Source organism: Quercus robur, chromosome 10 (assembly GCF_932294415.1).
Source record: "Quercus robur chromosome 10, dhQueRobu3.1, whole genome shotgun sequence".
Lineage (NCBI taxonomy): Eukaryota > Viridiplantae > Streptophyta > Magnoliopsida > Fagales > Fagaceae > Quercus > Quercus robur.
In genome coordinates, this window is record NC_065543.1 from 52236142 (window position 1) to 52308230 (window position 72089).

The following is a 72089-nucleotide window of genomic DNA, read 5'->3' on the forward strand; positions in this document are numbered from 1 at the left end:
ATTAGTAATGAGACACGCATCATGAAATAAGAGGATTAGTAATGCTATCTTAATTGATAAATTTGGTGCATATTAAAGAAGCAGAAAAGTAATGAAAAATTTCTTCAATTTTGTAATATCTAACTCATAACATGTGCGATCTTCCAAATGAGACATCATTTATTAGTAATGAGAGATGCATCATGAAATTAATTTTTTATGGTGATGACATCATGATATCATTACTGAATAGTGAACTTCGAATTGTTTAAATTCAAGAATTATTTTATTTTTTAAATGTTTTTTTAAGTATTTTATTATTTTTGTTCATTTATTTATTTTTTCTATGAAAAAAATAGGCATCAACCCAACCCGCTTACAACCCATTAAGGATAACCTGTTTTGACCTGAATCTAATTAACCTGACTCATTTGCCTTCACTATAATTTATTAGGGTGGACAATAAGGGGATTTTTTTTTTTTTTTTTTTTTTGAGAATTAGGGGATTTTATTTAATGAAAGAGTACTATTGTTTTTGGACCAACAAATGAGAATAAGCTAGGGGGCCGAAATAATCTCTTTCTAAACCTTGGGCCACAGAGAGTGGAAGACTAAAGATGGGTACCGATCCAGTCAAATTAAAAAACAGACCAATGGGTCACAAGATGGGCAGGAACATCAAATTCTTTAATAAAAGGAAAAAGAGAAGTTATCAAAAGTATCAAAAGAGTTTAAGGTGAGTTCAATATTAGCAATTTAAGCTTTATGGTATGTTAAGATTTGGTAATTCTTGAATAAGTTTGAAATTTTTTTTTTTTTTCTTCAAATCTTTATACGCAAAAATGAGAATTACAATTAAAATTTTTTTACCTATTCATTTATATTCATACAAATGTTTAGTTATTAAGTTACATGTAAATCACTACGCACACTTAGCATAATAATCACTCTACAAGTACAAAGTTCCTGTGGGGTGGAGGGACAAAGGCCAAGACTCATGTTTTATATGTAATTTATCACATATTATGTAATAAATCACATATGTGATTTTTTCCCTTAAAATAATCATATATGTGATTTGTTTTTAACTAAAGGAATAATATAAAAGCAGTAGGTTTAGTCACATATGTGATTTATTTTTAACTAAAGGAATAAAAAAAATAAAAATAAAAAAAAGAAGCAAGTTTATCCATATTATTATCATGCTAACAAATTTAAATAAACATTTCTTTTATATATATACTAGTTTCATCACACGCGCGTGAGGTTTCTTTTTTTTTTTTTTTTTTTGGTTTAGAGTCATAATTTTCCATGTATAACCAAATTTTCTATAATCCCTTTCATATAGTTCACACATCATACAATGTCATAGAGTTACCAATTCACAATATATGTAGTTGATAAAGTACGATACATAATATAATTCAAATGCAAACGTAGTAGATAAATTTTGTTTATAGGCTTACCAAATTTGAGAAAAACTTTTGACCATTGAGAAGAATTCAGTATATTAAATAGAGAGTGCAAAACAAGATAGTGTCAATTAGAAATAGAATGAAAGAATAAAGAAGAAACTGAAGAAATATTGTGAGTTTTCAGTTAGAGGGATTTAATGTTATTAGAATTTTTCCTTGAGCATTCCACTATGTTGAGAGAGGGAAGAGATCGAGGAACAAATGAAGTAGGAAGTTTTTTTAGGAAGTTGCAATTGGTTTCTCCGTGGGTTATTTATTTTTATTTTTTGAAGTGATGCAGGTAGTTTTCTTTTTATAGAATGTGAGATAGTTGTTATTTTTGATAGGAGCATGGGGTCTTTTTTTATAGGACATGGGGTAGGTTTTTTTTTTTTTGATTGATAGGAGTGTGGGGTATTTTTTTTTTTTTTTTTTTTATGGAACATGGGGTAGCTTTTTTTTTAGGAATTTGGGGTAGTTATCTAGTGGGGAGCTTTTACTCTGTAAGTTTTTTATTTTTAATTTTGAGTTTGGTTTACCTTCAGTACTTTTTTAATTTGACATATTATTTTGTTTTAAATATAAAATGGCAAGTGGTAGTGGGTTTTAATCTCCATATTTTATTTAGTTATTGGATGATGTGACAATCTCTTATTAAAACAAAATGAGACTCCTTTTAAAAAAATACTGAAGGTAAATCAAACCCTTTAATTTTGTCTATTTACAGTTTTAATCTCATTTCTTATGTTTTAGGAATAATGATAAATTAATTAAATTAAGGATTTTTTGGAAGTCAAAAATGTAATACCTAACTTTCCAAATCCTCTTAATATATAGAGATATACCCACATCACTAGTAAAAAGAGAAAGCTTTTTTTAATTATTTAAATATTAAATAAAATTTCAGATGAAAAGTATAGGATACATTCAACAAAAGTATCAATGATGTTTTAGCAAAAATGCTTTCATCCTATGATCACATTTAATAGGCATATTAGGTCGTTAGTTACCAAAAAAACAATATGAAATTGAAATCATTAGCTAATTTGAAATAAAATATGCTGATCATACCACTCCAAGCTTGTCCTTAATGTGTTTGATACAATCCATAGGGAATATCATGTTTGATACCATGATTGGCTGATATTCGACTCCTTCAGCCCCAGACCTTATCGGTGTTCGATCATCTACGACCAATGTACTCTTTAACATGCTCCAACCAAAATCAGATACAGAGTTAAAGATGAAGGAACAAAGTTGAGACACTCTTCCACAAACACTTTTTCTGCCACTTTCTGGCGCTGAGCTTTGGTGTGACGGAAATGTTAGGGGAAGAGAAGGATTATCAGCCCTTTGAAGACAAGAAAGAAGTGCACCCATGAGAGAGTAGCCATCACCAAGCGCATGATGAAGCTTGAATATGATAGTACCAGCTGCATTGCTTGTTGGATATTTAACCATGTGAATTTCCCATAGTGGTTTGTTTTGTGGAAAATGCTCCATTGCAATGTTTGATATATAATCTTCAAGATATTCATCATATGATGGGGGTAACAAGCCAGTAGGGAAAATAGGAAAATTAACGTGCTCTTCAAGCTTCACCTCAACCCTTTTCCATTGTTTCTCACCTTTTCTATCCTTAACCTGTTGCAAATTCTCACTACTTAGTGCCAGTTTTAAAGGGATTAATGTAAGAACCTTAAAAAGCAGCATCTGAATACCCATTTAACCTTCCATGCATTTACGTTTGTGTATTTCATAAAAGAGGAAAAAGAAGACAGAATCATATTATTTTGCAAGAAAAACAATATTGAGAAAAGTAGATAACATCACCATGATGGAGGAGAAGCGTGTATTGATGGGCAGGAACACATCATTGAGCAATGATATGGTACGCGCTTCGTTGATTTCAATTGGTACCTCGCTTTGCATGACACCAATAATAGATACTGACAGAACAGAGCTGTTAAAGTATTGTGCATTAGGACTCGCAGGCTCTAATCCTTCCTTTAGCTCCATTTTAAATTGACAACAGTTTAGTCGCAGATTTGTGGCGTTAAAAGATTAGCTAGAATGTTATATTTATATTAGAAATTTAGAGCACTGACGATAAGTTCCTACAGAAAATAATTTGAAAAAGTGTTTGGCTAAATTACAATTTAATCCTTATATTTTAGTAGTGATTTGAAACTAGGAAAATTCTTATTTTACATTGTGTAAACTTATACGGTAGATCTACCACTTTTTCTACACTACTCACAATTTGCCACATGAACATCTATTATTAATAAAAGTTGTGATTTTTTATGTGGTCCTAAATTTTTTAAGAAATATAACCAAGAACAAAAGGAATTTATATTGAAGTTACATCCAACCACCGGATAGGGTTATTGGTGATAATATTATTGAGGTGGGTCTCCCCTTCCTATTATTAGACCCTCCTCCCTCCTTGTTGCTAAAAGAAGCTGACAGATAGAAATTGTTATTTGACGGACCACATCATTAATGTTCAGCGGTGCTCCATTCCAATAATGTTATGCCATGTGCCAGAATTAATTTACTAAGCATTTTAGTCATCTAAGAAAAAGAATAATGCTGGTGCCACATAAAGTAGCACAACTTGCCCACATGGACCTACAATCACCACTCTATTACTCACAACTCGTCACGTGGGGAGAGTTGTGGCACAAGTTGTGCCACTTTATGTCTCTAAGAAAAATAGAAACAAGTACTTGCTCACAGTTCGCCTACAGCAAACCATTGCAGTTCTGAATTCTGATTGAAAAAACATTGTCTTCACCCGCGATATTCCTTAATCGTTTTTTGATCAAGGCCTCCTGTTAGCAGTAGCAGAGTCATCAAGATTGAACAGCCCTGATTAATTTTTTCAGTAGGAATATCGCAGTCATCCAAGAGGGAAAAGTAGCACACGACAATGCTCAAAAGATTCACGAGAGAAAGCACTAGATCCAATTCAGATTTCTCAGGCTTCAATGGACATCACCGGTGATGGAGTTATTGTGAACCTTTTTTTTTTCCTCAAATGACTAGGATGCTTTGTCAATTACTTTTGGCACATGGCAGAATATTAGTCGGAATGGAAGACCTATGGATATTGATGACGTGGTCCTTCAAGAGGATTGAATAACACCAAAATTTCAGCTTTTTATTTTTACTTTTGCTGAATACACCGAAATTTCAGTTTGGACAATAATAATGAAGATAAATGAGAAAAGTGATAAGAGTTGTAATTAGGGGCTGAGTGGTGAGTGGGAGTGTTACCTGTCAACATTAGTTAGTGGCAGTTAGTTAGTTGTTGTGTTGATGTCATTAGCTGTTGTGCTGATGTCATGGTAGTTAGTTAGCTTAGCTGGTAGTTAGTTAGTTGTTATATGGAGTCAAGAATCTAATTAAGAGGGTGGAATTGTGACAGTATAAAGGGGGTAAGAAGGGTGTACTCAGTTTTTGGATGCATAACAAAGAATTACATTCTCATTCCTATCTTCTCTCTAATCCTCATCTCTAACTCTCATCTATCTCTCTAATGTTTTACCTCTCCTCTAATTTACTCAATTCAATCTATTTCTTCAAGAGTTACTAAAATCTTAACAAAAAGAGAGAAATAGCTTTACAATTATAGAGGTGGTCTTATATAATGATTTAAGGAAAAGTGCTAATCAAATTAATTTGTGTTTATAATCCAAAAGAACTAGTTAAATTGCAATTAGGGTTCCTTGTAATCATTTATAAATCCAAGATCCACCTAATAAATATTACCTATATAGAACTCAGAATATACCCACAACAAACTCAAATAATCCAATCCTTACAATTTAAGATATCACATCTTAAATGTCTTTATTTTTTGCCAAGATTACTATAACTCAACTAGAGCTTCTTAGTATTTTGCATGAAGATGTAAATGGTTCAAATCTTTCCACCCTAACTATCAAATTAAAAAAACAGTCTTTGTTTTTATATAAAAAATAAATTTTATTTATTTGAGAATTATTTAAAAACAAAACTAAGTACATTTCTGTAAAGACCCGACTTGAATTCCTAGCTCAGTACGTGGATGGGCTTAGGCCCAAGGAACCCAAAACAATGAATTTGTAGAGGAATGGGTTGGAAAACTGGGCTATAGTTGATCAAACAACAATATAGATAGGCTTGATGACAAAAAGATATAAATGGACTATTATGAAATGAAGAAAGAATGTCCTCAGCGAGATCCGAGGACAATAATTCCAATATAATGTTCTTAGATAGAGTTACAAATTTGATTGTGGATTGCTACAGTATTTCTTCTCCTAATTTCCGATCACTCTCTTCGTTCTTTCTCCTCTTCTTTTATACTCCCTTCTCCTTTCACCTCCACCGTCCACCTGTATGCTAAATGGTTAGGGCTAATACTTGTCCCATCAGTCCTTCTCATGAGTATTCAAGTAGTAGCTGTAAGGCTGAAATACACTGTTCAGGTATCACTTCTACATTAATGCGGCCAGGGGATTAGCTGCAGTGCATTTAATGTGGAAGCAACAGCTTTCTCCCCAGATATTTTGTGGCTCATCCTTATCTCATATCTCTGCAGTGTTTGTCCACCCCAAATGAATTTCAAGGATTGCCATATTTGCTGTCAATCCATTTTCCAGGACCTTGGCCAAGTTCGGCCGAGGAAGTTTGAATTGGCACACTTTCCGGAGTCTTTTGGACAAAACCCCACCTTTTATTCATCAATGCAATCTCTTCTGTCGAAGACATCTCATCCTTGGGCGAATCTTTGTTCTCGGCTTGGGCCACATGCCCAACATATGAATAAATAATGCACTTCTGGACCTAAGGACCCTACAATATCAAAGCTACAATACAATGTCTAACTATTTTAGGAAAATAAATAGTTTGTTTGTTTTTTTAAGAAAATTATTTTCCTTTGTTATTCACTTTTCTTTTCCTTTCTTCACATATTTTCTCTCTTTACAACCTTTCTTTTTTTCTCTTTTTCTTCGATATCATTACATATTAGTGGTAATTTTATCCAGCAATGTGTGCTTGGACATGACTTAAAGCATAGTTATGCCTAAGAAAAATAAATTTTTTTTTTTTTTACATAAGCATATAAGATAAAATATTATTCATAAAAAATGTTGAAAAAAAAAAAACTTTGTTCCCAAACATACATAATAGTTTGTTGGTTTCAAATTAGATCCAATATTTTTTTAAATTTATTTAATTTAAATGTTGGATTATTTTATTTTTTGGGTTTGAAATCAAGATTTGATTTTTTTGGTTCAACTGAATGGTTCAAATTGATACTATGGGAGGACTTTCGTCTCGGCCCCCAATCAGGTATTGTCTTCTTTGGAAATGGCGTTGAGCCTTAGTCCTCAAGGATTTGTTCAATCTCACATCAGGGAGAGACGCCTCCCACTCATGCCTTATAAGCCTTTGGCCTAAGGATGAGTGTACCACTGGGAGGACTTTCGTCTCAGTCCCCAATCAGGTATTATCCACTTTGGAAATGATGTTGAGCCTTAGTCCTCAAAGATTTGTTCAATCCCACATCGGGGAGAGATGCCTCCCACTTATGCCTTATAAGCCTTTGGCCTAAGGATGAGTGTACCACTACTACACATACGAAGTAGTGGTACACTCACCTTTTCAAAACACAAATACTTTTTTTTTAAACCACACTTTTGCAAATACCTAACCCAAACGAACACATAATCAAGAACTTCTAGAAAATTTTACAATGCAATCACTAAACCATATATCATTATTATTCATAATTTTAAACAATAAATATAATTCAATCACAAAAGTGACAAAAATAATTTCAAGAAAGGAAATATGTCTTACGAATTAAGATTGTAAGAAATATTGCAAAAATAATTTACTTTTATGATTCTGTAAACATGAACAACAAACCGAACAAAACTGTAATGTATTATGCAAAAAGAATAAAGATTAATTAAATATACTCATAGATTTCTTCTCAAAAAGCTAAATATACTCATAGACCGGATGAATACATACTGATAAATGCAAATTTAATTAAGGCTAATGTTTAACATTATCTCCTTAAGACAAATTTTGTCTCTCACACTATTTTTTCACTGGTGCTTTGTGTTTTTCGAGCATTATTCTTGCAAAATACAATGCAAGGGATTCAATTTCATATTGGAGGTTGTTTCAATGTGGTCAAGGGAATGAAATATTTTAGTATTGGTTGATACCGGTTTACCGTTTTGAGACTCATATGTATAGAGACTCACATATATATACTCACATGTTGGTCTATATGTTTGTGTTTATTTATTTATATTTGTATGTATTTATTTATTTTCATGTTTATAAACATATAATTTAAAATCAACATATTTTATGAGTCCAAATATTGGCCTAAGTACATTAACCCAATGTATTAGCTTAAATAATAAGTTTTTAAATTTTTAAATATTTTTTAATTGCATTGGCTAAAACATCAATATTTGGGGATGACAATTTTGCCCCACCCCACTTGACCCTCCCCTCCCCTCCCCGCTGCCCTGTGCAAGTTTTTTTCGCCCCGCAAAGATAATGGGACAGGGATGGGGCGAGATTTTAGACCCGCACCACGGGACGGGACGGGACGGATGGGTTTACACTTTTTAGACCCACCCCGCCCTGCCTCACTAATATAAGGGTTAAATTGTAATTTTTTTTCATCCCCTAAAAACCCTACTATTTAAACAAAAATATCATCATCTTATTTCATTCTACCTAACGTGGTTCTCTACCTCTTTTTTCTCTCTAGCAAAGTTGGAAATAAAGTACCAAATTTAACATTTTCTTTTGTCTTTATTAGAAACAAATTTATATACTATTAAATTATTGATTTCATTCATGCGTCTTTTTCATCATCATGAACATAATATATATATATATATATATATATATATATATATATATATTTTAATGAGGTACGAGTCTGAGACTCTGAATGTTTGTGTTTGTGTCATTGTGTGTGTGTGTGTGTGTGTGTGTGTGTGTGGGCATTTGGCTGTTATGAGGTACAGGTTTGAGAAGGTAGCTTTGGTCCAGGTCAATGTTATTCATAACATACTTAATGGTTTAATGACGATATTCAGACCCAAACGTCTCATTCTTATAGACTTTGAATGGTCATCTAATCTTTGTTGGTATGGCACAGTAAGGCATTTAATTCAATGCTTTAGGGATTTGAACAAATTGGAATTTGGAACAACTTGTACGGGTCTATAAATATATATAGCTCTAGATTAGGTTCAAATATATAGCTCAAGATTTGATCAAAATATATATAGTCCAGATTTGTTCAAATATATATGAACCTAATCCGGAGCTATAATTTGTTCCAATTTGCTCAATATATAAACTCTTAAAATTTTAAATTCATTTCCCATGTGGGACACAAGGATTTCACCCCTAAAATCATTTTTTTTTTTACTTGATATAGAATTCTACTATAACTTAAACCACAACCCTTGCTCCTCCTCACACACCACGAGCACTTATACTTGTGGAGTGCTTATTCACTACATAATGGTCTTTGACAAATGACCATATAACATTACTCTCCTCAAAATATAAAATAGGTTCCAACATAGACCCATCACATTGAACATACAGGCCCTACTTTAAATTTGGCTGAAAAATAGCCACCCAAACACTTTATAACAACCATTTTTTTGAACCAGCCTTAATTAGGGCTGACCACGGATTGGTTCGGGTTGGGCTTGTGCCTATCCCTCAACCAACCCTACTAGATTGGGTGGGGAGATCTTGAACTTGCAGTTGACTAGTAAGACTATTAGGTTGGGCGATTCGAGTGAATATCGGATGGTGGTTGGTTTCAGGTGAGGCTGAAAATCGCAAAAAATTGGCAAAATCTCTTTAGATTCGGCTAGTTCTCACTATATCCATCCAAGATCCTATGAGATCTAGCCAGATCTGGTAGAGATCTCATCGGATTCGAAGAGATTTTTGCCAAATCGTATGGAGAACTCGTCGGATCTAGTTGGAAAAGTTGCCAGATCTAGCCAGAAAAGTCATCGTACTTGATGTTTTTCAGTTAGTTCGGGTTTCATGGGTTTTGGAGTATGAGACCCACAACCAACCCATTGGCACCGGGTTTTTGAATTTCAAGACTCGCATTCGACTGCCAAAGCAGTCAGATCGGGTGTTTGCGAGTCGTGTACAATCGAGTTGGGTGGGTTTGTTAGGTGGGTGGGTGGGTTGGACACCCCAAGCCTTAAGCATCACAACCATCATGCAACCTGGATTATTTCCACCATTCTTGACATTATTGTCACCATTGTCATCACCACCTTCAATGTTGTCACATTGTGTCACAATAACTAATGACATCTTGATCAATATCGTTTTTATAAATATATATATATATATATATATATATATATATATGAATGAACTAAAAATTTAAAAAAAAAAAAAAACAAAAAACAAATTGTGTGTTTGGCTAATATTTTTGCATATAACCTATTTGTTTAATTAATGTTGAGAGCTAAGATATATAAATATAAACAAACAAGTTAGTTTATTTTAAAAATTCTAATTTATTTATTTAAAGTTGTTTTTTTATTCCTTAATAAAATAAACTAAAAACAAAAAATTGCTGAACACACAAATTTGGGAGAATAATTCATTTTCTAAAAAATATCAATGTAGGAATAAAATGAAGCATAAAATATAAAGGATAGAAATAGTGATATTTTATATTTTCGACTATATAAGTTTTGTCTGAGTTCCTTTGTGGTTACGTAATTTGCTTTGGTAGAGATATGATGATATAAGCAATTACTTTAAAATGCATATATTATAAAATATTGTTTTTTCTTTTAGCATGCCATCCACGCAGCAAAAATTCTTTAAAATTAATTTTGTTGTGAATAAATTATTGGTCTTATTTTTTTTCTTTTAATCCATCTTAATTTTAAATGATATATAGAAAATTAATTTTAAATTAAAAGAGGATGTAATATAATCGTAATATTTTTTTTGCTGAATAATATAGTCGTAATATTTTTTGTAATAAATTTTTTCTAATTATGATTTATATGTCTTGCACATACTTTAAAATTAATAATAATAATAAAAAGTTGAGAATTCATCCTAAAAAAGATTGAGGAAGTAATGTGGTTTTTATTTTTTTTTTTTGGGATACCAAGCAAAATAGATCATAGCATTAAGATATGTGTGCTTATGCCACAACCACAACTTTTTATTTTATAGAAAAGTGCCACAACCACAACTTGGTACTTGGTATCTAAAATGTCTTTTACCATTCAATGGATATTGGGGAGACATCTCTTTAATGAGTAGGGACCCATGTTTTAAAATTTTAATTAAAGCAAGATGGTACACATGGCCTAGGACTCACTTGTTAAGAACAAATAAGTTACCACACACCAATGACTACCCGATAGGGACTCACCACTTCCAACCCCCCGAAAGGGATATTAGTTTAACAATATTACATATACTTTGATGTTATAATTTTTTTTTTCACAATATTTTATGTAGTAAATTGTGATTAATGCATCATCATATTTATATGGATTATGATTGACATGATTTATAAGTTCCACATAGTTCAACTACTAAATTCTCTCATTGCCATAAGTAGAATTTCATCATATCTATTAAAAAAACTAGTTGACATAATTATTCTTGAACAAAGTTTAGTTACAAAATTGATTATAGTCTAAAACTATAACCTTACTCGATATCTTTTTATTAAAGGTGAAATTTTGACAAATCCACAATTGGATTACATCTTCTTTTTATATTCTCCGTGCTTGCAAAATTTCTAGAAAATTAAAAATTAATAGCTATGTAATCAATAAATTTTTAAATTGCTAGTTTTTGTAATTTAAAATTATGCATAAAATATAAACTTATAGATCACATAGTAAATAACATCTGATTAACACAAAATTTGACATATGTAATAAAAGTGTAAAGAACATGCAATACGTAGTTAAATCTTAAGAAAGAAACTTAAGAAGCAGCACTTAAATAATGTGCATAAGCTTTGTCCATATATATATATATATATATATATATATATATATATATAACCAAAACGTATTGCCCAAATATTTTATTTTTGTGATTATGTAAAACATAAACAACAAATAGTTTAATTTTCCAAGTTAGGGTTTTTGAGTTTATACGTGCCTTGCATATGCTTTAAAACTAATTATAAACAAAAAGGATAAGAGTTCAAAATATTACTAATAAATAAATAAAAGTTGAGCAAGTAACGTGGTTGTACTATGGCACAATCATAACTTGTTCAGTGTTCTTAGGCATTTATTAATTAATTATTTTTAGATAATTTTAATATTATTTTTAAGATAATAAATAGAAGAAGCTGTCAAAAATCAGTTGCTTTTAAGTTTTATTATTTTTCCATAAAGACTTTTCTAAAAGAGAAATGCTATGTCTACAACATTTTTACAACAAATTCTAAGTGGCAAGTTGTTACTGGTTGTTTTTGTTGGGGCAAAAAAGTAATCTTAGTGTTAGTTTTAAATTTGAACCAATAACAACTAACCACCCATGATTTGTTGTAAAAATGTTGTAAAAATGTTGTAGACGTAGCATCTCTCTTTCTAAAATGGTTTATTAATAAATGCTTTTAGTGGTTAACAAAATCCTAATATGAATATCAATAAATGAAGGTTGACAATACATTTGTTGTTATAAGGATTTGACAAAGCAATCAATTTCTAATGGTTACTAACGGCAATAAAAGGCCGCATAACTTTACTGTAAATACATGCTACCGGGGAAAAAGGATGGCTATTAGTTGAATTATGAAGGGTTTGGATTGGCTTATCAAAAAAATGAAGGGTTGGGATTGTGTCCAGTGCACTATGGCACTGGACACCAGCCATGACCCTAAATGAAAGGAAACAACATTTATAATATTATTTTTAAGATAATAAATAGAAGAAGCTGTCAAAAATCAGTTGCTTTTAAGTTTTATTATTTTTCCATAAAGACTTTTCTAAAATGGTTTATTAATAAATGCTTTTAGTGGTTAACAAAATCCTAATATGAATATCAATAAATGAAGGTTGACAATACATTTGTTGTTATAAGGATTTGACAAAGCAATCAATTTCTAATGGTTACTAACGGCAATAAAAGGCCGCATAACTTTACTATAAATACATGCTACCGGGGAAAAAGGATGGCTATTAGTTGAATTATGAAGGGTTGGGATTGGCTTATCAAAAAAATGAAGGGTTGGGATTATGTCCAGTGCACTAAGGCACTGGACACCAGCCATGACCCTAAATGAAAGGAAACAACATTTATTCTTAGAGTATCAAACCCACAAACTCATGCAGCGCAGCACATCACTAGTTTACTGTTGTTGGGTTGGTTAGGGAGACGATTGTGGTCCCGTTCCCCTCAACTATAAATGAACCAAGCCATTTATAAATAGTTCGAGTTCAACTTGAGAAAAATCTTATGTAAGTTCGTTTTAAATAAGCCAAGTTCAAATGTGATAGTATATTTATGAGTAAGCTCATAAACATAAGACTTGATTTAATTATATATAATACTAGATTTTTCATTGCATACTTGTCTCAATATACAATTTATAAAATAAAAAAAAAAAAAAGATGCGTCTCCCACATAAATTAATGTAGATTTTTTTTTTTTTTTAAAAGAAACAAACATATACGCATAAAGAAGAGGTAAATGGTTTGAATATATATAAAGGCACACCACACATCACAAACTCCGAATGTGTGACAGATTGACAATAACAAATCATACCCCATAACACATTCTATTATGCAAGTACAATTACACATTTTTATTTCTTGAGAAACAAACGAAACACACATGTAGATGTGAAGTGCCATAGATGCGTTGGAGTGAGTCGTAGTTCGGACAGATAGCATGAAGATGAAATAATGAGAGCTGTCTTTGTGCGAAACTAACGTACATACGAGCGTTACGGTCATGCATGCATGGTTCATTGGTTCATCCATAATATATATTATATGTTGCGCACGTGGGTGGGAGTATAGGACTGTAGTGTGCTAACATGTGTGTATAGGAAAAATATTAGGTATTGTGGGGTCAGAGAATTCACAGCCCAGGCCCACTCAACATTAGGGCCCAGGGCCCAAGCCGAGGAAAGCCATTGCCGAGGACGACCTCCTACTCGGCACTTCACTAAATGCCCAAAGAAAGGAACAAACTGAGTATAGGGGCAGGGCAAGGGAAAAAGCCTCCAACACAGTAATGCGGAATTCTGCGTCTGACAAGCCCATACTCAAAGCCATGCCCTTGTGCTTTTCCAACAACCCCCAACCACTCTAGGTATGGGTCGACTAGACAGGCCTGCACCCCAAAGGTAAAATTAACACGTGGACGCAAAAAGGAAAAGGAGACCAGTATAAAAGGAGAGAAAAACAAAGCTAAGGGGGGGTCTTACAACTCTTGCTAATGGAGGGTTTGGCTAGTGAAGCCAAGCCCGCCCATGCAGTACTTCCTGTAGGAACTACAACTAAACCGCTCACCTGTGCCCAAGGTCATACCTTTCGAGCCCACTCTCTACAAATGATATTGTGTGGGCCTCTTTACATACGAGTCCAATATTATCTTGGAGTCCCTACAATTGGCGCCGTCTGTGGGGAGGTTTGTATCCTGGCACAGGCGATAGTTTGAGACAGTCCCCTTGGCATTTCTACCAGCCGGTTATGGTGTTCTAGCATAAAGTTCCATTAGGGGCTATGATTCTTGAATAGGGGCTACGCTTTATGTTGTCAGCCGCGCAGATGGTTCTAGGGGCTCGGTCGAGGAGCTAAGTTCCCTAAAGCCAGGACCCCGAAACCAACTACTTAGAAGCGAAACTACAAGTTTTGGACAGAACCAAATGGTCCTCGGACTCAAGCCTCTGGGGAAACCAACTACTTAGAAGCGAAACTACAAGTTTTGGACAGAACCAAGGCCTTGTATGGTCCTCGAACTCAAGCCTCTGGGGAAACCAACTACTTACAAGCAAAACTACAAGTTTTGGACAGAACCAAGGTCTTGTATGGTCCTCGGACTCAAGCCTCTGGGGAAACCAACTACATAGAAGCAAAACTACAAGTTTTGGACAGAACCAAGGCCTTGTATGGCCCTCGGACTCAAGCCTCTGGGGAAACCAACTACTTAGAAGCAAAACTACAAGTTTTGGAAAGAACCAAGGTCTTGTATGGTCCTCGGACTCAAGCCTCTGGGGAAACCAACTACTTACAAGCAAAACTACAAGTTTTGGACAGAACCAAGGCCTTGTATGGTCCTCAGACTCAAGCCTCTGGGGAAACCAACTACTTACAAGCAAAACTACAAGTTTTGGACAGAACCAAGGCCTTGTATGGTCCTCGGACTCAGGCCTCTGGGGAACCAACTACTTAAGAGGAAAATTGCAGGGTCTAGACATAGCCTGGACGATATATGGCCCTAAGAGTCTACCCCAGATGAGGGCTATCCATTGATCGTTGGGTTAATTCCTAGATTGACCGAGATCCGTAGCTTGCCCTCGGATCCTCGATACCAAGGGAATTGGTGCAACTGTTATAGGGCCAAGTGTTATTAAAACACGGCCAAAGCCCCTCATTGCTCGGCAGCCCCCTCGGAGGGTATATTTAGTATTTATCGTTCTCGGACGATCACCGCGCCTGCGTTATGGGGCATTGAACCGTTATCTCGGTTAGTTTTCTGAGTTTAACTTACTGGGAATTATCGTTATTATACTTGACAATACTTGATAATGCCGATAAATTCAGATTGGTAAGGTTTTGTGTCAAAATTTCCTGCTCTAAATATCACTAAAGGAAAATACATACATAGCACACCCGTTCACAAAGTAATTGCTGCCAAAAGGAAAAGTATTCAGAAAGAAATAAACTCATCTTTTATTAAGACAAGGAAATAGTACAGTTTACAATGAAAAGCTGGAGTAAGCTTATACTAAAGCTAACTACGTAAGCAAAAAGAAAAGATACAAGAGGATGAAGAGAAAGCCGAAGAAGAAGTGCAGAGGAGAGGTTGGCTGCTGTTCCAAGATGTTGTCTAAGGAAACTATTCCTCAACACTTTTACATGCCCATAACTCGGGCAGCCAAAGAACCCCACTTGGGGCCTGCACCGTTGAAGAAAAGGTGCAGGGAACCTGACCCCAGGCTAGCACCGTTTGAAGAAAAGGTGCAAAGAGCCGGAAGTGGAGGAGCCTCCGTATAACCACGTCTGCGATAGAGCAGACGACGCTGATGGCGGAAAACCTTACTTCTGACGCGTCAAAAATCTGACGCGACCAGTACCTGCTTCGGATTTTGGCTAAAAGATGTAGAGATATCATCCCCATCCTACCAAAATGGAAGATCATCTTGAGTCTGTGTCTACCTTGCCCAGACCACATCACCTTGAACCTCGGAGGGACCCGGTGTCTCTGTGGCGGGTGTAATTCCTTCACCCCTATACGTGCCTTAGGCATATTACACTAAGGGTGGGAAGCACTAAGTATAGAGACTGTGATTATAGCTGAAGGATTACGGTTGTGAAGAAAACCGAAGGGTTTGAATGTAAGAGGAATAACCTCTTGTCCTGCTTATTTAAAGGGAAAAGAAGAGATATTTAATTTACGTAGAGTTCCAAGGAATGCTACAGACAAGGAATAGTTGGCTCAAGTTCCGACGCCATTCGTGACCGTAGGATCTGAAGATCCTCGTGAAGGCGCGCCTCGAGTATAGGGGTGTCAAAGGACTCCGCATGAGTAGGTAAAGGAATGCCTTTTAATTTGGCACGTCCCCCGTGCAAATGGAAAAACACAAATATTAATGGAGTGAAGAATCAAAGCAAGCTATGATGTAAGCCCAACATTATCAAAACCCTCCTCCCCAACTAAAAGTTGGGCAGCAGACTTTTGAGGGGCTATTGTGGGGCCAGAGAATTCACGGCCCAGGCCCACTCAACATTAGGGCCCAGGGCCCAAGCCGAGGAGAGCCATTGCCGAGGACGACCTCCTACTCGGCACTTCACTAAATGCCCAAAGAAAGGAACAAACTGAGCGTAGGGGCAGGGCAAGGGAAAAAGCCTCCAACACAGTAATGCGGAATTCTGCGTCTGACAAGCCCATACTCAAACCCATGCCCTTGTGCTTTTCCAACAACCCCCAACCACTCTAGGTATGGGTCGACTGGACAAGCCTGCACCCCAAAGGTAAAATTAACACGTGGACGCAAAAAGGAAAAGGAGACCAGTATAAAAGGAGAGAAAAACAAAGCTAAGGGGGGGTCTTACAACTCTTGCTAATGGAGGGTTTGGCTAGTGAAGCCAAGCCCGCCCATGTAGTACTTTTCGTAGGAACTACAACTAAACCGCTCACCTGTGCCCAAGGTCATACCTTTCGAGCCCACTCTATACAAATGATATTGTGTGGGCCTCTTTACATACGAGTCCAATATTATCTTGGAGTCGCTACAAATTGAGTCCCTACAGGTATATTATGGGGTATATATATACAGGAAAATTATTAGGTATATTATGGGTAGAGTGACATATATTGTTGGTGCGTTTTAATATTATACGGAGTAATTGACAAATAAATTGAAATATTTATTTCTATACTATTTATTTATATTGATTTGTGTGGTAATTGAAAATGTGCACAGGAGTTTCAAATGTAATGAAGAGTTTTTGTATTAGAAATTACATCAATCTTTAATTCTAGAAACTCCCACAATTAAAATAATAAAAGTTATTTATATAATTATTTATATTATATTTTAACCACAGATCCATCATTTTTAAGGCAAATTCGCATAAAATAAAAAATAAAAAATAAAAAAAACCTTACAACAAAATTATAATTTGACATTGTTACTTCTATGGAATTAGATTTGGTCAATATACCATTTTCAAATAATCGGTGTACATAATGATGCAATATGAAAATCTAATAATTTTTGTATACCAATTAAATTGGTATTTGTATGTGAATAATTTATTATACAATATCCTTGCATCAGATGTAATAAAAAATTATTAATAAAAAATACTATAAATTTATTTATGGACAAAATTTAGTTACAAAATTGGTTGTATTTTTTTTTTTTTAATAAACAGTGATACTTATTAGAATACACACAAAAATGGTAATACTAGTGTTTTAAATTAAGTTTATAATACATTATATAATCAGAGTATAACTACAAAAGGGCTTAAACTTTGTAGTTGTAGACTGAGGTTATAAACAACTAATTGTAATCTAAAACCACAACCTTATTCAATATCTTTTTATTGAAAGTGAATTTTAACAAATCTACCATTGGATTTTTTTTTTTTTTCTTATATCCTCCATACTTGCAAAAATTATAGAAAATTAACGATCAATAGCTATGTCATTAATAAATTGTTTAAATTGTACTAATTTTTTATAGTTTAAAATTATGTATAAAATATAAAATTATAGATCACATAGTAAATAATATCTGATTGATATGAAATTTGACATGTTTATTAAAAGTATAAAGAATATAAAATTCAACAGTTAGATTTTCAAAATATAGATTAATGTTTATTTTATTGAATAAGGTTGTAACTTAAGTTTACAATAATTTTGCAGCTAAACTTTGTCTTTTATTTATTATTTCCATCCGAATGTTCTCGTTGGTATTTGGTGATCAATTAGTGATCTATTAGCTTATCAATCATGAGCAACAACCGGAGAAGTTTCATTCCATGTGATAGCTCATGTTGCTTCCTTTTTGTTTACTTGGGATGAGATAAAAGTTGGACGGCCTAGCTAATGAAATAACTGGTGGATGAAAAGCGAAGCACAGGCCCAAGTTTATGACGTCCACCAGGGAAGTTTAATCTAATTCTTGTTTTGATATTAAAAACTTTGATTGCATGAAGGCAATTATTAATATCTAAAATTTATTGGATAGAAAAAATTGCTATAGATCTGTTGCTTTGAGCTCAGATATATTTATTTTAATCCACGTTTGTGGGACACTTGCTGATTTTATATGAAATTTGGTGCAAATAAAGTTTAGAAATAACACCTTTTATCATTTTTGTGTCTTTAACATTAAAAATACTATCACTTTTCACGTGTTTTTCGCAGAAGAGATAAATTGTTTTAGAGAAAAGTAATTGAGATGTAAAGATTTATTTTTTATTTTTTATGTTGTTTTAGATGTACATATGGCGATATAAAACTACATCATTTTTTGGGTTTGTGATGTGATTAAAACATGCATTTGTGTCATATACCTTCTTTTTTAGATAAATAAGCAATAATCATTAAAACAAAGAACCAAAATACAATAATTAAACCTCAGCAAGACAGCAACACAGTTGCAAACACAATCTGCACCCGAACAAGCTGCTGTTGGCCAAACGTACGTACACAACAGAACTAGAAACGAAGGAACAAAACCATGAGTAAACCCATACCCAGAACTAGCACTGACCAAAAGCAAACAGAAACTACGTATAGCCCTTAAAAACCATGTAATGTATGTCCTAATTAATCGGCAGACAAATTAAGCTTTTGTTTTGAAAATATAAATACATAGGTATGTGTATTCTGTGTGATGTTAGGCATATTATAAAATTTTAAAAAATAATAAGGGCCTTTCTTTCTTGTTACGCCCCTTACGTCCCTTGTTCCAATTGGAATTCCCAGAATTTCCTTTGCAATTGGCATAGATTGCAACTGCGTCAGGCTGTGGTGAAAAAGAACTTCCATGACCAATGCTCTTGTGTGATTTCTCTTGAAGAACAAGTAAATAAATCTTGCTAATTTGGGGAAAAGGATCAAACATGAGACTCTGTCTGCGAAGAGTGTCAAAATTCTCATTCAACCCCATCAGAAACCTCATCACATAGGCTTTGTCATGTGAGGCACTCAAAGCCTTCATAGCTCCACAAGAAAATTCTGGAAGTGGATCATCATTGAGCAATTGATCCCATAAGCACTTGAACTTTGTGAAATAGTCTGTTGCAGACATCTGATTCTGAGAGATATGAGAAATCTCCCTTTGCAGATTATAGATCTTGGGAGCATTACCTTGTGAGAAACGATTCTTCAATTCAATCCACATTTCCGTTGCAGTTTCACAGTAAATGATGCTACAAGAAACATCTATGTGCATAGAATTGATCATCCAAGAGAGAACCATGGTATTTCAGCTTAGCCAATCCTCATACAAAGGTGAATCAAGATCTGGTGTTGGAAATCTACCATTTACAAAGCCGATCTTCTTCTTTGCAGTGGGCTAAAACCATGGCTCTAGACCAAGAGTGATAGTTCTTCGTCCCAAGCAGAGGTTGAGTAACCAAAATGCTACCTGGACTTTCACTAGAACTGAGAAAATAGGGAATAGGACTAGGCTCATCTCCAGAACTCGAACCTGGTTGCGTGGATTGATTATTGGAAGGATTAGAGGGGTTGTTTGCTTCAACGAATGCCATTGATGAGCTCTGAAGCTCTGATACCATGCAAAAACTTCTAGAACTCAACACTCTCTAAATAGAACTCAGATTTTATTGATTGAAAAATGGAATACAAGCAACTGAGTTAATAGATAGCATCTACACCCTTATATACACTATCCAAGGAGAAGAAAGGAAAATAACAGAATAACAACCTCCCATGTTTTAGCGGGAAAAACTGTTAGATCATCTACCTATCACTGACCAACACGTGGAGCTAGTTGTTAACAGAAATTGGTTCTAAACTCTCTAAATGAAACGGCACCGCTTCAATTAAATCCAGCAGCTCCGTACTAACCCAAAACAACCCCGTAGCTTGGTCTCTGTTTAAGGAACCAGATACGACCCCGTTTTGTGGTTTGAACCTTCTTCAGTTTCAACAGTCTCGCATATCAATTCAAGAGTTTAGGGATTTCTTTGTAATTGACTTTGAATTTGGGGAGACCGGGTTTGTTTTGGGTCAAGAGACAGGTAATGTGTTTCTTATTTGTAAATTTTAATTTAATAATGAAAATGATGCCATATCACTTAAAAAATGTCACATTATTAATTCGTCTATTAGTCACCTAGGCAATGAGACTAACATCGGTTAATAGAATGAATAACAATGCTAGTTTGAAACTTTTATAATTAAAAACGCTCGCTTGGTAAATTTCATGAATCAACAGTGTATTTTCACCTTACTTTTTTCATACCTCTAACAATATGATATATTAGCATGAAATGTTTTTGTCAAAATTGTTGTGTTTACAAAGTTTCTCCATATGTAACTTGGGTAGGTACGGCACTACTCCTAACTCAAGGTAAAAAACCACTAAAATGAATTTATTGGGTTAGTCTAATGTGTTTGTGCATTGAGCCTTCTCTAATTCAATTGGTTCTTTGATTTTGAAATTTCTCAATTTGTAAATTTGTGTTATTATATATACATAGAGTAAACCTTTTGAAATTGCATTAAGAACTCTTTGACCATTTCAATAGTAGCATGTGTCCAAGAAAAAAAAAATCACCGTCGGAAAGTGAAAACGGATTGTAAACATTATTCTCTAACTTTGTTGGGTGAAGGAAATCAAGGAATATAACCTGCAGGAAAACCCCATAGCCGCGGAATATGATACTGCACAAAATCAAACATGGTTGCACGCATTTTGTGTTGAGTATCGTGCACATGGGTTTTAATTTAGTTTTTAGGTATACTTTTATATTTATTCTAAAATTTCAAGATAGATCACAATTATCAAAATCTTTAATAACATATATATAGTATATAATCAAAATAATTTTTTAATAAAAAAAATTGTCATGGACTATTTCAAATTGAATCAGTAAAAGGACTAAATGAGTATGAAATAGCATAGTAGTTATTGACTACAATCAAGTTTGTAACTAAAATTTTTCATTATTTAAACATGTCACATGACTCATTAAATAGGTCATGTGAGTAAAAATACACGTGAATGAATTTATCAATCGCTATTGTAAGTACTCAGAAAATGGAGGTCCAAGCCCACTAAGAACAATGATGCCTTGTCCTTCAGACCAAGTCCAAAAAATATAATTTCTATAGAGAGTGGGTAAACAGTTCAAGTGCAATTCAAAGCTAATTTCAAGTCTAAGGCTGAAAAACTCAATGTAATAGAGAGATGTAACTCAAGTAGTTGCTAAAAATAGTGCTCTCCTTGAGTTTGTCAGAGGATTTGTTTCTTATACATGAATATTCCAGATTTTACTTGAGATGTAACTCAATGTTATTGTTTTTTCTTTACATTCTCAAAAACAAGTTTTTGTAAATAGAAAACAAAAACTGTTACCAAACATAACCTAACTATCATGTATCCACTCCCATCCTCAGGTCAGCAAAGTCCTCAGAGCTAATATACTTCTTCGGATGGGATTATGCAAGATATTCCGTGTTCTAATCTTCTTCGATCCTCGGACCTCCCACAACTATGTAGTGGGATGGAGGAATTTCCTCCAAACCGATTTGGAGATAAACAGTTTTCAAATTAATATAACTCCTGAATTAAGTCAAAGTTTCTAAAATAATATTGGGCACAGTACACTCCCCTCCCTTGAGTAAAAATAATATTGGGAGTATAAGTTGTCCAATAATATTTTAACATTTTCAAATAACTCACCTACAACACCAAAATATTTTTTTTAATGGTTATTAGAAGATAAGGGATAAAGGGGGAATAAAAAATACAATAGGATTATGCTAAGCTTTGTGGTACAGTCCATTATTTCTCTCTTTAAAAAAATGAATTTGAATTCCTTCACTTATTATATTTTAAACCCTATAATTTAGTGGTGTTACAAATTAAACCTTATAGTTTTGTTAATAACAAATTAAACATTAAACTACTAAAGTTTTTAAATTAACATATTAATGCATATTTTTATTTTTAAGAAAAACAAACTCACAGACATAAGGGAGAAAAAAAATAGTTCTAACTCAAAAACACACTGTAAAAATAACAGATTAAACCTTCATATTTAATAATAATAATAATAATATTTTAATAAAAAAATTATAACTCACATAAAACACAAGATTGTGTTAGTAAACAGACATAGCTCGAAAAAGTCAGAATGTGCCAGCCGCGAAAACATGCGCGTGTATATACGAAACTGTTGAAATCTAAGTGAGACAGTTGACAGTTTTGAATTTTGAGTGATTGAGGGCCCGTTTGGTTATAGTTTTCAAAAATTGTTGTTTAAAAAGATGTGAAAATTGTGGTTTAAAAAGTGTTGTTGAACAATATGTTTTTAGTGTGAATAAAACAAAAAAATGTGTTTGGTATCATAGTTTAAACAATGTTTTTCAGTGTTCAAAAAATGTAAAATATGTGTTTGGTATGTATGTTTTGTTTGATAAAAAAAAGCTGACCCGTATTAAATTTTAAGGATGTAATCCCATTTTTATCCCTGCTTTATCTAATATGTGTCCGTCTTTACCCATTTCTCTTCAGTCTTTCCTCAGAGCAAAAACCCAAAAAGCAAACCCACGCCGTCCTCAGCTCCATTGCCGCCAAAGAAGATCGACGGCTACGCTTCGCGGCCGTCGTATCTTATCTCCACCAAGAAGCCAACCCCACGCCCTCCTCATCTCCATTGACGCCAAAGAAGATCCACCAAAAAACCAAACCCAAGCCGTCCTCATCTCCACGAAAAAGCCAAACCCACGCCGTCTTCATCTCCATTGACGCCAAAGAAGATCCACGGCTGGGCTTCACGGTTGTCGTATCTCATCTCCACCGTCAACATTCGAAGATCGAGCCCGAGATCGAGCTTTTGTCGCCGCCGACCCATCACTCGAAGATGCAGGTTCGAATCTCACTTTCACCTTGCTTCTCAATGGGTTTTTGTGTAAAGATTGAATATTCCCTTCTTCACTCAGATGTGTCCACTTGTTTGTGTTTTTTGTTTTTGGGTTTTCTTTCGTGTTTTTCCTCACCAATCGGGAAAACCCATTTTGAATGTTCTTTGTTTGCTGTTGAGAGAATAGTTGATTTACAATCCAAATATATGCATCGAGTGTAGAGATGAGAGTAGAGAGGAGAGGAGAGATGAGATGAATCTTTGGGGCGTGAAGACTGATGGCGTGAAGACTGAGAAGAGACGAGAGTAGAGAGGAGAGGAGACAAATGTTAGAAAAAGCTGGTCAGTGGGTCCGGGTACAGTGAAAATTCAGTGTCATTTTTATTACAATTATGCCATCAGAAACGCTGTTTATTGTTTAAAATGTGGCCGGACCATGTTCCAAAAACTATGTTTCAAACACAGGTTTTTGAGTTGGTAGTTTTCAAACAATCCTATTTTAAGCACCATCACCAAACGGATTGTTCCAAATTTTGGACATAGTGTTCAGTGTTTAAACACTGAACACTATGTTTTCAGTTGACACACCAAACAGGCTCTGAGTCACAGAGGACATACAAAAGTGTCACTTATTGCTAGTGAAGTCTAACCTTCAATGTATTAGCCAAAAAAAAGGGGGTTTAACCTTCAATGAAAGGATTTAAATCTTCTAAATTTTCTAGGGTACACTATAATGTATAGTTCTTTAAATCTCAACATTTCTTTTAAAATAAATGGTTAAGATCAAGATGTTGCCACATTATCAACTTATAAATATAGCCCTAAATTAGTCTTAAAATACAAAAAGTAAGCGTCACTTATTGCTAGTGAAGTCTAACCTTCAATGTATTAGCTAAAAAAAAGGGGTTTAATCTTCAATGAAAGGATTCAGATCTTCTAAATTTTTTAGGATACACTACAATGTATGGTTCTTTAAATCTCAACATTTCTTCTAAAATAAATGGTTAAAATCAAGATATTGCCACATTATCAATTCATAAATATAATCCTAAATTAGTCTTAAAATACAAAAAGTACACTTTTTTTATACAAGATAGAATTTTTACTCTAACCTAATCTAAGTGTATGTGTGTGAAGCTCTCTCCTGAAAACTTGAACTCCAGCCCTTATCCTTCACACCCCCACAAAGCATTGACGTTAGCAATTTAACACCATTCAACTTCTTCTTTTAAATTTTCTTTTTCCATAAAACCACCAACTCAAAAAAAAAAAAAAAAAAAATCCTTGCCTCAATTGATGATTTACGAGAAATGAAATATTAAAATTAACATTTAATAAGAAATGAAGCAGTGAGGTCAAGGTGGACTCCCAAGCTAGAGCAAGTCTTAATACTAAAGTTTATCTTCAACATTGGGATGGTTAAATCCTCCCAAGGATGAAACAGTGGGAATAATAAAATTGCTTCAGCAATTCTGTTCAATTGGAGATGCAAACACTTTTTACTAGTTCCAAAATCTAGACCCAACTCTAAAGATCTTGTCGCTAACAATGCTAGATGCAAGCTGTACCCTTGAAAAAATCATCTGATGAAAAATGATTGGGTTGTTATTTGGTTTTTAAAGATAGAAATGTGGAGATAAATGCTTAAGTTATAATGATCATTGTTTTTTGTTGATGATATTTCTGAAAAAAGAAGTAACAGAGATAAGTCCATAATTTTTTAAAATTATTTTAGAGAGATAAGTATAGAAGTTGAAAGGTGTTTAGGATAAATAGGAGTATTTATGTGTTTTGAAAGACTAATTTAACATTGTATAGGTGAGTTGATGATGTGTCACTATCTTAACCATTTATTTTGAAAGAAAGGTTAAGATTCAAAGAACTCTACATTATAGAGTACTCTAGGAAATCTTTAAGATCTGGATCCTCAATTGATCAATGAAAATGCATCAAGAACATTAAACCTCTGCTCAAAATGTAACCAAGCATGGCAGTTGTTAGGGTCCATTTCGTTAGATGGGTGGAAAAGTGGAAGGATAGAAAATGGTAAGAGGATAGAAAAGATTTTAATTTCCCTCCTTTTTGTGTTGGTTGGGAGTGGAAAAATGGAGGAATGAAAAAAATGAGTTTGTATAAATTTACTCATATACCATTATTAAAAAATGATGCTCAATTAAAACAGAAAAAAAAAAAAAAAAAAAAAAAAAAAAAAAAAAAAAAAAAACAAGCACACACACACACAAACAAACAAACAAACAAACAAACAAAAAAAAAAAAAGCAAAGCATTGTCACGCCCACTCCCCTGTAAATCAAAATAAAAAAAGGAAGTGACAACGTGTCCCAAGAAAACAAAAAATAAATAAATAAATAATAATAATAAAGAAGAGCCAACGTTGCCTAGGAAAGCAAAAGCTTAAAAAAAATAAAAAATAAAAAATAAAAAAAGAGCTAAAAGGGGCATTTTTTGTCAATCAGGCAAATTAGACTCTCCCTCTTAGTTTTCTCTCCATTTTAAGAAAAAAAAAAAAAAACATTTTAGTGGACCCGGAGAGAAAACACCCAAGTCCCACCACATTTTTTTTCCCCTCCCCTTTTCAACTAAACACCTACTAAAACTTCATTCTCTCCACTTTTCTATCCTAAATTTTCCACACTCCCTAAAATCCCTCCAAACAAATATACCCTTAGAGTGTGTTTGGTGGAGTGGATTTCAAGGAGGATGGAAAAAAAATAGAGAAAATGAGGATGGAAAACTTTTTGAAAGGTGTTTGGTTGGGAAGGGAGGAGAGAAAAAAGATGGTGAGGCTTGGGTGTTTTCTCTCCAAGCCTACCAAAATATATTTTCCCCAAAATGGGGAGAAAATGAAGCACTTGGTGGGACAAAAATGCCCATGTGCAAGTGCACATGGGTTTTGTCCACGCCCAAATGCATTTGGTTTTTTTTTTTTTTCGTCGTCCAATTGCTTCTTCTTTTTTTAGTTCACTTGTACATACACAATCTTTTTGTTAAAAAAATGTGTTGCTTTTTGTTTTCTTTAATAAGGATATAATTGTAAATTTATACCAACTTCACTTTTCCATCCTCTCATTTTTCTTCTCAATCAAACAAATAAGTTTTTCATCTCTTCACTTTTCCATCCTCCCAACCAAACACAAATAGGAGAAAACTAAATCTCTTCTATTTTCTCACTTTTCTATCATCTCCCAATTTTTTATCCTTCCACTTTTCTACTTCTTCAACCAAACAGACCCTTAAGGCAAAGGTAGCACTACTTGTTGGTAAGGGTGGTCACATGACCACCCTAAATTGAAAAAATAAAATTTAAATGTACATTGGTTGTGGACCACCTTGAAAAAATTCTTAACCACCCTTAAAAAAATTTGAGTCCACTTGAAGTAAAATTTGATCCTTCCAAAATCTTGGCTTGTTGAAGGTTGAACAAAAAATTACCCAAATAAATACAAATTAGGTCAAATGATCAAACAACAACACAAAATAGACCAAAAAATTTAACAAAAAGTAATATAATATAATATAATATCCCTCCTTGAATTCACGCCAATTTGAAGCAAATATCATGTTTTTACTAACCCAATTTAGGTGGTCAATTTCTCAAAATACCCTTGAGTGATTAAGACAAAATTATACACTTAAACTCTTAGTACCCCTTATCAACTTCTCCGCGAGCTGCACCAAACTGTGTAGAACATCAATGCAACAGAAAGTCTGTTGGTGGCCAAGATGTTGGGTAGGAGGGTCTGGACTTGTGGTTTGCCTGAAGTACCCAACATCGTGATCATCATTTGAAAAATACAAAGTACAATGAGACTGGGAAGTGGTGCAACAACAGTTGTCATTGCGTGAAAGTAGTAAAGTTAGCTACGTTAAACTCGTATTTAAAATTCATTACAAAAGGGAGTGATCTCTTCATTGTCAGGTAAAGTAAGGTGAATTGGTGAAGTACAAGGAAGAGCAACCTCACAAATGCGGCCAAAAAAGCCCATCTTACAAGGGCCTAGCAAATGACGCCATGAGTAAGGCCTTGGACCGCATCTTCCAGTCACTCTTCACGCGCAGGATTGAGGGGGCTGAGCTTCCTCGGCGGTTCCACCAACCCACTTTTGCCATATATAATGGTCGGACGGACCCAGTAGAGCACGTAAGCCAGTTTAACCAGAGGATGGCCGTCCATTCCAGGGACGAGGCGTTGATGTGCAAAGTGTTTCCGTCCAGTTTGGGACCCATGGCGATGAGATGGTTCGACGGCTTCAAGCCAAACCCCATAAACTCTTTTAAGTAGCTAACACAGGCTTTCGGTTCTCGCTTCATAACTAGCAGCAAGGTTCCTCGGCTCCTAGACTCCCTTCTGTCCTTCTCCATGCGAGAAGGAGAGACCCTGAAGGTCTACTCAGACAGATATTGGGAAATGTATAACGAGATAGAAGGAGAACAAGGGAACTTAGAACAGAAAAACAGTGTAAGAACCATAGCCTTTGAGCAGGGACTGATATACGTCCTCCACGTCTCCTTGGATTAAACATCTAATGGACATAAAGGGGGGTTTTCTTATTCTCGAATATTGCATGGCCCAATTTTAGCTAGTGTACACTTCGTTTAGGCCTAGTTCTGTAACTCACTCTCTATAAATTCATTGTTTTGGGCTCCTGGGGCCAGAACCCCTTACCTGTTGGGCCTGGGCCCTGAATCGTGACCCTACAATACTAATATAATTCAATCTTTATGAAGAAAACAAACAAATTAAAAAAACAATTAATGGTTTGACAGCTTTTTTCATTTCCCATAAAAGTGATGTTAAAACTTTCTTAAAATGGATCGTTAGCATGACCCTAAAACAAAATAGAAGCTTTGATGATTTTGAGTTCATCAAAAAAATAAAAATAAAAATAAAAAGTTTATCAAAAAAAAGAAGCTTTGTTGTCCAAAGTCTGAACACATTGCCCACTACAGTGAGATTTCAGATTCATTCATATTAGCTGAGAATATAAAAGGGTAAACACTTTTTCAATCTTTCGTGAGAAAGGATTTTCATCGTTGAGTCGAGGGAGCACTTCATGCTAAGGCTGTTGAGGACGCGGTAAATCTCATCGATGGAAATGAGGACATTCTAAATTGGGTCATAGAGCCGGAACGCATTGAGGAGCTTGGAGGCTCCGTCGTATCTGGAGCTAGCAGTTTAGGAGGCTTATCAACCTCTTCCCGATGAAGGCAGCGACTTTCCTCCTCTCTAGCAAGGTTTCACACAAATGAAAATGCAAAGAGAAGTGTTATTGCTTTTGGTTTGTTTGTCTTCTGTATAAATGCCAAGATATTGAGATGTTTCCTTGGTGGCGAGCACTTTAATTTTTGGTTGAGTTTCTTTTTTGCAAGTGTTTGCTTCCAAAGAAAGTGCAAAGAGAAAAGTGTAAAAGAGAAGTTACTTGAGATTTAAACCGCGTCAGTGTTTTCCATTCGTATCATAACAATGGAGACCCTTTTGACACGATGCCAAAAAGTTAAGAACTAAATTGACAAATTTGAAATATTAAAGACCAAAATGATATATGTTGAAAAGACTAAGGACCAAACATATAATTTACCCAAAGAGTTTTCATAGGAAAAGTTGGAAAATAGAGATGATAAACTGCAAGTTCTTCACGTTTCCACCATGTGAACACAACTTTTTTAGCACCTACGTTTTCTATAGGAGAGGGAGACTCTTAAAAACTACAAAAATGGCTTGTTGTGATTGGAGTAACATCTCCTTTAAATATGGAAGGTTCACATACCACTTTTATAATGTTGTACCATCACAATAGACCACGTCAACATCTGAGAAAATGTTATGTCCGTAGACTTATTGGGAAGAGAAACAGGGAGAGGGAGGGGGGAAGTTTATACCACGTAGAATACAGATACTGCAATGATCAATATAATATTAGTAATAGACACCATTTGCTTCACTGGGACCATAATCCACAACTAAAAACTTAAATTAAATTCCAACAAACAAAATTTGGAATATAAAGATTCAAAATAAAAAATATAAATAACATTAGCCATGCATAAAGGTCTTCAATCCCTGCAAAGACTGCAACATCCCCAGCAAAAACACATACAAGCACATCCTCCAATTCTGCAACAAGAATCAGACGTGCCAAACAAGACATCAATATTCCAAAATGAACAATTAAGCAATACAATATTTCTGTGGTCAAAAGCAGGCAGTGCATACAATGATAGGCTGATCACAAAATAACCCAACAAGTGGCACAAGCATAAATTCATTGGTATAGAAATAATTATTATAACAATACTTACATATTTTGTTGAAGGCTACAATGTCACAGCTCTGGACATATTCATTAATTGGTTCGACTGTAAGATGTTCCTCAATGAGAGTGTCAACAGACACCAAGTCATCCACAATGGTAAGCATTATCGTCATTTTCTTGATACCATACCCAACTGGTACAAGTTTAGCTGTCACAATCAATAAATCAAAGTCAGAACAGAAACAAAAGATATAATTGGTTAGCTACAGTGACAAGACATCAAGGAACAATAACAAAATCAAGAGATATAGAATGTGTTGCTTCACTGTCAAGATCACAAACGAATAACATAAATAATAAGGGAAAAAAAAAAAAAAAAAACTATTTCATCATAAACATAAAAACAGGGAAACTTGTAATAAAATTAATGGTAAGAATGACGTGATTATGGAAAATGAAGTTTTTATCAACCATCAGTAACAAGTTTGATAATTAGTCCTCCCATTAAGATAATTTTTGTAAGAAATGGGAGCAAGACAAAGCCTTTTGCTTGATTACTTTTTAATGTTCAAAATTAACACAAGGAATCACATATAAAAAACATACATGCTCCCCAAAGCAACCCTTCCATCTGAACACTTCTTACTGCTTCCTCAAGCTTTTTCATATCAGTTTCATCATCCCATGGCTTCACATCCAAAAGAACTGATGACTTGCCAGCTGATAATGAAAATCATAATTAAAAAATAGCTCAAGTTAATGCTAGCGTGAATGAAGATAGGGAGGAAGACACTTCAACATATTTAAAAGCAACATAAGCATCATGAAAATAAGCCAGAAAACTCACACTCTTTCTTTTTGCCAGATGCCTTGACAGCAGCAGCACGTTCCTCAGCAGCCTTCTTCTCCTCTTCAGTCTCTTCACCGAAAAGGTCCACATCATCATCATCATCATCCTCAGCAGCAGCAGCCTGAAAAAAGATATTTTGACAAGTATGAGATCAAAATACTTTAGACAAATCTTGGAAGATGAAAAGAAAATGATTAAGGATAACAAGCATTGGTACAATTGCAAGAAGGCATAAAGGAATAGGATATAAGTATTGACCAAATTGACTCAAAAGAGAATATGATTGAGAGGACGGAAATGTGTGAGTATTAACAGCCAAAAGATGATAGAAGGTACTTGCCTTTGTGTCACCAACAGGAGGGGTTGCAATCGCCTCCTCTTCGATGGGGGCAGCTCCCTCAATAATGACACCACAACCTTCTTCAGAAACACCACTAGAATGGAAAATCAATTGAATGAGAAACAGACATTATGGATATTACTGCATAAATTAGCCCAAAAAATCCAAGTAATTCAAGACGAATGCAAGGAAACAAGGGACAAGGCAAATACAATGCTGATTTTTTTTTTTTTTTTTGATAAATGGAAAATACAATACTGATTTTGAGACAACAATAAACTTATTAATTAACTTACGAGATCCTCAAGAGTGCATCGATGTGATTGTACCACCGAGACACATTAACGAATTCAGCTGATGGAGCCTCGGAGAGTGCTGCATGAACAGTGATATCATCCTTCGAAGCTTGATAGCTGAAAAGAGCAATAGACATTTTAGAAACTACAAAATATATCCATAAACCAACCATAATCATCGTCTTTAATTAATCATTCTCAATTAAGAATTGAGAAAACAAGTACAGGAAGAACAGGAAAAACAATGCCAAAAACAAAAGGAAACAAAAGAAAAATGATAGGATGAAACTTACCCTGTAATGTAACTGCGTGTAAGCAGGTAATCGTCAAGCTTCTTCAAGCCAGATGGCGATTTGACATCATAGAATGTGACTGCCATTTTAGCTAAGTATTTGGTCCTACAAGCATATTAAAGGCAGATGACAAAATAAGGGTAAGTGCATATTCACCCTAATGCATCAAACCAAACTTACAGACCAAAAACTAGAAAGTCAAATAAACTAACCCTCCCCACAAAACCAAGCCATCTAACAGAATTCCATAACATATCATAACTCCAAGCAATTGAAGTGTTTATTAACAAGAAAATTTGACAGCCACAAGCTCACATGCTCCACACAACAAAAATTAGTTAACTGATTATATATAATATAGTTTTATTATACGTAAGTTCCGTCTCCAATAAAGATCCATTTAAACTAAAAGCACATTTGCAATATTTACACACACATATCGAGAGAGAATGATAAAACTTAGGTATAGTTCCTTAAGTGTACTTAAGAATATGTACCGAAGTTTTGTTATAGATCACATAGTTTTTGATTAGTAAGTTACACATGATAGGTAAGACCCTTTTGAGCTTAAAGCATATTGGCTTTATATATAGACAAGGGTAAATATTAGGTACAGTTCCTAAGGTACTGTGCCTCAGATTACCCAATTGAATTCAATACAAAATTGTTTTTTTCCTGCAATGACCATGAAGTTGAATTTATTTAATTGCAACACTACAGAATCAAAGAAACTGTACCTGAATTTCACCACATTTATATAAAAATCATTAACCCAACAAATTTTGAATCTGCAAAACTAAATTGAAAGCTAAATTTTGAATCTTTATATCCCCTATGGGCTTTGAAAGTGAGCATTGACGAACACATACAAAAAAACAAACCCATAAGCTTACTGATCAAAAAAATTTCAAACAAAAACAGCATTTTGATCCCAAAAAAAAAAAAAAAACTGACCCATCAAAGTTTATAGGTAGTATATCAGATTTACAATCAACATAAACACAAACACATATATGGGATCTGAGATTACCGGAGATGGAGGAGCTTAGTGCTGTGTGAGAGAGGCGCTGAGAAGATTGAAGAATTTCTAGGGTTTGTAAAGTGCTACAGGAGGGGACGATTTATAGAGTGATGTGTTCGACCCGACCCAAAATATACGAATCGTTTTAAGGACCTTCGAATATTCCCTTGATTATTTGTGTTTACCCGACCCGACACTAATGGTTGTATGGATTCGAAGTCTTTTTAATGGAGTTGGGCTTGAAACCTGACCCAATTATATATTTAAATTACTCAAATACTTGTAATAATTTGAGTAATGCTACTATATACACACACACAAAAAAAAATTTGATAATATTTTTCACACCAATTGATTTTACAAGCTTTTTGGGTTCATCACATACATCATTTTTTTACTTACTACCTACTACCAATAATCTGCCATATTAGCATGTGTCAAAATTTTGTTTGTCTTAATTTTATGTAATAAATTTATCTTTAAAAAAACTAAGATTTTTATAATAATTAAAAAAAAAAAAATCATGTGTTTCTCATTCACTCTCTACTAAAAGATTAGGTTTTCTATATAGTGATTTTTGGATAATTTCTTGATTATGTTGTGTTGTTAGAAGACTTAGAAGAAAGGGAGTGGAAGTGATGCGATGTTCAAGAATGACAAAGTTTATATTTTGAAATTTCCTTTATCCTATAATTTCAAAAACACATTCAAATGACCATTCACATATACTTGTAGGATAAATTTGGTATAATGAGTAGAAATTATATGCAAATATAATATTAATAGATGATATAATTGTCTTCTATATTGTGATTCGTTTGAGTCAAGTATTCATTTGTTATTTAGGTGTGATTTAGCCTGAGCCATTTGGGTTGGCTATAACGTGGGCTCATAAGTCATAATATACATGCTTTCCTTCACTAGTAGCGCATATATTTTCAAATTCATTCTAGATCATTCCCTCAAGGTTTTACTTAAATATTGATGGAATAGTTGCTTCGAATTAGTGCTCAAATGGCAGTGACAATTGATACAATTATGACATTTGAGGAATCATGTGCTTCATGACATAGTTAATCAAATTAATTTGCACCTAAGTATCAATAATGTGGGGAGAAGAATCATTGAACACACCTTAGTTATATGGAATTAAGAAGTTTTCAAAGAGAGAAATTGCTCTCACAAAATAAACCCATTCTCATTGAAGGAGAATATCAATTTTGCATTCAAGCCATCAACAATTATGATAATTTTGCCCACTGGCTTTTGATTATCTACTACGCATAGAGCTGAAATCTTTTTTCTCAAGCGCTCTGTTTGTTTCAGCAATGATGTTTTCTAGTGCTCTATTTGTTTTAACAATGATGTTTTCTAAAAAATGAGTCATTTTCCAAAATACATTTTCCATAAAACTCTCTCATTTTCCTATGTTTGGTAATAACCTTAAATGAGTTTAAAAAAAAAAAAAAAACAATCTCATAACTTCTCATATTTAGTTTTCTGTGAGATAAAGTTGTTTAAAAAAAAAAAAATTAGTGGAAAACAATCTCTTAAAATAAGCCATACTTTTTATGTTAACTAAAAATAGTTTTCTTTTGACTTATTTAATCTAATGCTATCAAACATTGGAAAAATATAAAAAACTATCTTTACACAATGTTTTCCATCGAAAAAAAACAGAGCATAGAAAACGAGTCATTTTCAAATAAGTATTTTTTATAAAACTCTCTCATTTTCCAAATTTTGGTAGCAACTTTAAGTAAGTTGAAAAATATTCTCCTAACTTTCCTTATTTAATATGCTGTAATATAGAGTTGTTTTCTAAAACAATTTAGTGGAAAAAAAAAAAACTCTGAAAATAAGTCATATTTTTTATATTGACCAAATATAGTTTTTCTTTAACTTATCTTTTTTTATGCTATCAAATACTATAAAATACGGAAAAACTATCTTTATACCAGATTTTGGACGCATAGATGTTCCTTCTATTGGGTAAAAAGATAACTCAACCTTGTGCCTCATAATCTGTGTTAATGTGATATTAACAAATTATTATTATTATTATTATTATTTTGTTGTAATAATTCCTCCCTTCTGGTTAATGCCTGGTTTTCTTGGAGGAAAAAATTTGCATTTGTTTTTTTCCTTTGGTGTTCGTTTAATGTAATTTTTTTTTTTTTTTTGGAAACAAACACACATAAAAGAGGGAATAGGGTTCTAAGTTCTAAAAGGACTCATTAAAAAAAAAAAAAAAAAAAAAAAAAAAAGTTCTAAAAGGACTGTATTATAAAAAAGCCATGCTTGATAAGAAAAACACAAAAACAAAAATAAAAGATTTATTAAACAACATCTCTCTTCTCACATAGAAACGACGTCGTATTTCTGTGAGTGAACACTGCTACGAGTGCGAGACATAAAAGAAATAAATTATATACTACTACACAGTGCACAGAGAGATCAGATAAGGAAGAAGAATTCAGATTGGAAAGAATGCCAAAGAGAACAACCCACACGTACTCAAGCGAGGACGCAGCACCAGATGGACCTGACTCCGATCTCTTCGTCTATTACTGCAAGCACTGTGCCTCTCATGTCCTCATCACAGGTTCTCCTCTCTCTCTCTCTCTCTCTAAAACCCTCTTTTTATAGTTTTAAATTTCATCAATTTACCATGTAATACTTTCTTCACCATACAATAAAAGAAGCTTTAAAGCTTTAACTTTGAATATTATTGCTGAAGTATGTTTTTTATAAGATACCCAGTTGCAGAAAATGCCCAAAAGGAAGACAGACAAAGCGTATGTGTTGGACAAGACAAAGCATCTTGCTAGGTTGAACATCAATGATGCTGGAAAAGTTCTCTTGAAGCGGTAATTGAATCATCTATATAGGATTTTAGTGTACCCTCTATGTTGTTTTGAACATATCAAGTATTAGTCCTAAACTTTAATGTTAGTTAAACTTTGTTCCTGGGGTGAATGCCACTGGATTGCTATTGGATATGGCGGGTGGGGTCAGTTGCTTGGTTTTAATGGCTAGAGGCAAGTCCAAAGGACTCTTCTTTAAAAATGTTCCCTATGTTGCCAAGAGCCCTGTAGCTCAACTGGCACCTCCTAACGTTTCCAATAGAGATGCTTAGGTTCAAATCCCCCTTTCTCTTATTGTAACCATTGATTTATCTACAAAAACAAAAAAAAGTTCTTGACTTAAAAAAAAAAAACGCGGTTAATTTTTGGCCAAATGTTCCTTTAGACTGAGATATCTGATCACTATCTTATAAGGACAAAACTTATGTAGGTTCCCCTATATGGCTACTTAACTTAAAAAATACGCTTTCATATATGAAAAAAAAGCCACATGGCAAAATCTTAAGAGAGGAACCTAAGATACAGCATCTAAGTACTGTACCTAAGTCTTGCTCATCTTATAATACACTATCTTATAATTAGAAACGCTATGTATAAAGTAAATAGGATTGACTTGCAGTTATTGTACAACTGCCCATTGGTATGGTCTCTTACAACATGTGCCAAACCATAAGGTTGGAATGGAAATGAGTGTGTATAGGATTTTCTTTTCATTTAACTCATGTTTCTAAATTTTCTTATGATAGTTCTTTTTGTCTTGAGCTTGTCTATTGAACATTTTGTGTTATTGAATCAATTGAGCATATATAATTAGCGTTTTTTTGGAGTTATAAGTATATATGCATTAGTACATATGTCATTGTGGATCTTTCTAATCCAGGGGTGAAGGGAAATTGGAGAAGCAATTCCGTATGAACTGTATGGGTTGTGGGCTCTTTGTCTGCTACCGCTCAGAAGAAGATTTGGAAGTTGCTTCTTTCATCTATGTTGTTGATGGTGCCCTTAGCACAGTTGCTGCTGAAACAAACCCACAGGTATAAGAAACAGTAGTATATAGGCTTTTTATCAGCCATCGTCTATAGGCTCAAATTTATAAAATAATTGAACTCTAGGCCATTTCTTTGAGAATATGTAATTATGACAAGAAAAGGGATTTCCCTCTCTCTCTCTCAAGTTTTTAACTCTAAAAGTTTAACATTCACTTTTTGGTATTTGCTGTAGGATGCTCCTGTTCCACCTTGTATATCACAGTTAGAAGGAGGACTCGTTCAAGTTGCTATAGAAGTTGAAGATCGTGCCCAACGCTCAGCAATCACAAGTAACATGAATTTATATTATTAACATGCATTGCTTCTGGAGCACAAAGTTAAATAGAGTTATTTATTATTAAAAAAAATAGAGTTGATCTGTTTTGAAGGAAAAACTCGTTCATACTTCTTGCATACAAGTGTTCAATCAAATCATCTAGTTGCTGATAAATAAGAACTAATATTGTGCATGCAGTTTCTAAAATTTTAATTTCTTCATTCAATTCATGAGAATTATATTTCAATGAGTGCCTTCTGGTATGGACACACCTTGGGTTTAATACCTTAATAATATTTCTCACAAAATCAACTTGCAAGAATGATCTTTTATTGAAGTTGAAACTGAAGAAAAGACAGTGATGTAGAGACTCTTTGTTGGACACTTGTCTGCACCAAGCATCATGGCTGGGCTTTTATCTAAAACTTCGAGGCCTTGATAAACATTTTTGACTGTTTGGTGCGACAACTTATCAACAGATGTGTTTTGCCTAATCAGGCACAAACTATACATACCTCCATTTGAGTGTTTCTGTGTTAAGTATGCTTGTACATGTACATGTTTATGTTTTACCTTTGTTCTATATTCATATATATATATATATATATATATATATACACATACATATACAAGTAATAGAAAGAACACCATAATTGTCTTTTCTGTCAGCAAGTGTATCAGCAACTTAGTCTTGTGTTACCTCTTGCATATCTTACCCACTGACGTCTGCAATAAATCTGAAGGATTTGCCTAATTTATGAAAGAAATAACGTATTGCTCTAACATGTAATTCTCATTCTTCATGCCAGGAGTGAATGCTGATGATGTTCGTGTTACGGTAGCTGCACCTGCAGCCCGTGGGGAAGCAAATAATGAACTTTTGGAATTCATGGGCAAAGTATGAGCTGTTTTCAACTTAGGCAGTTGAACTTGATCCTTATTTTAATACTATTTTAAATGTCATGTTAATCCTAAACATGTTTGCTTTTGACCTAGGTGTTGGGTCTGAGATTAAGCCAGATGACTCTCCAACGAGGGTGGAATAACAAATCTAAACTCCTTGTGGTGAGTTAAATCATTTTTCTCTATTGTTTAGGGTGTGGGTCTGTATGCTCATGTGTTAATGTGCTCATATGCTGTTTTGGGTTTTCTAGAGACCAAATAATTTATTTTTCTTATTTTACTTTCACATGGCAATATGTTAACATCTTCATACTAAATTAATGTCCTGCTTTTCAAGATAACCCTGGTCCACAAGCACCCCTATCCTACATACAGTTTGTGCCCCCACCCCAGCCCACCCCCACTCTCCTGAGTTTGTATTTCAAGTTTTTCTGCTTCTAATTCAAGTAGTAAATTCTAATATTCAAGGAAAAATGTGATAGATTGGCCTTTTTAACCTCCTCTTTTTTTTCTTTTTTCTTTTTTTTCCCATACCAAATTAACCAAATGTTTTATAATTAACTGAAGTGCATTTATTTAGAAAGCAGCATAGGTGACAATGACGTGCAGTAGATGTTTATTATAGCCACTTCTTAACTACTTGCATGGTTATACGACGTAGACATATTACAAGTAAAACTGTCTTATTCTGGGATGTATGCCCTCAATGACCATTTCATGCCAGTACTAGTTTAGACTTAGAAAAGGCTGCAATAGTTGATTTGTTTTAAGTTTCTGTATCTTAACACCTCCCCTCCCCCCGCTTTTGTGTATATCTTGCAATAGGTCACATTTCAAGTAAAACCATATGTTTAAGGTTCTTATCTCAGATGTTGAACCAAGTTCATTAACTTATGAAAAATTGTATCAGGTGGAAGATTTGTCTGCTAGACAGGTATATGAAAAACTTCTGGAAGCTGTGCAACCTTGAAGCTCCTTTTGGATGCATATTGGGTTTGAGTCTTGCAACATTCTTTGTTGCATGGGCAAGTTTTGAGCATGTGTTGTAATTCAACTATACAACGTTGTTATTCAGCTTCATTCAGTTTTAATGATTTTCACTATCCATGTAGGCTTACGATCAAATTAAGTTTTTATGTTTCTTTTTCCCAAATAGCGGGCATCAAATTAAGTTTTTATATTTCTTTTTCCCCCAAAATGGTGTACATTTATGAAGGTAACTATCCCACTAAAATTCAACATCACCCAATTATAATTTATAAATAAGATTGTCAAATACTACGTTAAAAATAAGTAGTTATTGATTGTTTGGATCAGCTATTTCAAGCAAAATACCAAAGACGTCTATATTTAAAGTTCATTGATTTATAAGCGATATGATCTATATATTGTCACATTGCTATGCAAAAATGGATGAAACTATCAAACCGTATTTTCTCCCAGATGATTAGCCATCTTTATTCATTATATCAGGACACTGAATCTGTTTTGCAACTTGAATTTTTGAAATCAATTCCATTGAGTAACGTTAACCAAAGGTTTTTGATTAAATTCATTTCTTGCAACTGCTTGGGACAATGAACCAAGGTTCAATGTTGCAGGACTTGCCTTCACAAGTTTCCACATTTAGCTAGAGTATCCGTAGCAGATGTTCCAAAAATTATGCCATTTTACCACATCAAATGCCTACTTTATTATTTTACCACATCATTTTACAACATCCCATTTATCAGATGTTTTATAATTCAATTCTATACATTAAAATAATATTTACTACACATTAAAATAATATTTACTACACATCAACACAATAAACAAACAACAAACAATATACCACATCTCTTCCGTACCGTGGCAAATTTGCCACGGTACTGTTCAATGTTGCAAAAAAAAAAAAATTTACCACATCTACTAAATGGGCTAAAATTGGGTTTGGTGTGGGATATGTGCCAAATATTTAGCATTTGGCACATATCCCACATCTAGTGTGGGTGCTCGAATCTAAAGCTTCCTTCTTAAATGGGTAGTTTGTATGGAGAGATTTAAAGTTCATTGATTTATATGTGATTTGATCTATATATATATATATATATATATATATATATATATATATATATATATATTTTTTTTTTTTTTTTTTCTTTTTTGATAAACAAGTGATTTGATCTATATATTGTCACATTGCTATGCAAAACTGGATGAAACCATCAAACCGTATTTTCTCTACCAGATGATTAGCCATCTTTATTCATTACATCAGGACACTGAATCTGTTTTGCAACTTGAATTTTTGAAATCAATTCTTTTGAGTAATGTTAACCAAAGGTTTTTGATTAAATTCATTTCTAGCAACTGCTTGGTACAATGAACTAGGGTTCAATATTGCAGGACTTGCCTTCACAAGTTTCCACATTTAGCTTTAGTAAAGAATCTAAAGATCCCTTCTTGAATGGCTAGTTTGTATGGAGACATTGATCAATGGCCCTATAAATTGTCTTGCCAAACAGCTACCTTATCTTTACAACCAATTATTGGTCAAAAGCCCCAACTTTTTAACACCATGGATATCTAGAATAACAATAATTATCTCGTGCATTAAATACATGTAGAGTGCGGCTTCTACAATTATGAGACCCACATGCTTTGAAATAGCTTCTGCTGGCATTACCAAATGAACCTTACTAATTTCGCTTGAATTTGAACTCTAAAAACATTCAGACAGCTCAGCCAGTAACCAGTAGAGGATCAAAACAATTCAAGCATTCATGATAAACGGGACAAAGACAATTTCAACTGGTTTGAAATAAGCTCCAACACACAATACAAATATCTCCGAAGAGACTCTGAAAATTTAACACTTTCTCAAAAGAAGGCAGACAAAAAGGTTCTAATGTTACTGTAGTCAACCAAGAAAAAGACTGCTGACAGACTACAACTCTGCATCTCAAGAAGAAGCGCCACTACGTAATGCTCTAGCCTTTGGTTTCTTAGGAGCCAACTGAGTCTCAGGCTGCAAAATCATTGCAATAAAGAAAATTATGTCATACAGATGCAACACAATATTAAAAAATAAATAAATAAAATAAACAAGCAAGTTTTCACAAATACAAAGAGAGACAAGCACATTAAATTGGTTTCATTCATCAAGAACTGAAGGAAAAAAGAAAGTAAATCATATAGAATTACCTCCTTCTTGACAGGTTCTTCCTTTTCAGATAAAGTCAACTCAATATGGCATGGAGATGACATGTAAGCTGCCAGCCAGATTTAGAAGAAATTATCAAGTTGACACACTTTAATAGAGAAAAGATACACAACTCAGCAGTGGACAAAAATACTCACGGTTGATTCGTCCATGAGCACGGTATGTCCGACGCCTTTGCTTTTGGGCTTGATTTACCTGGATGTGAGATATGAAAAGCGAATCCACATCCAAACCTTTCACCTATAGAATAGTTGATAATATGCAAATGTCATTAGCCAACAGAAACAGAACCAGGATAAAATTTGCTGCTAAAAAATACAAACCTCAGCATTACTCTCAGCATTCTTAAGTAAATCCAGAATAAACTGTGCAGATTTAACAGGCCAGCGTCCTTGTCCATTTGAATGGCGATTCTTAGCTTGTGCAGTTCGCCCAACTCCTCTACAAAACCGCCGGAAGGGAATGGCTTGCTTGTGGGCCAAAACATCCTCCAAATATCTTTTGGCCTTGGTCAAATGCAACTTTCTAATTGCAAAGGCTGTCTCCCTCGTATTCTGAACAGCAAGAGAGGAAATGAATCCAATTACATAAACATTAAAAAAACACTAATGATCCACAAAGAAAACAGAATATTATGCAAAGAGGGTACCCCGTACCTGAAAATGGAATTATATGAATTATAGTTTGCACATATAAACATGTTGATGTTAAAACTTCTAAAGGTAATAAATGCATTACAATGAAGAACATACATTGATACACTTTATCTCAACTTCGAAGTCAACTACATTAATGACTACCTATCATGTCTGAAAGTTAAGGCCTGTATCATGTACCAAAACCATTGACACAACAGTTTCTTTGTGTGAGCATAATTAAGAAAACAGTCAAGAATTGAAAAAGAAAGGTATGACAACAGTGCATAAAAATTATAAACAAGTGTTATGCTAGACATATTTCTCTATAATGTCTCAAAGAGGAAGGAAGATAACCATTCAAAAAACCTTTGAGAAAATGAATGAACAAGATTCTAGATAGGTAATGGAGAGTTGCTCATCTCATCAACAAAAAGAGCCATTTTACCTTTCCATATCATCAAAATGAATAATTAAGAGATAAAGAACAGCATTAGCACAAAAGGTTCTAATGAAAAACGTTATTTCTGGTCCATGATGCTATGTCAGTTTTCACATTTACATCTCCTTTTCTCATTTGGCTCTCCCCTTTGTGTCCTAGTTTTTAAAATGAACAGATGACATCTCCCCTTCTTTTCCTGGATGTTACTCCGTTTTATCATGAAAATATTCTTTTTTGCATAGGGGGAAAAGCAAGATATATTTGAGCTAAGATTCACAGAAACATTTCTCACCACTTTTTCCACTAGACAAGAAAATGGAATGAGAGCCTCTAAAATCAACTCCAAGAATTTACTATTTTGGCTAACTACAGAATCGGAAGGAGTATAACATATATTGCTAAACTTTTTAGAAAACTTAGACCTTTACCCAACAACCATGCAAGTAGGTTTCCTAAAGTTTAGGAAGAACCCTTAATGAAGGGCAATAGGTCCCTGTCTTTTGCCAGCAGTTTAAACAAAGAAAAGAGACAAAATGATGTTAGGCCACATCTTATAAATGTTAGGATTTTAATAAATTTTTCTATCCAAACAATGCTAGTGACATGTGCTAATACATGATAATTTATTTTGAATGAAGGTCACAAGGCAAAGCGATTATGATAATACCATCTAACCTACTTCAAATAACCTATGGGTTAAGCCACATGGCACCGCAGCCTATGGGGCAACAGGTTCAAGTTCCACAGCGAAAATGATGAAAGATGATCATAATTTCCATAAATTGAAATAACAAATCAAGCAAAGGTATAATTAAACATACATATACAACACAAGCACTTAAAACAGACTCCACACAATCAAAAGAGAAATTTAACGAAGTTGACCAAAGGGTACCTTGAAATGAACTCGGAGATCAGAACCCCTGGCCTTGCAGGCTGAAAAATGGTCAGACAAATAACAATATCAAATTTCTATTATATTAAGATTAGTTGCAGAGATTCATCACCCCAAAAATTCAAATCTCATATTTTATATTTATGTTTAGCAAACACTTTTTTATCTAGTACAAGGTAAAAATGGAAAATCTATAATCAAAATATAATCTTTCTGCATCATCCTAAATTTTCTCAGCTACCAAACAAATACCCCAATAAGATCCAATGAAATTGTAGTTAAAAAGTGGAAAAAAAGCTAAAAATTCACATACACTTGGTGGGGTTGTCTGGCTCCTTCGAGTACTTCACCTGAAAAGTCAAAATAACACATCCCATTAGAAACCAAAACCAAAATATAAAACGAAAACACTTAAATAGCAAAGCTTTGCAAGTTATGGTTATAATTTTTTTTTTTTTTGGACGTATTTCCAAAATGCTTTGGAGAAGCAAAATTTACTTCAAAAAACAAGAAAAGCACTTTTCAAATGCCAAACCAAGCAAAACCCAGATCGATTTTAGCTGAGAAACTAAACTCACCATGGTTGCTGGCTCTGTTGAATGCTGTCTTTCCCAAAATCCCAGCCAAAGAGAAAATGCGGTAAGGCGCCGAGAGATATAAGAGAACATATGAAACCCTAGGGTTTACGTGTTTAGATTTTGTTTGGGCTTGAGTCAGCCCAATATTGTTTTTGGTATGGGCCTCTTTCAGTGCTATGTTAATGTACCTGGGTCATGGGCTGTCTTTCTATTTATTTCGGCTTTATTTATTTATTATTATTATTATTTATTTTGGAGAGGATTTACCCATCTAATCTTTTTGTGACCATTGGTGGATTCACAGGTTGTTAGAGGCTTACTCTAATCTCTATACACATGTTACGCAACATACCTTTTTTTTTTTTTTAATATGGTGACAACTAACGGGTAGTAATGAAGTCGAATTATGGGTTTCTTGTTTTTGTCTAAAGATATGAAAAAGCTATGTTAAACGAGAGCGGTAGAATGAAAATAGGGTAAACTGAAGATATTTCATAATTTATAATAAGATAATATGATGGTTCGTTCTCATTAACCTTGGGTTAATCAGGCCCAAACCTCCAATTTATTTGTATCTTGGATTGCGATTTTCCCACAATGGGAGGTCTAATGAGCAATTGATGGTGTCATTGGTGATCTTATGGTGGTGTTTCAATACTGGATTGCCTTAGATTCAGCCCAACCATGGATGCTGCCAAATAGTCGAGCTACCTTTCTTTAAGTCCAAGTAGGACTTTCTTCTCTCCAAACAGAGTTCTCACTTTTCTGTAATGTTTCTCTCCGTTGATTTTTTGTTCCAACCCCTTACCTTTCCTACTTTCTCCCTATTTATACTCTTCTTTAAGTGGGGCGTCCTAATTAGTGGACCCCACTATTCCGGTAGTATGAGTGGTTTCTTCAATCTAGGCCACTATTTGCTAGTGTCAAATCTTGTGTTAGGGAGATGACCCACCCTCTAGCTGAAATGACCTTCTAATGACTTGTGTCTAACATTATACTTATGCTCGGTAGGAAACTCTCCCAATGCATTATTTAGGATCCTCGACTACATGAATTTGTGGAGGTATGAGCTAATAAGTTTTTATTCTCAGCTCTTTTCCTTTTAGTTTTCGACTGTATGGGCCATAACAAGGCCGAAGTTATCGTGAACAAGGGCTCGCAAACCACTTCGGGAAGCAGCCTCAAAACTTTTGAGATTGGTTTTTTTTTTTTTTTTTTTTTTTTTTTTTCCTGAATGGAATAAAAAATAGAAAATCAGGTAATAAAATATGACAAACTGAGAAAATAAGGGAAAATTTAGCTGCATTCAAGTTAAGAAGCCCACCTCTTTTGGTCAGGGGTGGCGCTACCTTATGGCCAAGGTGGTCTCAGGACCACCCTGACCTGAAAATAAAATAAAATAAAAAAATAATTTATACATAATAATTTAAAATATTATATTTATCTACCTTTAAAAAAGATTTTGGGAACACCCTTGAATTTTTTTTTATGCTAATAAAATTAAATTTTGGTCCATAATTTGAGCAACTTAACAATATATTAGGGTCTTTCAAGTAAAAAGAACCACATGCTTTTATATTCTTTTAAGCCTATATGACGACTTTTTTAGTTTTTGCTTTACCTGACACACTGTCATTGTACGATTACTTTTCCTCAAAAACATTATAATATATATTATACAACTAATTGGTTAAAGTCACATAAATTTAACTTTTTTCATTGTACAACTTCTTTTCTTTTTTCTTTTTCTGATGATTTTGATTAGAAAAAAAAAATAGTAGTTTTAGTTAATTAAGTGAATAAACTTAAAAAGTTACTTAATTTTTATATAACATCAATTAATTCATTATATATATATAAAATAAACTTTTTATTTTTATGATTATAATTAAACATGTGATTGTCTATTCTAAGGAAATTCATTATATATAAAATAAGCCTAGTGAACCCCTATTTTTTTAACCAAAAAATAAAAAATAAAAATATTGTCCATTATAAGGAAATTTTATTAAATTTACATGAAAAGTGTCACTAAATATTATGTTTCTACATTTTGCTACCATATTATTAGCAATAAACTTATTATATTTTTATTTATATAATTTAAAATTTTATTAATTATATTATTTATGATGTCACTAGTTCGACCATCGGTCAAATCTCGGTCCGATAAAAAAACCAATAACCAGTCTTTTTTCCGGTTCTTTCAGCGTACTGGTTTATAAAACCATGGAAAAACCCCAAAAAAAAAAAAAATGAACGAAAATTTGGGAAAAAAAATTTAAAATAAAACCACTAACAATGCCCAAACCAAATGCCAATAGAGAAGTCTAGTACAAGATCAATCTCATCTTAAACTAAGACTATCACTACTCCAACACAAATACGGTTACATTTTTAATTCAACAAATATTAAAAAAAAAATCCTCACTGCCTCAATGCCTTGCGGATTCACAAGTCATTAAACAATTTAAACTAAAACTAAATCAAACCTAAAGGCTAAAAGGAAATAAGAAACTCACTTACTCTCCCCAACCATCGCTATCCATCCTTGTTCAGCAACACTAACAATAACAACAACTGAACTCCACAAGTTTTATGTTGTAAAACTTTATGTATTTGCGTGCTTTTTTTTGTTCTTGTTGTTGTCAATATATAAAATTTTCTTTTTTATTAGATTGTGTAATTTATTGTTCTTGAGAAACATCCTGAAAAAAATTCCTGGAGTTGTTTTTGGTACACATCACCAATGGCTCGGGACATAGGAAGTTCAGCATTGACGCAAGGCTTACCCCAAAGAGTGACAACGATACCACCAGCTGCTTCAATTCGAGCTCTTTCATCATCTCTACCTGGACTATGATCTTCTGTTAGTTCAGTAGCTGAAAGACTGGCTGTCAAGTTACCTGTCATTTTCATGTAAACATACAGATATTCAATTATTAGGTTAAAATAAGGTGAAGTTTTATACTCCTTTACTTAATGTACAACTAATGCTTAGGAAAGTCCTATTTCAAGTAAAAGCATTGAGAGAAAGGAACTCTTTTATCATCTTAGCACATATCTAGTAGACACAACTAATTTCAACTCAAATCAGCTAAACCTTTAACTATTCATTAGGATCAATTATCTTCTGGATGCAACTGGTCAAAGAGTCAATAATCAATATCACTACTTAACAAAAAAAGGGAGATATCAGAGAACCAGTACTCTGACCAGACTGGATATTTTCTTTGTGCATAAAAGGGCCTTTGAGTCACCAACATTGGCAATTAAAATCTTCCTGTCAACAAGAAGAGCCACAGTGGCAGTGGATCCTGAGAAAATTCTCTTTTCAAAAGCCTCCTGAATGCATATAGCAGAACATAGATCAATATGTGAAGAAAACTAGGTAAGTGTACTAGAAGTGAACGAATTCTACTTGCCTGAGAAAATTTGAAATCAATGTCACGAATTGTCCTCAACAATGCTTCTTTTTATACTTCCAAATGTGTTATTTCATCCTCAGTTATAGGTACTCCCTCATACTGTTCCATTAGCTCGGAGGTATTGAATAAAGCATGCATGTAAAAGTAATACAGAAAAAGTTTTGAAGCCATTTCACTGGCTTCCTCACCAATATGACCATCAAATACTGCCATAACACCAACTGTAATCTCCCCAAGCCCATTTTTGCCTGCATCCAAGTCAAGCTTCAAACAATAACTTGTCCACATCAATATAAACATCTAATGTTTGCTGTCAGTTTAAGTGTGTGTTTGGGTTCCGCGTTGCGTTGCTGCGTCTGCGTTTTCACTTTTTCTTTTCTTCTTTTTTTTTTTTTTTATTTTTTTTATTTTTTTATTTTTATTACATTTCACGCGTTTTGCAGAGAAGGGGGACAAGCGGCACTGTAGTGGTACTGTAGCAGTATTGTAGCAATACTGTTTATGAGACCCACAGCCACTTTATTCATTAAAAAATATTAAAAATGGGTCCCACGATATTATTTACACATTTAAAAATTATTTTGCAACAGTATTTTCAGTTTTCAGTTTCAACAATAATAAGTTCAATCCAAACACACCCTAAGATGTGATGCTCCTAAAGCAGTGTTTCTTCAAGATATGAAACCTTACTTTGAGTGTCCTGTTATTGGATTCATTATAAATTTATATTATTACCCTCTTTCTCTCTCTTTTTTTTTTTACATCTGAAATTTTTTGAATGTGAACATACAATAAGGGTCCGTTTGGATATAACTGAAAACTGAAAAATACTGTGGCAAAATAATTTTTAAATGTGTGAATAGTACTGTGAGATCCATTTTTAATAAAAAAGTTGCTGAAAAGTGTAATTTGTGAGATCATAAACAGTGCATGAGAGCACTATTCACTAAAAAAAAAAAGTCAAAAAGTTACGGCTGGGAAAAAAAAAAAAAAAAATCTGAGATGCAAAAGTGAGTAACTAAATGTGGTGTCTTCATATCAAGATCACATACAATACGATCCTCTCGGTATTCCCTATGTCCCTAAAATGTGGCAAACTGGCAGTTCACAGTCTTATTTTGAAGAGACCCAGTGGAGAGATCCCACTCAGAACGTTCAGAAAGGCCACCTTCGTCATTTGCCATCATACGCGACATGGGTACTCCATATGAAGATGGAATCAAGATAACAAAAATTGCTAACCAGAGTGATGAAATTTTAAAGCCTTCCACTATGAATTGGATAATAGAATTTTACTCCTGAGAAAAAGAAACCACAAAAGTCATACAGATAAGATTCTAAACTCCAAAAAAAAAAAAAAAAAAAAAAAAAAAAACTAACAATGGGTAAGAAATTACATAGGAATCAACAAAAAATTAAGAGCAATAAAAGCTTAGGACTCATTTTGTTCACTCCCTATTAAAAGTTTCATCAAACAGCAGTCACAGAAGTTTATTTGAGGCAGCATGTAATCATGAGAACATGGCATCCAATGTTCTCAGTCTATCAGTTATAGATTCATGCAAGAACTCAAACTTTACATTTCTATAGATAATAGATTCATATGATATTTCTGTAGACATGATTGTAAGCGACTAAATTTCTAGTTTGGAAATAAGTCGAACAAGTGAAATAGTTTCACAAATGCGAATTTTGTATTGATGATTGTGTGGTACAATTCTCTGTGATTACAAAAGAGTTATCCTCTGATTCGATCTCCTTAAAAGATTTGTTGATTGGATTTGTGATGATGTGATTTTGTTTTGAACACAAGATATCCTTCAATTTGGTTGAGGAATGGATCGAAGATCTTTGGAACAGAATTACAATGAATCTCTGGCTATGAGCTTGTTAGAAATTCTTTGTTCTTCGTGTTCTTTGTGTTCTTCGTGTTCTTCGTGTGTTCTTCGGGCGTTCGTCGTCTTCGAAGGTTTGTTGTGGAAGTTCTCCGGGGCTTTAGAGGCTTGAATCCGTGGAGCTTCACTGCTTTGTGGTTGTTTGAGGTTTCTGGAGGCTTTTGAGCTTGATTCCAGTGAACTTTGAGATCTAGGCAGATAGTTTGGATGATTCTGCTTTGAATGTTCTTTGTATTTGAAGATTTGTGGTGGAAGTTCTTCGAGGCTTTGGAGGCTTGAATCCGTAGAACTTCACTGATTTGTGATTTGATGATGTTTTCGGACCTTTGAGCTTGATTCCCGTGAACTTTAGGATCTAGGCAGATGATCTGGATGATTCTGCTTCGAATGTTCTTCGATTTTGGGGTTGAAGTTCTTGAAGTTCCTGGAGGCTTTGGGGCTTGATCTTCGCAGAGCTTTTTCCCTTCTGAATCCTGGTCCTCCTAAATGTCTCAGGAAGGCTTCTATTTATAGGAGTTTTGGGGTGGGTGAGCGACACGTGGCGGAGCTTGATTGGTGACACATGTCACAGCTTGATTGGTCCGCTTAAGTCATCGCTTACACGTGCGAGGTTGCTTGAGTCATCGCTTACACGTGCGAGGTTGCTTGAGTCATCGCTTACACGTGCGAGGCTGCTTGAGTCATCGCTTACACGTGCGAGGCTGCTTGAGTCATCGCTTACACATGCGCTGATGCGTGATTGGCTCTTGTATGACACTTGGCAAATTTCTGTTGGCTTCTGAATAGTGATAGCAAAACCTAGCAGCAATACATGGTGTTCTGTAATTGGCTGTATTTTGTGGACTTGGTAATGTGATGTGTCAGCTTGTGATAGGTCGGGAATTTTCCCTCTCTACAATGATACAGTGATTAATTAAGAAATGCCAATTGTACTGCTTAAAAAAAAGGTATATACTATAAGATGAATGGTCAATAACACATTAGACCATATTACCATAATAAACATGATGAAAAGTCAACTAATTTAGTAACCACTTTGAGCGTACAAGAGAAGACCCAAAACCGTTCCAAAAAAATAAAAGCATTATGTCCTGTTTGGTTGCTAGGAAAGAAACCTCAAATTGTTTTGATTCAGATTTTTCATTATTTAAGAAGTAGAAAAAAATAAAAATAAAAATAAAAAAGGATTTCACTTTATGTTTTGTTTATAACAAGACTGATGGTTTCAGTAGTGGAGCTAGTATTTCAATTTAGGGAAGGCAAGATTAAAAAATAATAAAAAAGAGCCTAAAATTATTAGTTGATATTAATAATAAAATTATAAAAAACAATAATTGTCATACAAAATCTATTAAAATTTAAATAATTGTAAAATAAATAAACAATTGTAAAACATTCCTGGTGATCAATCATAAATGTAAGAGATTAATCTATATACCTCAAGTTTAGAAATTTAATTTGATTCCCCAAAATAAATTGAGAAATAAAATTTCAACTTTTCTTTCTCTATTCTTCTAATTGTTTAAAATTTGGATTTATGATAAAAATCAAAATTTGAAACTATGAAAATGCAAGAAATGGAGGAGAAATAAATAATGGAAGCTTTACTACTTTAGTGCCATACAAGATATTATTATTATTATTATTATTTTGTGTAAAGTTTGAGTTCCGCGTAGTTAAACGGAAATGAAAGGAAAGAAACTTGATAAATAAAAAGAAAAAGGATTGAAATTGCCAAATTGGTCAAAAGTCTAAACAGTTTTGGTGGCAGTGGCATTTATTTTGTGTTAGACTCATTGTTTAAAGTGGGAGGAGTTGTTTGAGTAATACCACAAAATCTCACAATATTTTTACAATAAATTAAAATATCAATATATCATTGGTCAAAATAAAAATAAAATATATCTATTATGAGATGCATCTTAACTAAAAATAAGAGTGTTGTGAAAATTTGTTGCATTTTTAAACTTTCTCAAATAAAAAATGTGTATTTTATTTATTCCATGTTAAGGGTATGGTTTGCTTTATAGAAAAATATAAGGACTTTTTTGGGAGGAGTAGGAGGAGGAAGGGGGGGGGGGGGGGGAGGTGCCCCCTTGCCCCCCACTGGCTCCGCCCCTGGATGGCTGTACTTGATCAATAGGGTTTTGTAGGGTCTCGTTTTTCAGCTCAATACCACACGGTGGGTAGGATCTTGGACCGGCAGGCCCAATACAATGAATTTGTAGAGAGTAGGTTAGAAGGCTAGGCCTTGGTGAACAGACAGTTGTTAGTCATGGTGTTCATGATGATCGCACAGAGGTGAACTGAGTTTATCCAATAAGACTTTCTCCTCGGCACGGCCTGGGTGGCTCCGGTTCTTGGACCTTGTCCCCCTTCCCCCTTTTATGGACTACTTCTTCCTCCTTTTATACTAACTTTTTCCTTCCCCCCAACGTCCACGTGTAGGTTCAGCTTTATAGGGCTGGTACTTGTCCCATTAGCTCATACCCAAAGTGGTTGGGGGTGGTTGTAAAAGCTGAATAGCATGGTTCTGTCAGGTGTAAAGTACTTAATTGCAGTAATGATAGCCTTTCCCTTGCTCTTTGTCATTTTAGTACTATTCCTGTTCGACGAAATAACCCGGAATGTCATCACCAGGACGGAGTTGCTCCCTTTGCCCTCGGCTACATTTATGGCCGAGGAGGGTCATTCCCATGGCCGAGGAGGATCCTTCCCATGGCCAAGGGGTGGGCCTTCCTTGGATCGGGCCTTGGGCCCAGCACAGATATTGACATGGGCTTCCCGGTTATATACCCCCACAGGTTTGATTTGAATTTGAGAGGAACGATTCGATTGGGACTGTTGTAGTTGTAGAGCGAGTCAGTGTGAATGACTTGGACGCTTCTCTCTCTCAATAATCTTTCCACATAGAAACTAAAAATTCAAGCTTTACTTACTATTTTTCATCCAAATTCCAAACAGCACAATCTACCAATAATTCAAGCTCAAATCAAACTAGAATGTACAAAACACCAAGTTCAAAATCCAGCACAAATTAACAATTTAAGCAATTGAATATACACCCACAAAAAGTCAATTCAATCCCAAAAACCTCTCCAATACATCATTCTTTTCCTACAATTTTTAGACAACCAAACAGATTCTCGAATGAATCAAAGAAATTTAATAGAACTCAAATTTCAACACAAGTTAATGATTAAGGATTCGAGCTAGAAAATTTACCGATTAAAAACACCAACAATAAAATTAAAAAAATAAAAAAACTAAAAATTTTCAACCAAAAAAAAAAATCAACAAAATTGATACAATAAAAATTCATTTATTTTCCTACGATTTCTCTACGACCAAACAAATTCTAAATGAGTCCAAAGAAATTTAATTGAGCTCAAATTCCACCACTAAGCTAATGAATTGAGCTAGAATTTCAAAGCAATTGAAATAAATATAATTTTTAAAATAAAATAAAATAAAATAAAATAACTCAAACAAAGCCTATTCATTTCAAACAATTTCTCCAAATACAAAATCTGAGTAAATCTATAGAAATGTAATGAAATGAAAAGCAGTAGAAGATTGTACCGAGTAGAATCAGATATAAGTCTTTGAGTGAGTGAGAGAGAGAAAAGCTTGTTGTGGAAGCTAATTCAGATTCCGATATTCAAAGTACAAAAGCCATGGAAGTTTGTGAGAGGAGTTTTCTGATATTTGAGTTTCTGTGAGAATTTTCTGAACAAAAATGGAAAATGACTACAATGTGAGAGAGAACGAAAATTTGTGTTTATACCTCTCTATCTATCTCAAGGGTTGAAAATATTTTAGATATCTATTTCAAGGGTTGGGTTAGGGTTGCGTTGAAAAAAGGTAGATATTTGAAGCCAGCTCACGCAGGAGAGCAAAAACTGTACGCTTTTCTTTAAAATATCGGTTGTATGGAGTAGTTTATTTCAAGGATTCTTCTAAAAATTTGTGACCCACGAAATAAGGTTGCTTTAAATGAGGCCGGGCACATTTAATTAGCATTTATTTCCACGGTGTTTTGTGAACCCTTGAAAAATGTGGGTCGAAACAAATCAAGTTTCTTATAGTGCTACTTGGAATATCAAATTAATTTTTTTTAATCACATAATTTGAATATCATTCATATGCAATAAATAAATGACAACTCTAAGTGGGCTGATTTCCCAAGAAAATTGGTAACCATATGCCAAATTCCCATCTCATTGAGAAGTCAGAGGGGGAAAAAAGAAGGAAACTCTTATGAGCAGCAAAATTTATACGTTTTACTTATTGCTGATTGAACTTTATTTACATGGACATTGATTGATTTTAAGAAAGTCATGGTTCTTCGAAATCAACTACACTACTCGTATTCTCTGAAGATTATTTATGTAGTAGCTCTGGAACCACCCATCTCTTCAAGGTCTTCTGCTTTCACCCAAAGCACAACATATAAACATATAAACCAATGATCAACCAAGCAACTTAGCAATTTGAAGCCAAACACTTTTTTTATTACATAAAAGCAGGCAATGGTTAGATTGACTGTGCAAAGAGGCAGGCTTGGACATTGTTGAGAAGAGGGGACCTCTTTGTGATGCACCAAGCCCGAACAAAAAAGTTGTAGATCCAATTTAGCATTTGTAAGAAAAATTTTAAGTAACTAAAATGTGTACCTTACAATGAGTCATTATAAAACATCCAAGTAAGAAGTAAGGCCATGAAAAACTGCTTACATCACATCAAAATTCCTAAGGAAAAAAAATACACCAAAAATATATATAAATAAATAAATAAATTTTTTTTAATAGGACAAAATTCAATAGTTAAATACATGTATCATTCTTCTAAGTCATAACCCGAGAGTAATGCAATAATGATTGATTTGCTAATGCTAAAGATCGTCTCTATTATCTTGGCAATACTTCTTGAGCTTCATATGTTAACCTTCTCCATTCTAACCAATTTAAAGTCTTTTAGAACATTTAGAAAGTCTATATAGTTTTTTTTTCTTGGTTAACAAAAAAGTCTATATAGTTAGTTATAAAGAGATGCATTATATTGATATTTTATAAAAAAGATCAACATGGTGGGTTATTTTTATCACATTTTTTAATATTCCAAGAGTATCAGGAATTGAACAATAATATATCATGTTGCGAGCCTTGTCCAACAATAATAATATATTTTTGAAAGATCCATTACACCAGTTCACTTTCCTTTGACTAGCATTAGCAGCAAGCTATAAGAGGTTTTTATAACATGCAAATCAAAATTTTAATCTTCTACATAATGGGAGAAAATGCAATTTGCACCAAACAAACCGAAGAAGATGGAGGGGGAAACAGAAAAGGCAAAAGTCACCTCAAAAGGACTTTCCAACCCTACTTGTACTTTGGTGACTTCTATGGAGGTACTTCTACAGAGGTAGAGGGAGAATTGGAAATTATATCTATATATAAAAATAGAGGCAATGAATAGGGTTTAATTCCAAATGAAGGCATTGAAGGTTTTGATAAGGAGAGGAAGAGCCCAAACAAAAGGGTAATTATTGAGTACTCTCGAAGTACCATAAATGCGTACTCTCCCCTCTCAAATAACTGTGGGTTTCACTAATTAAATTTATGGTGGGATCCACATGTGAAAAGAGAGAGTACGCATTTATGGTACTCCCGAAGTATTCAATAATTTTCCCAAACAAAGAAAGTTAAAAGATGGCCAAAATTATGAATTGGATTTAATGGGAGAGTAAATAAAGGGAGAAATGTTAACCATCTTTTGTTTTGATGGGGGAGATGAGGAGTCTTGTGAGTTGGATGAAAAATATATAATAAGATAGGACACTTGAACATAATTAATAGAGAGTATTTATCAAAAAATATATAGAGAGTAGAAGTAATAAATGAGGAAGGGGATTTTATTGGAAATATTAAAGAGGGGGGATTAAGATCTTCTAGAGTTCATAAGGTACTCTACCATATAAAGTTCTCTTTAAGGTACTCTACCATATAAAGTTCTCTTTATTTTGACTTTTCATTTTAAAATAAATGGTTGGAATTATGCCATATCATTAATGCACCAATAAAATCCTTAAAATAACAGTGCCACATCAACAATTTAAAACCACATTAGATTTTGAGTTTATTAATTCACTTTAGTATTTTCTTTAAAGAAAATAAAACTCAGATCTAAAGTATAGAAAACCCAGAATTTGCATAGCTCATCCCTACTTCTGCCGTGCCTAATTCTGAGAGCAAAGGTTTCCGTCGATCTCTCACTCCAACTCCACCATCATTATCAATTGCAATGTGCAAGGGAACCAAGCTTGTCCGACCAAGCATGAATCCACATATGACATTGTAGGGTAGGGGATTGGAAATCAAAAGAGATACAGAGGAGGCAACAATGTTGGGAAATTTATGTGTGAAAATAGTGCTAAATGTTCCCCAAAAACTTAGCCCATCGCAAGCCTATCTCTTAGACCCAACACAATTCAGTTGTAATCTTATAAATTCAGTCATAAACCTTTATAATAATTTGTTTTCTTCTAAAGGCAGCCTTGTTTGTTTTTCTTTTTTTAAAGAAAATATTAAAATGAATTACTAATAAACTCAAAATCTGATGTGGTTTTTAATTGCTGATGTCTCAATGTTAATTTAAGAATTTTATTAGTGAGTTAATGATATGGCATAATCCAAACCATTTAATTCAAAATGAAGGGTCAAGATGAATAGAACTCTACATGATAGAGTACACTAAGAACTCTAAAGGATCTTGATCCCGAAGAAGGAGGGCCATGGATTTCTGAATGCATTAAATAATTGTAATAATTGAAATTCGGGGAGGAAAAGGAGAAGAAGAGGAAATAGACAATTTATCTCATTATTAAATGATAGAACGTCAAAGTTATTATCAATTCTATAACATCATCTTTACAAATCAATATGATTGGTGGATTTAAAAAATAAATAAGGAAAATGGTAGAGTTCAAATTAGTTTAAAACATTTTTAAAAACTGTTGATTTGGTGAGTAGTTAATAGTAAATAAAAAAGTAATATTAGTGATGGATCTAGATGAGAACAAATGAAAATTTGTCACATCAATAATTTGTAAAAATATTATAAAATAGTTTGTAACTATAGCATTACTCAATAAATAAATGATTATTGGAATATATATATATATTATTGGTAATTGATGACACATAATTTATAAAGGTTATTTTGTAAAAATTATAGTATTTCTAGCATTACTCTTAAATGATTGAGGCTGAAATGATATTTACAATAACATCTGGTGCCAAAAAAAATTTCAGTTATTGATCTAACGAATTATTAATGTTGATTTTTTTTTTTGAAAAAGTAATATTACACTAATTACAATACACCATCTTAGTAGTTGTAAAAATTATTGTGTATTGCAAGTGCTACCTATTCACTCATACAAAGACAATGTTCTATGAACATGAAAATGTACATTTTCTCCCCCTCCCATACCGAGTTATCCAATGTTTCCGTAAATGAGGAAGAGGAACCCCCAAAATAAATGGTTTTCCAAAAATGGGCGATCCATTTATTGGAACTCGTTCAAATAACCTATGCACTCTGTTATCATTTCTAGTTGGATAATCCAATTCTTTCCCATCTCTTACATAAAAGTTAACTTTTCCATCTTTTCACCTGAGTATTGTATTCAAGTAATTATTACAACAAATTCACACAAAAGAAGTAGCAATTGGGTTTACAAGATTATAAACACAATGTAACTGGAAGTATGGCATTGGCATAGTATTTTTGGATTTTTTTTGGTTGTAAGTCTTTTCTCCCAACTTGCCAAGTATCAACTTAAGGAGGTAAGACTGATATATATATATATATATATATATATATATATATATATATATATATAAAGAAGGGGAGGTTCAATTCTTGCCGAATATTGATGGAGTGAGGTTAAAAGTGTTTACTTTTTCAATTTTTATTTTTATTTTTATAATTATTATGTTATCGTTGATTGGATGGTTGGGAAACAAATGAGTCACAAAGTACACACACAAATAAACAACATAAATATGAAGCTACTGCTTTGACATTTATAAATTAGAGAATAGGGTGCAGTGATAATTTGACTTATAATCTGGAAAAATGCCATAATGAAATATTGGACAGGAGTTACCAAGGCAATTTTGAAGGGGGCATCTTTGCATCAAAAGATAACCGTGTGTACATAAGGTCGCACATTTTTATTTATTTATAAACACTAGTTAGGGCAGCATGTGCAAAGCACATGCTTACCTTGGAAAAAAAGTACTGTAGTAATTAAGGTCAATTCTAGATTTTATTTATATTACAAAACAAAGATATGAATCATTTGATTTTTAAAGTATATAGAGATTTACATTAATCAAAAGAGACATTAATTTTAAGAATTTTGATAATTATGTCGTAGAAAGTTAATTTCATTCGTTTAAGAATTTTGATCAACCACAAAGTTAAGGTAGCTATTTAACATATAAATATTTATTTAACTATAATAGTTTTTTAGTACCTACTTGCTAAAGACAATATATCTATTCTCTAAAAACTTCTAAGAATAATAACGAATATCATCATCTTTCAATAATAAACAACTGAGTTTTGCTAAGAAATTTAAAATAAAAAAGATAACAAAAGGCTTATGTCATCAAATATCATCATTCTAACTTTCTAAGAATTTTTATTATTTAAAACTCAAAATACGTAAAGAAAATGTTTAGGATGTTAAAATTCAGCAGGAGTAATTTAGACATTACACAATAAAATATTTTAAAAATCATAAGTTATCATTAGGGTTTAATTGAGAGAATAACAATATGACATTGTGGGGACCGGCCCAAAATAACAAGCTGGTTGGGCCCTAGGCCCGTCCGAGGATGTAGCCCGTTCGAGGAGTCAGCGTGGCCTAAGCAATCCTTATTCAGGCCCACTGGGGCAAAGAGAACATGTCCGAGGAGTAATTTCTCCTCGGATACTGCAAAATCCGGAGCAAAGGTACATCCAAGTCACTATAGTCCATCTTCCAAATATGTAAAAAGGAAGGAAACCCGAAATATCTTAGCAAAGGCTGCCACCACCACATTAAATGCATTACAACTACTCTCCTTACCGCATTAATGAGGAGAAGACCCCTGAACAGTGCTACCTTGGCTACCGCAACTCACAAAGAACTGAGAGGAGTGTCTGATGGGACAGGTGCTTAAGTGGGGGTTTAGATGATCAACAAGTGTAAAGCCCAGATGATTGGAAATGACCTATATAATATGTAAAAGTCTCCCAAGAGAAGGGACGAGAAAAAAGGAGAGAATACTGTGGAGAAGTCTTACTGCATTAATCTGTATCTATTAACCAAGTTTTTTAGCTTTATCATTTCGGGTGACTTTTCAACACAATAGTATTTGTTCTTGTTCGTGTATTCCCTTAACCCACGCAATAGCCCGTTTAAACTTGCTTAAACCGAGTTCTTTAGCCCATACTCTACAAGAATTCATTGTGTTGGGCTTTTTGGACCAAGGCTTGTGACAGCAAGAACTTGGTTACTAAATTGTGCCACTACAGACATATTTACTCTTTTCCAAAATATTAAGGGAAAAATTGATTGATTTTAAAGTTTAAGGAAGAATTGTAAACTACCCCAAACATAAAGGATGAAAAATGTTTTTTTTCTAAGTTTTTGTTTTTGTTTTTGTATGCAAAACTATGTGTTTTTACTTAAAATAGTGTGTAAAGAAAAAAAATATACAAAAAGTCAACCCAAGAAAATTATATGTGGAATAATGAATTTTGGCTCAACAAAGTTGATTAAACCAACAAAAAATTTCTAAAAACACAATAGAATGACGCAACATTTTCATAATACCTTTATAATTTTGTTATATTTTATTTTAACTTGTAAAAAATTGACAGCTCTGTATTTTTGAAAATATTGTGATAACAACAAGATGTCTTAACATTTTTCACACAAAAAATGTTATGTCCATGACATTTTTACAACAAATTATAAGTGGTAGGTTACTACAAGTTGTTATTAGTGGGCAAAAAAAGTAGTTTCATTGATAAGTTTAAATTAGAACCAATAGCAATTTACCATATTTGATTTGTTATGAAAATGTTGTGAAAATTATTGTGGACAAACCAAAAATAATATAGCAAATATACTACAACTTTATGCATTCACAAAAAAAAAAAAAAAAAAAAAAAAAAAAAAAAAAAGACGGCCAACAAAACAGTGAAAGTTAAACAAACCAAAACTATTGTAGCAAAATTACTGTAACTTTTCTCATTTACTCTTTATATATATATATATATATAGAAATATACATTGCACTTACAATGTAAATTTATATTGTAAATACATAAAAATTGGTAAATGTTGTACACATTTGCAAAATTTGTACAATTTTTTTTTTTTTTTTTTTTTTTTGTAAATGTATATAATATTTGTTACTTTTTGTGTTTATACAATGGAAGCTTACATTACAAGTAAAAAGTAAACATATAAAGATCCTTTAAAAGAAAAAAACAAGCTCAAACCAAGTTGGTGAACTTGAAGGAAAAAAAGAAGAAGGAAAAAGGCAAGTTACTAAACCAAAAATACTGTTTATAACACTATTCATGACCCTATTCGCTCTTTTTATATATAGAAAAAAAGAGCACAAATTGATGATTGAAAAAAAAAAAAAAAAAAGCGATGAACAGTACATATTGAACAAACCAAAAGTACTGTAGCTTTTACACATTCACCCAACAAGTGTCACAACATTTTCACAAAACATTTATTTTCAGTTATGGTTGGTCATAGTTTCATATTTTATTATTTTATTTTGACTTATAAGAAATTGACATCTCAATAATTGTAAAAATATTGTAAAATTTATTGTGTTAGTATAACAATATATATGCAGATTCTTATAAATATTTAAAAGAAAAAAAAAAGTACAAACGGAAGACTGAAGAAAAAAAAAAAAAAAAAAAAACTCTAGCTACAGTGCCACTTGAATTGGCACTGTAGCAACTATTCAAAATTTGGGGGGGGGGGGGGGCGGTGGTAGGGGAATGGCTCACTACACCAAAAGGGGCACCGTAGAGGCATTGCCTTTTTTATATAGTTAGTAGAAAAAAAAAGCACAAATCGATGACTTAAAAAAAAAAATACATATTGAACAAATCAAAAGTACTGTAGCTTTTACACATTTACCTAACAAGTGTCACAACATTTTTACAAAACATTTATTTTCAGTTGTGGTTGATCATAGTTTCATATTTTATTTTGACTTAGAAGAAATTGACACCTCAATAATTGTGAAAATATTGTGAAATTTGTTGTGTCAGTATAACAATATATATAAAAGGAAAAAAAAAAAGTACAAACGGAAGACTGAAAAAAAAAAAGAGACAAAGTGGCTCAATAAACCAAAATGGCACTATATAGGCATTGCCTCTTTTTATATAGTTTTTTTTTTTTTTTGATAACAGAACACGTCATCTCATAAAACTACTAGTGGCAGTTGGAGACGTGGAGCTCTAACTTGAGAAAGGTATGCATATTTTATATATTAAATGGATAAATACACCATTTTATTGTTGTAATTAAAGCTACCATGTATAATTGTAGATTATGAAAGATGAAAGAATAATGATTAATGATACAAACATAACATTTTTCATAATAATTGATCGGTTAGTATGATTTACTAGTTCTTATTTGGACTTACCATTAATGTATGGAAGACTGAAAAAAAAAATAAAAAATAAAAGCTACTGTAGCTATAGTGTTGCTTGGTACTATAGCTATTGTTCAGAACTTAAAAAAAAAAAAAAAAAAAAAAAAAAAAAAAAAAAAAAAAAAAAAAAAAAAAAAAAAAAAAAAAAAGAAAGAGAAAAGAAAAGAAAAGACAAAGTGGCTCAATAAACCAAAATGGCACTATAGAGGCATTGCCTCTTTTTATATAATTTTTTTTTTTTTTTGTTTGATAACAGAACACGCCATCTCACAAAACTGCTAGCGGCAGTTGGAGACGTGGAGCTCTAACTTGAGAAAGGTATGCATATTTTATATATTAAATGGATAAATACACCATTTTATTGTTGTAATTAAAGCTACCATGTATAATTGTAGATTATGAAAGATGAAAGAATAATGATTAATGATACAAACATAACATTTTTCATAATAATTGATCAGTTAGTACAATTTACTAGTTCTTATTTGGACTTACCATTAATGTTGTGTTTTTACCTACTATAATAATTTGATATCTTAACTGTTGTAAGCAAAATTTGTGAAATATATATATATATATATATATTAATATCTCTAGAGTTTTATTTATTTATTTTAAGTCAGCACTTGTATCTCCAGACTTATTAAGGATGAAATGTGATATAAAACTTAGGGTAGACTACATATTTGGTCCTTATCCTTTACACCATATTTTAATTTTGTCTCTAACATTTCAATTGTGTCAATTTGGCCCCTAACCTTTTAGTATTGTATCAATTTAGTCCATTATGTTATCTCTTGGATGAAAATTGTTGAAATGACAAATGACCAAAATAAAAAAAACTAGTTTATTGCCACATCAACGAAAACTAATTTTTTATTTGGGCTATTAGCCACGCTAGCAATTTCCATCCAAAGAAAAACAGTAGGGACTAAATTGACACAATGTTGAAAGATTAGGGACCAAATTGATACAATTGAAAGGTTATAAACTAAATTGAAATATGGTATGAAAAATAGAGACCAAATACGTAGTTTATCCTAAAATTTACTACTTGGATACAAAAACTACTATTTTGCTGATTTATTTCATTGAGTCTCATTAAGGGACGGACCTAGTAGGGGGCTCCCCCCCCCCCCCCCCGGGCCGCCGCGGGCGGCGGGGCCCAATTTTATTATTATTATTATTGGGTATATTTTATGTTTTTAGTAGTTGGGCTCCCTCTCTTCCAAAACCTTGGCCCCCTTTAGCTGGCCCCACCTAGACAACCTAGACCCAACCCAACCCAAAAAAAATTAAAAACCCATTAACCCACGTTATATACAAATTGAATTTAGGAAAAAAAAAAAATTAAAGAAGTTGAGAGAGAGATCGAGAGACAGAAACTGGAGAGAATAAATACGGCCCAGTCCAGCCAACTCATGTAAATCCTTAACCTAAAAAATAATAAATTTTATTAAATATTTTATCTTGACTTCCTAAAAAAATTTTGAACACCCTACTTTGTACATCTTGGGGAAAAAAAATTGTCTTTAGCTTACTTTGGAGATGACTATATAAGGATATTACCAACCTTCAACAGATTAAAGATTTGCATTTGTGAGCCCTTGACTCTTCTAAATTTTTTCTCTATCTGTTCGTCTCCCTTATTTCTTAATCTTTGGCGTCCTGAGTCTCCCAACTCGCTAAGTTTGGTCTGTTTGCTCTTGCTTGTTTTCTTCTTTACTTACTGATTAGATTGCTCCAGGAATTACAACCATAATCCACATGTATGGTTTAGATTTACAACCATGGTCCACATGTTTTAGTTCCAGTAGTTTGCTCTCTCTCTCTCTTTTCTTCTTTTGTTTCTCTTTCATTTTACCACCACACACGTGTATGGTATACTAGGATAGGTATGACTTTTCTTGATTTTTATTAAATTAATTATATTATTATATAACGTATTAACAATATATACACACACACAATAAGCTACTTTTATAATAGATAAAAATATATAATAAAAAAAATAAAACACTAAAATGTGCAAATCATTATTTGATTAGATTTTTTTAATGCATTTAATTCAAGAAATGTTTGTCTACTTTGCAATTTTAACTTATTAGTATTTTTTTATATGTTAGTCATTAAGTACTTAATGGATAGTAATTTAGTTTTGAATCTAATCCCATAAGCAAGTTAAAAACTATTTGATCTATTCATGATGATATTTCAAAAAATAATACTATACTTTTGGATTCTAATGTTGAGTTATAAAATAATTAACCTATTTATTGAATAGTATTTACATTATACTTTAGACTATTATATAAATTATGAATATAACATATATACAAATCTTGTTTTCATTTGGTGCCCCCAAAGACAAGTTCCAAGTTACGTTATTGCTACGATTTTATTCACATAACTTTAGTTTCTTAATGACCACCTTAAAAATATTTCTAGAGTTGTCACTAACTATATGGATGCTTATTTGATTTTTTTTTTTTTTTTTTGCTTATACTCCGGCCTCCCCAGACTTGAAATCCTGGGTCCGTTCTTACATTAACTAAAAATTAAGTTTAACCCTAATACAGCTCATGAGGCATGTACGTGCGACTAAGTATTAATCCAAAAGTGAGTTCCAATTAGCGTGACTAGTAAAGTCTCTAATGATTGAATAAGAAATCTAAGATTCAATCCCTATCTACACCAAAAACTAATTGGTGTTTTGGTCTAATGATAAAAAACTATTATCAAAAGCGCCATAAGTTGAATCTCTTTAAAAAAAAAGTACTAACCCAAAATAATCAAGAGGTTTTTGTTTTGTGTCGGGACTAACCGAGTCATCCCAAATGACCAACCCAAGTTATATATGAGGGCTGTAAATTATTGAAAATAATTCTAAGTTTTTAACCCTTTGCTATTTTTTGGCCCTATCATCATATCATGTAGTAATAAAATTATTTTGTATATAGGTATTTATAGACTCGAGGCTTAAGGTTTTAGCTTGCATGTATGGAAGTATCCCCTTCTCGATGGAATAATATTTTGAGTTTTCAGATGCTCCTTTTTTAATGTCCCCATTATGGAATAATAAGAAAAAGAATTTGTGGTTTAGTCAAGGAAAGCACCTAGAAATTGTTTAATAAATCCCCAATTAATTCCAAATGCTCCTTTAATGATTAATGCTAAACATGATCCGGTGGGCAAAAAAAGTTAATTTCATTGGTAAGTTTAAATTATAACCAATAATACCTATGATTTATTGCAAAAAATGTTGTCGATGTAACAATTCCTTTTTTACAATAACTTTATTTTTATGTTATCAATGTAACACTTCTTTTTTCACGTGAAATTACTTTTATTTTCAAATCACTCAATTTACGTGTAACAATTTTTTGGTTTAGTTAATTGAAACATATTTTATAAGCTTATTCCGTACAACAGTGACCAATTGACATAAACCAAAGAACTAACTAAGACTGAGGTTTCTACTTTTCTCACCTCCTCAGTCAATTGACTCTCTGGAAGGAAATTATCCATTTCAAAATGTGTTAATTCAAGGATGGTTTTTTTTTTTTTTTTTTGGAAAATTTTCCAAATGCAGCTGTGAGTTTATGAGAGCTTTAATTTAAATAATAATAAAAAAGCACGATAATTCCCATTATACTACATCCATTGAAGGTATGAAATCCTCAAAAAATCTACAATTATATACTGTAATAATAGATAATGCTAATATGTAATAACTACTTTAAACAGTTGCACCATGCATTTAATAATGGATAACGCTTTATTATTGTACTTTTTTTTTTTATTGAACAATATTGTACTTATTATTAAAAGTGAAACTATTGTATTTTTATTACTTTTTATGTCTTCTTTTTTTTTTTTTTTTTTTTTTTTGAGAATCAATTAACACCAACTAGTTTCATTCAATATGTGGGACCCACTTTTTTGTGTGTGTGTTTTACTAACAAAAAATTTCTTAGGAAATTCATTAATAAAGTAAATCATTTAAAAAAAATTAAAAAAAACTTTTTGTAAGAAAATTAACTAAATTTTTAACAAATTTTACAATTTTTCATAAAAGTTTTGTGAAATTGATGATTATTTTATTTCAACTTCAAAAAGTAAAATCAGTTAAGGTTTTAAAATAACTAACTATATCCTATTATTTAATTATTTTACCTATAATAAAAATAACACAGTATTTCAAACTGATTTGACTTGTATGAGTTATTTGAACAAAGTTAAACTAACAAATTATTAATATAATTTCGATTTGTTTACATATAATTTTGAATAAATCGTATGTTGCAAGAGCATAGTACTATCTAGTTATAAGTCCACGAAATGCATGGTCAATTGCAAATTTTTGTGTCGATATATATATGTATATATTTATATAATTTGTTTCATGTGACCTTGTTTTGTCATATTAAGTATTTTGAGTTCTTGTACTTTTATTAGTTTTATATATGATCATTCTTGTTAGTGAATGGAAAAAACAATAAAGTTATTTATAATGGAATTTCAAAACACCAAAATTTTGTTCAAATTCAAATTATATAATATAAAAACACCAAAATTTTATAATTCACTCAAAACCTAAAATAGTAAAAAAAAAAAAAAAAAGATTATACCACAAATTATTAAATTGAACAATTAAAAATAATAATATTACTTTTTGTCATCTTAGACCAAAATATATATAATGGACTGAATTAGACCTTAGTGGATTGAAGTGGATCGAATTTAAAGGCATGCATCTGTAACAATCCTAGGCATTAATTTATATACAAGTAGATTTAATTTTCATGTTCAAATACATTTTTTTTGGAAGCAAGTGACATAAATTTATTGATTTATTGTATAAAGGATGGAAAATATAGCGTTAGAGTAGAGTTTTTTTTTTTTTTTTTTTTTTTCATTTTTAAGAATTTGGTATGCAATTTTTCAGTTTTTTAGTAGTCATTACAAAGCATTGAAAATACTATAATATTTAAAGTTTCGGCTTGGGTGCAAAATTGTTTTGTTTATGGTGTGTCAACAACTTCAACCAGGTCATAAATTATGGTACAAACAAAGTTGTGTGGGTTTATATATCAACATGTTTTGAGCACCCCATATTGCCAAAGTAACCATTTATAGCCTATTTTGTTCTTCTATCTGGTTGTCGTGGCCATATACTGTTGTGAAAGGGAGATGCAGCGAATTGAGTATGAGTAACGAAGAAAGAGAAAAGTGTGTAATGAGTTCTTTTTAAATTAAAATAGATGAATGTTTAAAATCAATAAGTTAATTTATTTAATATTATGATGACCAAATTAATTATAAATAAATGGTGACATTGCTAGTGATATTAACAATTTGTCCACCTGTGATGAGAGCTGTGGTTTATTTTACACACAATAAATAGCAGTATAGACAGATTGTTAGGGTTCTGTTAGCAATCAAAAAACATGTTTTGGTTTGGACTTTGGAGTAGAAATAGTTGAAACTTGAAACTAGCGGAGAAACCAAATGATATGTGCATATATAAAGAAATAGGTGGGGCATGCATGTGTGAAATTTGTGCAAACACTAAAGCACTAATCTTTTTGGACCCACTAACTAATTAGAGAGAGAAACCCACTAGCTAATTAGAGAGAGTAATAGAGAAAGAGTTGCATAATTGCCATTACATATACATGCAATCATTACAGCTCTAGTTACTTCCATCGGTCACACTTACACCAAGTTGCACTTAAAAGCTAGAAAGCATGGGTGCAGCTATATAGGGTTGTTGCACCCGCACTAGAAACTTGGCAACATGCCGATTCGCACTAGACGCGCCCATTCACGTTCTTTTTTTTTTTTTTTTCTTTTCTTTTTTCGTTTCCTGATTGGCGCTAGTCCGGGCCGAGTCACGCTGGTTTGGGCCGATTCAGGCCGAGTCGCGCTGATTCAGGTCGAGTCGCACCAGTTCAACGCCGATTTAGGTCGAGTCGCGTTGAGTACGGCTGAAATTGGCAGAGAAACTGGCCGAAATACATGTTAAAAAAATAAAAAATAAAATAAAAACTTGAGTTGATTTCTTATTTAGTTATTAACTTATTATATATTTGTCAAATTATCTGTACATTAAACAACTTAAATTGAAATTACTGAATTATTTGTAGTTACTATTGCTCTTAAATTGGTATGTGTTTACTATTATATGAAAATATATTTAATAATTTGTAAATAAAAATATATTTAATAATTTATTAGTAAACGGATCCCGCTGCACCCGCACCATACTTTTTCAAAAATTGCCGAGTCCAGTACCCGCACCCGCACCCAAACCCGAATCTGCACCCGTGCTTCATAGCTTAAAAGTTTTTTTCCTTTCTTGGGAGAGAAGTGAGAAAAGAAGAGAAAAAAACTAGCGAGTGAAAGTTTGAGAGAGATATGGCGCAACTTGTAGCACTTTCTGTGTTTATTCTCCATACGAATGGTTTTGTTATATTTTGATTCCCAGGATTTTCTTAGCAACCTCCCAATACCGATGCTGAGTCTTTGAGAAGCATTTCCTCTAAAATGGATGATTACACTACACGGTTTGAAATGTTGAAAGCCCAAACCCAAGTTCCAGATCTTGTTCTTTCCTCTATAGTCAACATTTCCATGAAAACTAATAAGGAAAGTCATAGAGTACAAGGTATGTAGATCTCTTGAATAAATTCTTTAGGTTCTTTCATATTCATTTTTGGGTTTGTTTGTTTGTTTTTTTTGTTTTTTTGAATAAAGTACTTAGGGTCTTTCTAATTCATTATTTGGTTAATTTGTGTGTGTACAGTTAGAGATGAACTTAGGGTATTCTTTCGGCGAAATCAACCATTCTATGCTGGAGATATGTTTGGTGTATTTGACCCAAGACTTATAAAGATGTGGACTGACATTCCCGGTCCTCAACTGAATTTCACTGAAATAGTTAAACTCCTGTAAAGTTTTCCAACAAAACGTAGGAGTTGTAAAACCACTCATAGTATATATTTTACTTATTTTAATTCGTATTTAACTTGTTAAATTATCAGGGCTTCAAAAAAAAAAAAAAAAAACTTATTAAATTATCAACTGTTTTTAATTAAACCTATAGGACAACATGGTTATTGATGAAGACACAGCCGCTGTGTTGAGGGTGGCAGAGGAGAATAGGAAGGCTCGGCTGGCTGGGTTAGGAATATGGAGGTAAAGGAAAATCCCCTACACACCATGTATATATAGGGAAGATTAAGAAGAAGAATAAGGTATATATTTCTTTTTTTCTTTTTTTTTTTTGAAAATTGGAACATTTTCTTTCTTAATTCGTGGCTGAGTTTTATCTTGCAGGGTGATTACATTGGTGGCAGCAAGTGGACAATTTCAGTATGAAGTTTTTTTAGTGAAAATTTTTTGAAAATCATATAAATAGTAGGATTTTCATTTCGTTTCGTTTCGTTTCTTTTGTTTGAGAAGTTGTTGTTTTGGATATGAAGAATTAAATACGTAGTTGTTTCCCTTATGTGTACCCTTGTATGTGTGTGAAGTAAATAGAGTATCGATTAATCTGTTAATCTTGATCTTAGGAGGTCATGATGGTCGTAGTGAAAAAAAAAAGTATTTATAGGAAATTTAAATTAGACAGAATAAGTATATAGATTCATTATACTTGGATTCTATAATGTTGGAAATAACTATAACTATATAGATTCATTATCACTTTAATAAGTACAAGCATTTTTCCTTATGAAGAAAGTCTAATCTCAATATGTAGGGGCCAATTGCCTCTGCGAAACAAAAAAATTATTATTAATTAACTGTCAGGAGAGGATTTAAGGGTGTTGCCATCATTAACAAAACACATAGGAAGAGCCCCTGCCAATTATTTGTGGGCCAGCAAAGGTCATAATTGGAATTTGATTCGATTTTGAGTTCGATGATGGTCATGGTGCTGACTAGGAATTTGAAGGAATGGGACTATTTTTCCGTGTTTATATTATGATGGTATGTAACTCAATAAGGTTGTTTTTGAATTGGGCCGTTTTGCAAACCTTGGTTCATTTCTTGTTTCATTTTGAGTTGCTCTGACTTGATTATATTTCAATTGCTTCATAAATTCGACGTTCTCTTTCAATTTTTAGCAGCAAATTTTTGTTGAATTGGATGAGAAATTTACTTGTGTTTGATTTTATTCTGAGCATATGATTTCTGTGTGTAGATAGAAATTCAAAGTGATTGATATAGATGGGAGATGAGTTGCCAAGAGATTTGTAACTCAATTGTCATCTCCTAATGTTTTCAACTAGATGTCCGGGGTCCAAATTCCCCCTCCCCCAATTTTTGAATAATCAAAAAATGAATAGATACAAGATGAGTGAGAGCAATGGTCTTACTTGCTTAGAATTGTTCTTTTATGACGTTGTTGGTTGAATTTTTAATGATATTTGATTTCACGGTTCAGTGCCAATTTGCGTTGGAGTACTCCCTATTCTCTTAAAATTTCTAGGTCTTAAAAAATTATCTCCCTTTCTGAATTTTATATGGCTATTATACTAAACTTCAAAATGTGCATTAGATAGCTGGTGTAATCTTGAGTATCTATGATGAATAGGACCTAATTTTCTTGAAAATCACAATTATGCAATTGGGTATCATTAGCTAAATGCCTCAAAGGCACAACGTTAGAAAGGATGCTTGTATATATTAATAAACCATTAGATGTGAGGTTTTGGTTGAATGACAAGTACCTTCCACCTAAAGTGACATAGCACAGGTTTGAATCCGGGAATCAAAGTTTCCAAAATTATTGTGGGTAAGGCTAATTATGATATCAAAGATGATTTCCCATTTATTTGTTTACACTATCAGCATGCATATATGTTGGTTAATACGTATAATCCGTTTTGTCATCATAAGCATGTGCTAGAGGTTGATTGCTTTGGTTCAAGTATGATAAAGCATGACTTGACCTTTTGATTGTCTCCAATCCATTTAGAAAATAGGGCAGTTTCATAGGTGTAGCTATGTCTAGAGCACCAAGCATGAACTTGGCACAAGTGAGTTTTTGTGCCAAATTTTTGGGAATCTGTAGAAAATCAAATAAATTATGAGCACTAGGAAGCTTTGCTGATAATCACTCCATGAGAATGATATCTATCAAGCTCCTCACCATCGTTCTTGCCTTCCTTAGGTTATATATTTTGGTAGGTTAATTCCCAAACCAAATCAGGTATATTGCTCTATTTAGATTTGTGTGTTTGATATTTACTTTGCACCATTGTATCCTGGTTTTCTGATGGGGGCATCCATTAAATCAAAGGTAGTATGCGATCTGGTGTTGTCGCATTCAGGGAAGGGACTATCTTGTTGGAAGAGTGGTTTTGTCTTTATGGGAGATAAAAGAGTGTCTTACTAGGATTATTTAGATAATTAGTTCTTTTGAAAATTAGTATAATAAACCTTAGCCATAGTTTTGAGAGGGTTTCTAAGCTAAACTTCACATTTTCCAAAGTTTCAATTTAAATCCCACACTTTCAAAAACGTTTTAATTCAATAACAAACTTGTTATGCTTGAAGCCATTAATAGAAAATGCTTAAACAAAACAACATTGTATGACTTGGAGTGAAAGAATGTTTATATATAAAGGCACATGTTCTGAAATAACCACTTGGGGGCATAGACTAGCCTAACTTAGATTACCATAATATTAAAAAATGAAAAAAACAAATGAACTAAACACAATAAACGTTAAATACATTTACATTTTGTTTAATATGCATCACATTTTTAATATGGCAAACCAAATTGCCCCCTAACTAATTTGATTCATTTGGCTTTAGATTACCTGACATGACTTGGGATTGAATTTTGGGAAACTTTGTAAAAGTTTGTACAACATAAGATACGGCCATGCATGGTTCAAAAATAAAAAGGTGTGGGTCCCACATAATTGAATGAATGAGGGATTGAATTACGAATGTTGTAAAAGGTGATTTCAAATTAAACATAAAAAAGTTTCAAATGAAATTATGTGCTAATAAAATATGTTTCAATTAAACCATAAATTTGGCAGTTGTTACAGTTAAATTGATATTTGAAAATATTAAAAAAAAACAATATTTTGTAGTTTAACTTTAAATTAAAATAATGTTCTTCTATACTGCTAACAAGAGGACTCTCTTGTTTTATTTTCAATTTTTGACGTACCAAAATATCTTTATACAAATTCTAAAATAACATGCTTTTTAGTTTAATTTTTTTCCTACAAAAAGCAAAAAATGTTAAAAGATTAATACTATCTCATGTACAAAAGGGGAAAAAAAGTTATTTTCACCATCCATTTGTATTCAAGTGTCACATAAGGTTACCACGCATATTTTGTTCGTCCGATAAAATAATGTCATATCATTTTTTTAACATAAAAATTTTAAATAATTAAAAAAAAATTCTAAAAAAAATACAATAACAAATGTTGCATCATTTTATTGGACTAACTAAATACGTGTGACAAACTTATATGACACTTAATGAGAAATATGGACAAAAAAGCTACTAATGCAAACAAAATATAACTTTTGAAGGTAAAATCCAAAGTCTAACATTTTTCAGCGTGTAAAATCTAAAGACTCCAAATTTTAGATGAGCAATTTGCCCTTTAACCCAATAAAAATATTGTAATAATATCAACCAGTTAAAGTGGGCTTCTTCTAAAAAAAAAATAATAATAATAATACTTTGATAAAGTAGGCTGATTCGATTTAATCAAAACATATATAATCTTTAATTGAATCTTTCACGTCTACTTTATGTACAAAAGATGTAATTACAACTAGTTTTAGAGAACTCAATCTCTAAAACTTTACTATGTGTACAACATTATTTTTATTTTTATTTTTTTGTTGAATAAAAGAAAGGGGCTTTTGGTGTGGACTTACCATATGCCACGTGACGACTATGGATAGTACCACATTTACCACCAAAGCCTTGATAGTGCTATCACTTGAATCGCTCATCAAGTAGGAATGGTAACAGGGCGGGTAAGAAGCAGATTTCCTATTCCTTGCCCCGCCCCACTTCTGCTTTGGGGCGGGTGTTTTTTTCCCGCCCTGTTCTAGTAGATACCTGAGGGTGCCTGCGGGTACCCATCCTATCACCCCAATTTTTTAAACAACCCCCCTCCCGGGTGAAACTTGTTGGATTTGGCTTTTAATTTTGCCCTTTTATTTTTTTGCCCTCCAAACGGGGCCAAATTTTAGAGGCCAAACTAAATTGTTGAAATGCATCAATTTACTTGCCAAAACTAACTTTGCTTGCCCGAATCTAATGGTGATCTTGTTCGCTAAAGCTCAAACTGTCGATCAATTCATCATACACTCATATCTGTTGATTTATAGGAATAACTGAATAAGGAATCACTAAATCAGAGAGAGAGAGATTCAACATTGTAAGTAGTAATGATATTGGGCATTTGGACTACTTTAACTATGTTCTTTAATTGTGCATGTCTAAAGTACAATAATTGTTTTTTGATTGCACAAATATATTGGAAATTTTAAAGATATTTTCATGTTGTATATAAATGTACTAAAATATTTTAAATTATAAGAAAATATCAACTTAAAATTTGAATTAATCTTTTGACAGTCTTGGAATTAATCCTAAACTACTCATGATTCCCACATATCTACTATTTATATGACACAAACGAGCATGCCAAAAATTAATAGAAGAAAGCATATAAATTGAACTAGTAGATGCTTTATTATTCTCAACATTTAATTTAAATATTCCATCACAAGCTTGC

The 72089-nt window shown here is 33.0% G+C and overlaps 4 protein-coding genes and 1 pseudogene across 7 annotated transcripts in view; 1 reads left to right on the plus strand and 4 right to left on the minus strand.

Annotated features, from left to right (window-relative positions):
• Positions 1-3504, minus strand: part of LOC126703634 (wax ester synthase/diacylglycerol acyltransferase 11-like) — an 8664-nt gene extending 5160 nt beyond the window's left edge. Inside the window, exons 1-2 of one of the 2 annotated variants that reach the window (XM_050402660.1) lie at positions 3267-3504; positions 2505-3077 (exon numbers count right to left, since the gene is read on the minus strand). In XM_050402660.1, coding sequence (XP_050258617.1) covers positions 2505-3077; positions 3267-3452 — 759 coding nt within the window. In that variant the 5' untranslated portion in view covers positions 3453-3504. The remainder of the gene's footprint in view (positions 1-2504; positions 3078-3266) is intronic. The other variant, XM_050402659.1, reaches the window with a different exon arrangement.
• Positions 3505-29223: 25719 nt separating this feature from the next.
• LOC126703638 (elongation factor 1-delta-like) lies at positions 29224-32558 on the minus strand. The gene is made up of 8 exons (XM_050402662.1): positions 32392-32558; positions 31362-31466; positions 31069-31185; positions 30773-30866; positions 30430-30553; positions 30189-30302; positions 29629-29790; positions 29224-29443 (listed from the first exon to the last, which is right to left on the minus strand). Coding segments are annotated over exons 2-8 (699 nt in total). The 5' UTR covers positions 31448-31466; positions 32392-32558; the 3' UTR covers positions 29224-29441.
• A 2224-nt stretch (positions 32559-34782) lies between these two features.
• On the plus strand, positions 34783-38610 carry LOC126702511 (UPF0235 protein At5g63440). 2 transcript variants are annotated; one of them, XM_050401215.1, is made up of 7 exons: positions 34783-34987; positions 35138-35252; positions 36130-36283; positions 36471-36567; positions 37364-37452; positions 37551-37619; positions 38368-38610. In XM_050401215.1, the coding sequence occupies exons 1-7, from the start codon at positions 34873-34875 to the stop codon at positions 38425-38427; spliced, it is 699 nt and encodes a 232-aa protein (XP_050257172.1). In that variant the 5' UTR covers positions 34783-34872; the 3' UTR covers positions 38428-38610. The 2 variants fall into 2 exon arrangements, with proteins under 2 accessions (XP_050257172.1, XP_050257173.1); XM_050401216.1 differs by having other exon boundaries at positions 34813-34987; positions 35146-35252.
• A 1585-nt stretch (positions 38611-40195) lies between these two features.
• On the minus strand, positions 40196-43343 carry LOC126702000 (60S ribosomal protein L17-2-like). 2 transcript variants are annotated; one of them, XM_050400538.1, is made up of 7 exons: positions 43213-43342; positions 42948-42984; positions 42635-42675; positions 40986-41216; positions 40800-40902; positions 40644-40711; positions 40196-40467 (listed from the first exon to the last, which is right to left on the minus strand). In XM_050400538.1, the coding sequence occupies exons 1-7, from the start codon at positions 43300-43302 to the stop codon at positions 40402-40404; spliced, it is 636 nt and encodes a 211-aa protein (XP_050256495.1). In that variant the 5' UTR covers positions 43303-43342; the 3' UTR covers positions 40196-40401. The 2 variants fall into 2 exon arrangements, with proteins under 2 accessions (XP_050256495.1, XP_050256494.1); XM_050400537.1 differs by having other exon boundaries at positions 40405-40711; positions 43213-43343.
• A 2387-nt stretch (positions 43344-45730) lies between these two features.
• LOC126704333 (probable protein phosphatase 2C 51) lies at positions 45731-48147 on the minus strand (annotated as a pseudogene).
• Positions 48148-72089: the final 23942 nt, after the last annotated feature.

Coding starts and splice junctions, on each gene's coding strand:
- LOC126703638 (XM_050402662.1), bottom strand. CDS start 31,447: ATGGCAGTCACATTCTATGATGTCAAATCGCCATCTGGCTTGAAGAAG. Junction 30,303..30,429: donor ATCTGGCAAAAAGAAAGAGT/GTGAGTTTTCTG, acceptor TTTCATTATCAG/CTGGCAAGTCATCAGTTCTT. Junction 29,791..30,188: donor AGGGTTGCTTTGGGGAGCAT/GTATGTTTTTTA, acceptor TGATTGTGACAG/CTAAACTTGTACCAGTTGGG.
- LOC126702511 (XM_050401215.1), top strand. CDS start 34,873: ATGCCAAAGAGAACAACCCACACGTACTCAAGCGAGGACGCAGCACCA. Junction 35,253..36,129: donor GGAAAAGTTCTCTTGAAGCG/GTAATTGAATCA, acceptor TTTCTAATCCAG/GGGTGAAGGGAAATTGGAGA. Junction 36,284..36,470: donor CTGCTGAAACAAACCCACAG/GTATAAGAAACA, acceptor TATTTGCTGTAG/GATGCTCCTGTTCCACCTTG.
- LOC126702000 (XM_050400537.1), bottom strand. CDS start 43,302: ATGTTCTCTTATATCTCTCGGCGCCTTACCGCATTTTCTCTTTGGCTG. Junction 41,217..42,634: donor ATCTCCGAGTTCATTTCAAG/GTACCCTTTGGT, acceptor CTTGCTGTTCAG/AATACGAGGGAGACAGCCTT. Junction 40,712..40,799: donor TGCTCATGGACGAATCAACC/GTGAGTATTTTT, acceptor TCTGGCTGGCAG/CTTACATGTCATCTCCATGC.